Source organism: Nicotiana tomentosiformis, chromosome 10 (genome assembly GCF_000390325.3).
Source record: "Nicotiana tomentosiformis chromosome 10, ASM39032v3, whole genome shotgun sequence".
NCBI classification, from domain to species: domain Eukaryota; kingdom Viridiplantae; phylum Streptophyta; class Magnoliopsida; order Solanales; family Solanaceae; genus Nicotiana; species Nicotiana tomentosiformis.
The window spans coordinates 51,896,841-51,968,929 of record NC_090821.1 but is presented as its reverse complement, the minus strand read 5'-3'; the positions used below and the strand labels follow the sequence as shown (position 1 = coordinate 51,968,929).

The following is a 72,089-nucleotide window of genomic DNA, read 5'->3' as shown; positions in this document are numbered from 1 at the left end:
ACTTAGTCGGAACCTCAAATCACACCAAACAATGCTAAAATCATGAATCATCCTCCAATTCAAGCTTAATGAAACTTAAGATTTCCAACTTCTACATTCGGTGCCGGAACTTATCAAATCAAGTTTGATTGACCTGCAAATTTGCACACAAGTCACAAATGACATAACGGAGCTATGTAAATTTTTGGAACTGGATTCCGACCCCGATATCAAAAAGTCAAATCCCCGGTCAAACTTCCAAACTTAAATTCATGTTTTAGCCATTTCAATCCTAATTTAACTACGGACTTTAGAATGAAATTCCGAACACGCTCCTAAGTCCAAAATCACTATACGGAGTTATTGGAACCGTCAAATCCTGGCTCCGGGGTCGTTTTCTTAAAATATTAACCAAAGTCAAACTTAGCACTTTAAGGCCAACTTAAGGAACCAAGTGTTCCGATTTCAACCCAAACAATTCCAAATCCCGAGCCAACCATTCCCGCAAGTTATAAATCATTAAAAGCACATACAAGAAGTTTTATTTTAGGGAACGGGGCTCTAAAGGTGAAAATGGCCGGTTGGGTCATTACATTCTCCACCTCTTAAACAAACGTTCGTTCTCGAACAGGTTTAGAATAATACCCGGAGTGCTAAATAAGTGTGGATATTTTCTCCGCATGTCCTCCTTGGCCTCCCAAGTCGCTTCCTCGACTGGTTGGCCCCTCCACTGGACTTTTACTGCAGAAATTCTCTTAGACCTCAACTGGCGAACTTGTTTATCAACAATGGCAACTGGCTCCTCTTCATAACCCAAGCTATTATCTAGCTGAATTGTGCTGAAGTCTAACATATGTGATAGGTCGGCATGATACTTCTAGAGCATAGATACATGGAAAATCGGATGAACTCCCGATAGACTGGGAGGCAATGCAAGCTCATAAGCAACCTCTCCAACCCGTCTTAATACCTCAAACCTATAAATCTTGGGATCAACTTTCCCTTTTTCCCAAATCTCATAATTCCCTTCATCGGCGAAACCTTCAAGAGAACATTTTCACCTACCATAAATGATAAATCACGCGCTTTCTGATCTGCGTAGCTCTTCTGTCTGGACTGTGTTGTACGAAGTCACTCCTGAATCAACTTTACCTTTTCCAAGGCATCATTCACCAAATCAGTACCATATAACTTAGCCTTACCGGGCTCAAACCACCCGATGGGCGAATGACATTGCCGACCATATAAAGCCTCAAATGGAGCCATCTCGATGCTAGATTGGTAACTGTTATTATAAGCAAACTCGGCCAAAGGCAAGAAACGATCCCATTGACCTCCAAAGTCAATCACACATGCCCTGAGCATATCCTCCAAAATCTGAACTGTCCGCTTTGACTGCCCGTCGGTGTGTGGATGAAAGGTTGTACTGAGCTCTACACAGGTTGCAAACTCACTCTGTACTGCTCTCCAAAAATGTGAAGTAAACTGAGGACCTCTATCTGATATGATGGAAATTGGCACACCGTGTAATCGAACTATCTCCTGGATATATATCTGGGCCAACCTCTCTGAAGTATACGTAGTCACAACAGGAAAAAAGTGTGCCAACTTGGTCAACCTGTCGACAATGACCCAAACTGCATCAAACTTCCGCAAGGTCCGTGGCAACCCAACTACAAAGTCCATAGTGATGCGTTCCCATTTCCACTCCAGTATAGTCATCTACTGGAGTAGGCCACTGGCCTCTGGTGCTCATATTTAACTTGTTGGAAATTTAGACACCTAGATACATACTCAACTATGTCCTTTTTCATTCGTCGCCACCAATAATGCTGCCTTAAATCACGATACATCTTCGTAGCACCTGGATGAATAGATTACCGAGAACTGTGTGCTTCCTCTATGATCTTTTTCCTTAGTCCATCCATATTAGGAACACATAGACGATCCTGGAGTCGCAGAGCACCATCCGCTCCAATAGTAACTTCCTTGGCACCACCACGTAGTACCGTTTCTCGTAGAACCATTAAGTGTGCATCGTCATACTGACGAGCCTTGATCTACTCAAATAGTGAAGACTAGGCTACAACACATGCAAGAACTCGGTTGGGCTCTGAAATGTCCAATCTCACAAGTCAGTTAGCTAAGGATTGAATATCCAAAGCTAATGGCATCTCCTCTGCTGCAATGAAAGCCAAACTACCCACACTCTCCGCCTTTCTACTCAAGGCATCTGCAACCACATTTGCTATGCCCGGATGATACAAGATATTAATATCATAATCTTTTAGTAACTCAAGCCATTTGCATTGTCTCAAATTTAGGTCCCTCTGCTTGAATAAATGTTGCAAACTGCGATGATCAGTGTAAACTTCACAAGACACCCCATAAAGATAATGCCTCCAAATCTTAAGAGAATGAACAATCGCAGCTAACTCCAAATCATGTACCGGATAATTCTTCTCGTGGGGCTTCAGCTGACATGAACCATATGCAATAACTTGCCCTTCCTACATTAATACACAACCCAAGCCAATACATGAAGTGTCGCAATATACTATGTACATCCCCGAACCAGAAGGCAACACTAACACTGGTGTTATAGTCAATGCTGCTTTGAGCTTCTGAAAGCTCACCTCACAATCATCAAACCATCGGAACGGAGCACCCTTTTGAGTTAATTTGGTCAAAGGTGCTGAAATAGATGAAAATCCTTCCACGAACTGACGATAATAACCTACTAAACCCAGAAAACTTCTGATCTCAGTCACCGAAGTGGGACGATGCCAATTCTGAACTACCTCAATCTTTTTGGGATCAACCTTAATACCTTTGACCGATACAATATGCCCCACAAATGCTACAGACTCTAGCTTGAACTCACATTTAGAGAACATAGCATATAGTTTTTGTTCCTGCAATGTCTGAAGCACTACTCTCATATGTTGCTCATGCACCTCCTTACTGCGCAAGTAGATCAAAATGTCATCAATAAAGACAATGACAAATTAATCAATATATGGCCCGAACACCCTGTTCATTAAATCCATAAACGCTGTCGAGGCATTAGTTAAACCAAAGGACATCACCAAAAACTCATAATGACCATATCTAGTCCGGAAGGTAGTCTTCGGAACATCCGAATCCCGAATCTTTAACTGATGGTACCCCGACCTCAAGTCAATCTTAGAGAACACCCTAGCACCCTGCAACTGGTCAAATAGATCATCAATACGCGGCAACGGGTACTTGTTCTTAATAGTGACTTTGTTCAATTGGCGATAATCAATACACAACTGCATTTTTCCATCATTTTTCTTCACAAATAATATTGGTGCACCCCAAGGCGATACACTCGGTCTGACGAACCCTTTGGCTAGTAACTCCTCAACTATTCTTTCAATTCTTTTAGAGCCATACGATACGGTGGGATAGATATAGGCTGAGTATCTGGAGCTAAGTCAATACAAAAATCAATATCAAGATCAGGTGGCATACCTAGAAAATCTGAAGGAAAAACATCGGAGAACTCCCGAACTACATGCATTGAATTAATAGTCAGAGTCTCTGCAGTAGTATCCCGAACATAAGCTAGATAAGCTAAATAACCCTTCTCAACCATGTGTTGAGCCCTCATAAAAGAAATAACTCGATTAAATGAACTAACACACGAACCCTTCCACTCCAGCCTAGGCAAAGATGGAATAGCCAAGGTTACAGTTTTGGCATGACAATTTAGAATAGCATGATATGGAGATAACCAGTCCATACCCAGAATAATTTCAAAATCGGTCATCTCGAGCAATAAGAGATCTGATCTAGTTTCATAACCATGGAATGTAATAATACAAGACCGGTAGATCCGGTTCACAATAACAGAATCGCCTATAGGAGTGGACACATAAACATGAGTACTCAAGGACTCACGAGAAACAACTAGGAAATGAGCAAATAGAGATGACACATATCAATACTTAGATCCTGGATCAAATAATACTGAGGCATTTTTGCCTCAAACCGAAATAATACCTGTAATCACGACATCTGAGGCCTCTGTATCTGGTCTAGCCAGAAAAGTATAGAACCGAGCTGGAGCGCCAACTGGCTAGCCTCCGCCTGGCTGACCTCCACCTCTAGAAAGACCCCTACCCATCTGTCCTCCACCTCTTGGTGCTCAGACTACTGGTGGAGCAACTAGTCCGGTAAGCATAGGCTGTTGACCCTGTAGTACTGGTCTACCCCTAAGCCTGGGACAAATTCTCCGCCTGTGATTGGGATCCCCGCACTCGTAACAACTGTTCGGTGCGATGGGATAATAAATACAAGTCTGGCCCTGGGGAACTGAATACCCACTGGGAGGACCCTGAATAGCTGGGGGGGAGATAAAACTTTCTGGTATAGCACTGAGATAAGGTCGCACTGGAGCACCTCGAGGAGGCGGTGGTGCTGGATATGGGGGCTTGCTGGACTGCCCTCTCACGAACTGACCTCTGCCCCCTGACGGAGCACCTATGAACTCTCCAGAATACCTAAACTGCTTATCTCTAGTAACCTACTCTCAGCTACGCTATCGTAAACCCTCAATCCTCCGGGTTATTTCCATGACTAGCTCATAAGAAGTACCCATCTCAACCTCTCGAGCCATAGCGGCCTGAATGCCAGTATGTAAACCCGCAACAAACCTCTGCACTCTCTCCGCCTCAGTAGGGAGTATCATAAGTGCATGGCGAGATAACTCAGAGAACCTCGACTCATAATCGGCCACTAACATCTGACCCTGCTGGAGCTGCTCAAACTAAAACTGCAACTCTTCCCTCTGAGAGGGTGGAATATACCTATCCAAGAAAATATGAGTGAACCTATCCCAAGTCATGGGAGGAGAATCTGTTGGTCTGCCAAGAACATAAGACTTCCACCATCTACGGGCTCTGCCCTCTAGCTGAAAAGTAGCAAAGTCTACCCCATGAAACTCCAATATCCTCGTGTTGTACATTCTATCCTTGCACCAATCAATGAAATCTTGGGATTCTCATGTCGCTCACCCCCAAAGACAGGAGGATGTAGTCTAGTCCATCTGTCCAATAGTTTTTGTGGGTCAGCAGTTGCAGCTGGCCTGGGCTCAGGTGTAGCTACTGCCACTGGCTGGGCTCCACCCACGGGTAGTGCACCTTGGGTCTGATATGCAGCAGCTGCCTGTCCATGAGCCTGCGCGGTAGGGGTATGTGCTCCACCACCCGCCTGAGATATGGCTGGGTCTACCAGAAATAAACCGGCCTGAGTCATAGTGTCCATGAATTGCAGCATACGACCCATAACATCCTGAAATCCCGGTACAGATGTGAAATCCATCTGAGCTGGCTCTTCCACAGGCACTTCACCCTGCTCCTCAATAATAGGATTCTCTGTTGGACCCACTAGCGGCATAACTGGAATAGTCTTGGGACGTCCTCGCCCTCTACCACGGGCTGGAGCCCTCCCTCGGCCTCTGCCTCGGCCTCTAGAAACTGGGGGAGTAGCTCTTCCCTGGTCTAGAACCTCATTCGAGCGCGTTCTCACCATCTATGAGAGAATAAGAGAAGGATATTTAGTACTACATTAATTGCACAATAGAATATGAAGAAAGATAGTTTCCTAACACCCTATAGCCTCTCAAAGATAAGTACAGACGTCTCTGTACCGATCCGCAAGACTCTATTAGGTCTGCTCATAACTTGTGAGACCTACGTGAATCTAGTACTCTAATACCATATTCTCACGACCCAATTTCACCTATAGGTCGTGATGGCGCCCAACACTATAGCTAGGCAAGCCAACTAATAAATTAAACATATATCGATAAAATTTAAATCCAAGAAAAATATAAGACACCAAATTCTACCAATGAGTGTGCCAAGACATGGTGTCACAAGTGTATGACCATCTAGTAGATTATACAAAACCTTTACTACTGTCTGAAATAAAAATGTACAGAATGAAAATACAAGGAGAGACAATGGCAGCTCACCACTATGCCCCTAGATAACGTGGGTGTAAGACGTTAGGTCCCCCACTAGTACTTACCTCAGTCCTGTATAAAAAGTGCAGCAAGTGTAGTATAAGTACGTAAATAACGTGTACCCAGTAAGTATCTGTAATGACCCAACCGGTCGTTTGACTTTTAGAACCCCGTTCCCTTAAATAAAACTTCTCGTATGTGCTTTAATGATTTATGACTTGTGGGGATGGTTGGTTCGGGATTTGGAAGTGTTTGGGTTGAAGTCGGAAGACTTGGTTCCTTAAGTTGGCTTTAAAAGGCCAAGTTTGACTTTGGTCAACATTTTGAGTAAACAAACTTGGATCAGTGTTTTGACAGTATAGGTCCGTATCATGATTTAGGACTTGGGCGTATGCTCGGAATCAAATTTCAGGTCCCTAGCCCGAGATATGAAATTTTGATGAAACAATTAAAAGAATATTAAGTTAAAATAGTGACCAGATGTCGAATTATGTACCAACAACCCCGGAATAGAATTTTGACGATTCAAATAGCTCCGTATGGTGATTTTAGAATTAAGAGCATGTTCAGAATTTTATTTGGAATTCTGTAGTTAAATTAGGCTTGAAATGGCTAAAATAGGAATTTAAGTTTGGAAGTTTGACCGGGGAGTTGACTTTTTGATATCGGGGTCGGAATCCAGTTCCAAAAATTTACATAGCTCTGTTATTTCATTTATGACTTGTGTGCAAAATTTGAGGTCAATCGAACTTGAATTGATAGGTTTCGGTACATAATGTAGAAGTTCGAAATCTTAAGTTTCATTAAGCTTGAATTGGGGGATGATTCATGGTTTTAGCATTGTTTGGTGTGATTTGAGGGTTCAACTAAGTTCGTTTGATATTTTGGTACTTGTTGGTATAATTGGTCGAGGTCCCGAGGGGCTGGGGTGAGTTTCGGACGGCTAACGGATCACTGTTGGCCTTTAAAACACTGCTGATAACTGCTGGTATTTTCTTCTGGTATCCTTATAAGCGATCGTGTAAGTTGATCTGTGATCGCATTGAGTAATTTAGGCAGAGGTGGATTTGTTCTATGCGATCGCGTGAATGGGGTTGCGATTGCGTAGGGTTAATTTGGGCAGCTGGGAATTTGTTCACTACAATCGCGTGAACACGTCCGCGATCGCGTAGGATTGGCCAGTGTGTGTATCGTGATCGCGTGTCATTTTTTGCGATCGTGTAGGGAAAATTTGAGAGGAAGCTCGGCCACGCATTTTGCTACGAGATCACGTGAAGAGGGATGCGATCGCGTAGAGTCGGAACCTGGTGCATCGCAATCGCGTAGGACTTGATGCGATCGCGTATGGTTAATGTTTGGGCAAAAATATTTTTGCTACGCATTCGTGTGAGGAAATTCGCGATCGCGTAGAAGAAATCACAGGGCAGAGAGTTTAAGTTCTGAAAATGGGACATTTTGCATTTTTAACGATTTGGAGCTCGGATTTAGGCGATTTTTGGGAGATGTTCAGAGAAAATAATGGGGTAAGTGTTCTTAATTCAATATTGGTTAAATTGCCCGAATCCATCACTATTTTTATCATTTAATTTGTCAATTGAGTTGGAAAAGTTTGAAAACCCTCTTGGGTAGATTTGAGGATTTGATGGCCGAATTGTTATCGAAATTTAATGATTTTAGTATGGGTAGACTCGTGGTTGAGCGGGTGTTCATATTTCATAACGTTTGCCGAATTCCGGGACGTGGGCCCCATGGACAAATTTTTAATTAATTTCGAAATTTTAATTGAAAATGTAGTATATTCTTATAGAATTGATTCCAATAATTTTTAGTGATTGTATCGAATTATTTTGGCTAGATTCAAGCCAGACAGAGTTGGATAATCGTGGAAAAGGCCTTCTAGTGGATTAAATTGGAGCAAGACGAGGTAAGTCTCTTATCTAATCTTGTGAGGGGAAAATTTCCTTATAGGTGATTAAAAATTAAATAATTGTTGCTAATTATGGGGGCTACGTATGCACAAGGTGACGAGAGTCCGTACGTAGCTACTATTAATGCTAAAGTCCGAATAGTTTAGGACTCAAAAGCATGAATTGCTTGTGTAAATGGTAGTCTTTACTTAATTAAATTATTTGATATATTTATATATATGTTGTGAATTGTTAGATAAAGTATTAAAGGATGAAAATCTCATATGTTTGAATTTCTGTTTAAATTAATTAATTGTTAAGAGAAATTGTTCTTCCTCCCGAATTTATCTTGCAATGAATATACTCTCTTTTTGGAGGTACATAAGAAAATGTCCTCTTTTCTTGTGGAGCGGGCCGAACGCCTCGGCATGATAGATGCATCTATAGATCGTGTCGCACATCCCTCGGCAGTGTACACGATACTCTGGATCGGGTCGTACGTCCTCGGTAGAAATCGTGCCTAATAATAATAATTACACAATAGTTTGATAGTTTATTGTATCTTGTGAAGCTAATTGATAAATTGGAAATTATTTGGATTTAAAGATTTTATTTATCTCTGCTTTTTAAGGAATTAATTGTTATTCCTGTAAATCAGATTAATTGATAAATTAGAAATTATTTGAATTGAATGAATTTAATTAATATATTGAGAATTGTTGCATTTAAAGAAATTTAATTATTTCTGCTGGTTCAATAAAAATTATTGTTAGCTCTGTGAATCATGTTGATAAAAATATTTCTGCTTTTATGTTACTTATTATTATTAACCCTTAGTGAGTGTTAAGGTCGACCATTTCGTCTCTACCACTTCGAGATTAGGCTTGATACTTATTGGCTACACGTTATTTTCGTACTCATACTGCACTTGCTGCACATTTTATTGTGCAGGTACATATATGTATAGCGGCCTTGTGGGCGCAGAGGTGTGGTTAATAATTGTGGGGACATAGGTTAGCTGCATTCTATATTACGATCCGCAGCTAATAGAGTCTCCTTCAGAGTTATTATATTTTCCTATCTAATTTGTATTCTAGACAGATGCTGTATTTTATTTTAAATTTCCTAGTAAATGTTCATGCACTTGTGATACCGAATTTTGGGAATGGTTGTGAATTGCTTATAAATTTAGTTGCTAAAATTATTTATTATTTACTCTATGAGTTTTATCTTTACTATTTCATTGAAGAAATTTTTATTTCAAAAATACTAAAATGTGTAATTAAATTATTCGAATTATGGTTGGCTTGCCTGACAGTGGTGTCCGGCGCCATCACGGCCTTAATGGATTTTGGGTCGTGACAACATGGTATCAGAGCACTAGGTTCACTTAGGCCTCACGAGTCATGAGCAAGTCTAGTAGAGTCTTGCGGATCGGTACGGAGATGTATGTGCTTATCTTCGAGAGGCTACAGGGTTGTTAGAAATACTTCCCTTTTTAATTCCTTATCGTGCGATTCGATTCCTTTAAGGCTTATGCCTATATTTCCTTCCTATTCAACCGTATGCGACGTGAAGCGCTTGTTATAAATTTGGGGATCGAGGAAATTTTTAATGGTACTACAAATGTAGTGTAGGATGCTTCTCCATGTGTAATTAATCGGGCTATTGTCATCGCCTTGCAAAAGGTCGCTCTGTTGTTTCAAATTAAGTATCAGTATTACCTAAGGTTTTGAGATTTGGCGTTGATTGTTATGACGATTGGAGCGTTATTATCGCACAGTATTTATGAAATGGTAAAATGCATGTCTATGTGTCAGGGCAGTAAACGACTTGAAAGATGGTTTTTCTCAGTACATGATTCAGAAGTTCCATGTTATATTTCCAGCGGAGAAAAGGCAATCTGACTATGAAAGTTCAGGTTTGGGGTTGATGGAGTAACGAAGCTTGATATTTTTTAGCATGGTAGAGTTCTCAATTGTGATGTGAGGTCAGCGCCTTGTTAAATGCGTTCAAGTTTGCCGGTGTTATGGTTTTCTTCAACTCGCCTTCACGACGAGGTGTTAGGAATTGGTATAGGGGAAGCAGTCATTAGAGATCGCGTTGTGCAGTGATTCAGGATCGAATCAGCGTTTCTAGTATTGATTTCTCGAGAAGGATGATCGTTAGAAAGGTTTAAAGTTGGTAACGAGCTATTGGTTCAAGTGCTACAGAGACGGATTTTGAGTTAAAGCAACAACTGGGAAGCGAAGGATGAGGAAGGACATGTGGAAGGTGCCTTGCGGTGGTTAGGTTCCGAAAAGGCCAAGTGTAAGAAAACAAAAGCAGAGTAGTTGCTTAAAGGAGATGGTTGACCAAAGTGGGAGAGTGGCAAGGTAGCACATGGGTTACGTGGTAGGATGATTACACGTCTTGAGGAACGTTTGGAGTGATTTGGGATGTAAAATGGGCAGTGACTAGGTCTACGGACTTAAGTTGTAATATTAGCTGCTATATTGAGGAAGATTGGATAAAACGGGAGGAAGTTGCTTGATATGAAGAAGGATACAACATGACTTTGGATTGGAATGTATTGTCGCACCTCTAGTTGACGTCCATGAGGAGTGAACGGACTGGTGCAGCTGGTGAATGAGCTCGGACTCAGGATGATCTACTGATTTCGTAGTAATTGCACCTAGTGCAGCGGCGTTGGAATATGTCGGCATGTAATTTCCACATGTGGGTTATCTCATGTGAGCAGGTTAGCGGTCGCGTGGTGTTGACGAAGCTTCTGCGAAGAATTTTACTGGCTACCCGGTAAGAGATTTAATATGTAAATGTGGCTAGTGGTTTGGATTGTTTATTAAAGGTTAATAGAAGAATTTCGAGAAATTTGGCAAGTTGCGTGTGCAGGATCATGTCGACGATGAATAAAGAATCTTGGTGGATTCCAGAATTTTGTAATTTGTAGCTTCAAGCTAAGTGGGAGAGCCCCACTGTCTATAAATTGGATATCATAGTGTCAACTTGTGCGGTTTCTGCTTATCGGTGTATTGGTGGGTCATTACGACTAAGAAAAGAAAACATCGGTGGTAATTTGAGCAATGGATTTAGGGAATGTGTGCCATATTTGACCTTATCAATTCATATTCAGGTTTGTGGAAAGACTCAGAGTTTATGCTTCGTGTAGATGTAATGCATAGGGAAAGTGAGACAGTTGGGTGTTTCCTTGAGAAAGTGTCCATGTGCTAGTAAGGCCTTGGAGTTGATCATGTATGGGAACAAGTCAGAGCAAGTGACTCTCAATAATGGTCCTAGTGGATTCAAAAATTTAAAGTATGGTGTCTAAGGATATCGAGTCTATAGTATGGTTGAGTATCGAGCTTTTACAGCAGATTATGAAACGGGGCTTGGAGTACTCTGCGTTATCTTCAGATTGTGGTGTAGCATTAGAGAAACGAAAGAAAATAACTTCGGATTCATAAAAAAAGTATCAGAATAGGTGTACCAGTTGAAGATGTAAAAAGTGCGCACAAAAAGGGATATGAGATAATTAGTGGGTTTTGAATTAGCGTGGTCTCGTGAAATAAGATCACTTGGGATGAGTGCGGATTTGAGTTCGTGATATAATGAATGGAGCTATTATTATTTCTAATGCAAGTTGAGAGTAAATTGAGAGAAGACAGATCGGCTAACAATGGTTGAATCGTCACGATGGTGGCAATGATCGGTTCCTTCAGCGCATTGAATTATGCATGTGATTTGTGGTGGTACGTGCGAGGCTTGACGGCCGCTGTAATTGATTTTATTTGGAGGAATTCAAGTACTATGACATGTTATGTGTAGAGGGATCCCAAAAGAGTTATGGTGGTTTAGACCACTTCTTGAGGCCGGTATTTTCTATGGATATGGGAATTCAGTCACGTGTTGCAATGGTTCTCTTGAAATGAGTTAAGAAGATAGTTTCTATATGATGAAGTGTTTACCCTATTAGTGGTTCGAGAGTTATGATGGAACTATCTTACTCATGCGCATTGGCATGGTTAAGTGCACTAAGTAGCATGGGATTCGAAAGTTGAGGATTTAAGATTTCGGTTCGGTGTTGACAAGGATGTCATGAGCTCGGATAAGCAGGAAAGGGATTTATATGTTTAAAGTAAGATGGTATTGTTTTTGGCATCATCTAAGGTCGATGTCAGGTGTAAGAGACCTTGTGTATTGATTTGTGGATTCTTGATATGCTTTACAACATTAGTGTAACCGGTAGCATGGATGTGCAGACTTGTTACCTGGTGCGGAAGGTCGTGGGAGCGTGTCTCACGGAAAGATTATGTAAGAGTGACATGTAGTCACTTGATTGAGTGAAGATTGAAACCAAGTATGAAGATTATGGTAATATCGCTGATTCGAGAATTTATGCCTGGAAGGCGCCCGTTTTATTTGGTTGTGGACGGTGAAAGTTTGTTCCGATTATGATGGCTATTCTTGTGTGTTATGGGGAAAAGGGTTATTATGGATCCTTGAAGAGTTATTTGCCTTGTATGGCGCGATCAGAATCGTCTTGAGGTCTGTGGATGGATTTAAATATAAATATTGGCTCTATATCAGGTCGAATGTGTTCATTCAGCATAGCGCTCCTTTTGGAGGAGTATTCAGACGTTGGATGTCATTTCGTCGTCGGTTATTTCATGTAATACTATATTGTGTCGTGTGAGTTATGAAACGGCTTGATAAAATTCTTATGCGTTAAGGTTCCGTGTAGCGATGGTGTTGTGTGAGCAGGATGGCTCTCGAGATTCAGATAATATATCGCACCTTAGTTGTGCTTGAGTTTTGTAGCATATGGCGCTGTCGGTCCTTCCAGGGATGATATTATGCACTGAGCGTGCTTGTGTCCGATATTCGGATATTTTGTAGTAATGAGCATTCTAGCTCAGTAAGTATTTTCTTATAGATTCTTTTTATGCGGATCGAGTGGCACGCCACCACGGGTATCATGTGTAGATCGGGTTGCATGCCGCAATAGTGTGATGTCGAGTACAGCTACCTATATTCTATTTTGTGTGTTTTGTGTCCCGTTTTCTAAGGAAGGTTCATGACACCTTTTCAGTTGTCTAATTAGTCACGTGGGTTGAGTGATCCTTTCCAGAGTTTGTTTTCCTTATGTATCGCAATCGAGTCCGTAGCTTATTAGCTAATTATGGCATCATATGAGGCTTCTTGATCGTGTCTGAGGTGGTTTATTGCTTGAACAACTTATACTTGGTGAGACGAGATTATTGGATTTGGGATCAGTGCGATCGGATTATATGGAGTGTAATAAAGAGCAAATACCATTATTTGGTTATAATGAGGAATGGTTTTGTCAGAAGAAGAAACTCAATAATTGTTGACTCGGTAGTTGATTATGAATTTCTACACATTTCTTCCATCGTGGAAGCATTTCAAGAGTTGGAACAGGACTTATATGTATCATGAGGTGTGTTGTGAACATCAGATTCGTGGAATTTTGGCTATTGTTATCGGAGGATGTAATTATAGTCATGTGAATGATGCGGTGCATGGTCAAGATTCAACAAAGGTATGCAATCTTGTATTGGTACATCGTGTAGTAATTGATACGACATTCATTAGTTGGAAACATGCATGGTGGAGAATTCTGGATGTTAGAATTGGGCTCTAAGGCTTATTTGCCTAAATAAAGGGGAGAATTTTCAGATTGGCTCGAGTTAATATGCTCAACTGGGTGTGGTAGCACGGGTAGGTGCACGAGGTGTTAAATAATAACTTTGGATAACTCTGAAACACTCCTTAGCACGTTCGAGGACGAACGTATATTTAAGTGGGAGAGAATGTAACGACCCAACTGGTCGTTTTAACTTTTAGAATCTCGTTCCCTTAAATAAAACTTCTCGTATGTGCTTTAATGATTTATGACTTGTGGGGATGGTTGGTTCGGGATTTGGAAGTGTTTTGGTTGAAGTCGGAACACTTGGTTCCTTAAGTTGGCTTTAAAAGGCAAAGTTTGACTTTGGTCAACATTTTGAGAAAACGGACTTGGATCAGTGTTTTGATAGTTTTGGTAGGTCCGTATCGTGATTTGGGACTTAGGCGTATGCCCGGAATCAAATTCCGAGGTCCCTAGCCCGAGATATGGAATTTTGATGAAATAATTAAAAAGATATTAAGTTCAAATAGTGACCGGATGTTGAATTATGTGCAAACGACCCCGGAATAGAATTTTGATGATTCCAATAGCTCTGTATGGTGATTTTGGACTTAGGAGCATGTTCGGAATTTTATTTGGAAGTCCGTAGTTAAATTAGGCTTGAAATGGCTAAAATAGGAATTTAAGTTTGGAAGTTTCACCGGGGAGTTGACTTTTTGATATCGAGGTCGGAATCCAGTTCCGAAAATTTGCATAGCTCCGTTATGTCATTTATGACTTGTGTGCAAAATTTGAGCTCAATCGGACTTGAATTGATAGGTTTCGATACATAATGTAGTTGGAATTCTTAAGTTTCATTAAGCTTGAATTGGGGGATGATTCGTGGTTTTAGCGTTGTTTTGTGTAATTTGAGGGTTCGACTAAGTTCGTTTGATGTTTTATGACTTATTGGTATAATTGGTCGAGGTCTCGAGGGGCTCGGGTGAGTTTCGAACGACTAACATATCACTGTTGGCCTTTGAAATACTGCTGGTATTTTCTTCTGGTATCCTTATATGCGATCGCGTAAGTTGGTCTGCGATCGCGTAGAGTAATTTAGGCAGAGGTGGATTTGTTCTATGCGAACGCGTGAATGGGGTTGCGATCGCATAGGGTTAATTTGGATAGCTGGGAATTTGTTCACTGCGATCGCGTGGACACGTCCGCGATCGCGTAGGATTGGCCAGTGTGTGTATCGCGATCGCGTGTCATTGTTTGCGATCGCGTAAGGGGAATTTGAGAGGAAGCTGGGCCACGCGTTGTGCTACGCGATCGCGTGAAGAGGGATGCGATCGCGTAGAGTCGGAACCTGGTGTGTCGCAATTGCGTGGGACTTGATGCGATCGTGTAGGGTTAATGTTTGGGCAGAAATATTTGGGCTACGCGATCGCGTGAGGAAGTTCGCGATCGCATAGAAGAAATCACTGGGCAAAGAGTTTAAGTTCTGAAAATGGGACATTTTTCATTTTTAACAATTTAGAGCTCGGATTTAGGCGATATTTGGGAGATTTTTAGAGAAAACAACGGGGTAAGTGTTTTTAACTCAATAAAGGTTAAATTACCCGAATTCATCACTATTTTTATCATTTAATTAGTGAATTGAGTTGGAAAAGTTTGAAAACCCTCTTGGATAGATTTGAGGATTTGAGGGCCGAATTTTTATCGGAATTTAGTGATTTTGGTATGGGTAGACTCGTGGTTGAGTGGGTGTTCATATTTCGTAACGTTTGCCGAATTCCGAGACGTGGGCCCTACGGACGAATTTTTAATTAATTTCGGAATTTTTATTGAAAATGTAGTATTTTCTTATAGAATTGATTCCAATAATTTTTAGTGATTGTATTGAATTATTTTGGCTAGATTCAAGCCAGACAGAGTTGGATAATCGTGAAAAAGTCCTTCTAGTGGATTAAATTGGAGCAAGACGAGGTAAGTCTCTTGTCTAATCTTGTGAGGGGAAAATTTTCTCACAGGTGATTAAAAATTAAATAATTATTGCTAATTGTGGGAGTTACGTACGCACGAGGTGACGAGATTCCGTGCGTAGCTACTATTAATGCTAAAGTCCGGGTAGTTTAGGACTCAAAAGCATGAATTACTTATGTAAATGGTAGTCTTTACTTAATTAAATTATTTGATATATTTATATATATGTTGTGAATTGTTAGATAAAGTATTAAAGGATAGAAATATCATATGTTTGAATTTCTGTTTAAATTAATTAATTGTTAGAAGAAGTTGTTCTTCCTCCCGAATTTATCTTTCAATGAATATACTCTCTTTCCGGAGGTACATAAGAAAATATCTTCCTTTCTTGTGGAGCGGGCCGAACACCTCGGCAGAATAGATGCATCTATGGATCGTGCCGCATGTCCCTCAGCAGTGTACACGACACTCTGGATCAGGCCGTACGTCCTCGATAGAAATCGTGCCTAATAATACTAATTACACGACAATTTGATAGTTTATTGTAGCTTGTGAGGCTAATTGATAAATTGAAAATTATTGGGATTTAAAGAATTTATTTATCTCTGCTTTTTAAGGAATTAATTGTTATTCCTGTAAATCATATTAATTGATAAATTGGAAATTATTTGAATTGAATGAATTTAATTAATATATTGAGAATTGTTGCATTTGAAGGAATTTAATTATTTCTGATAGTTCTATAAAAATTATTGTTAACTCTGTGAATCATGTTGATAAAAATATTTATGTTTTTATGTTACTTATTATTATTGACCCTTAGTAAGTGTCACGGTCGACCATCTCGTCTCTACCACTTCGAGATTAGGCTTGATACTTACTGGGTACACGTTGTTTCGTACTCATACTGCACTTGCTACACATTTTATTGTGCAGGTACATATATGTATAGCGGCCTTGTGGGCACAGAGGTGTGGTTAATAATTGTGGGGACATAGGTGAGCTGCATTCTATATTATGATCTGTAGCTAACAGAGTCTCCTTCAGAGTTATTATATTTTTCTGTCTAATTTGTATTCTGGACAGATGCTGTATTTTATTTTAAATTCCCTAGTAAATGCTCATGCACTTGTGACACCGGGTTTTGGGAATGGTTGTGAATTGCTTAGAAATTTAGTTGCTAAAATTATTTATCATTTACTCTATGAGTTTTATCTTTACTATTTCATTGAAGAAATTTTTATTTCAAAAATACTAAAATGGGTAATTAAGTTATTCGAATTATGGTTGGCTTGCCTGACAGTGGTGTCTGGCGCCATCACGGCCTTAATAGATTTTGGGTCGTGACAGTATCAAGCCTAATCTCGAAGTGGTAGAGACGAGATGACCGATTTTGATACTCACTAAGGGTCAACAATAATAAATAAAATAAATTATAATTATTCAAATAAGCATGATTCACAGAGTTAACAATAATTTTATTCAATTAGCAGAAATAATAAAAAATCTTCAAATGCAACAATTTCCAATCTATTAATTAAATTCTTCAATTTCAATAAATGTTCGATTTATCAAATAGCTTTACAAGCTGCAATAAACTGTCCAAGTATCATGTAATTATTATTATTATTATTATTAAGCACAATTTTTGTCGAGGTCGTACGGCCCGATCCGGAGTTTCGTGTACACTGCCGAGGGACGTGCGGCACGATCCATAGATGCATCTATCCTGCCGAGGCATTCAGCCCGCTCCACAATAAAGGAGGATATTTTCGTATGTACCTCCGGAAGGAGAGTATATTTATTATAAGATAAATTCGGGAGGAAAAATAATTTCTCTTAACAATTAATTAATTTAAACAGAAAATCAAGCATATGATATTTCCATCCTTTAATATTTTTATCTAACAATTCACAATATATTCATATATATAAATTAATATTAATTAAACAAAGAATACAATTTACACAAGTAATTCATGCTTTGAGTCCTAAACTACCCAGACTTTAGCATTAATAGTAGCTACGCACAAACTCTCGTCACCTCGTGCGTATGTATCCCCCACAATTAGCAATAATTATTTAATTTAATCACCTATGAGGTAATTTCCTCCTCACAAGATTAGACAAGAGACTTACCTCGTCTTGCTCCAATTTAATCCACTAGAAGGCCTTTTCCACGTTTATCCAACTTTGTCTGACTTGAATCTAGCCAAAATAGTTCGATATAATCACTAAAAATTATAGGAATCAATTCTATAAGAAAATACTATATTTTTAATAAATATTCCGAAATTATTAAAAAATTCGTTTGTGGGGCCCATGTCTCGGAATCCGGCAAAAGTTACGAAATATGAAGCCCACTCAACCACGAGTCTACCCATACCAAAATCACTAAATTCCGATAACAATTCGGCCCTCAAATTTCTTGTTGGCTGATATTTTTTATTTTGAGGCTACAAGTATGAATTTATCAAGATAGTATTTATAGTCTATGCTCTCATCGATTTTGAAACTATTGTACTACTTGATTTAAATCACCTAAAATTATTACTTTTCGACCAAACAGTTTTTTGATATCCATATATCTGAAGCTCATGTCCATTGTTTTAGTTGTCTGACGCTTCGCCATGGACGCTTCATATATTCCATATTATTAACTCTGTTTTCCTTATAAATTTAATATCATCACTCTACTTTGATATATTTGTGAAGGTTGTTTCGGTAGTTTGAAGAGATATGTGGAATATAAAGTGAGTTGTATGACCTCCTCATAAAATTATTGCTACTTGCTACTACACCACTTGTTGCTATTGCTAATTAGTTCTTGATCAAATATTTACAAGTAATGCACGATATATGAATATTTTGTTTGTTTCGTCCGGGACTTTCTACAAAGGATAATCCCGTTTTACAAAAGTCTTCTCTTGCAATATAATCTTTAAAGCTTGCTCGTGTTTAGGATTTAGTTTTGATTGTGTATTAAAAAATTTCTCAAGCACTTGTATGGCCTTTTGACCCTTAATACTATCCTAATCGACTTTTTGTGTTTTTTTTAATTTTACATTCAATGATCTTCTTATATAATAAATTTATGTACCCTAAAAGTTTTATAAGCTTGAAAATTATTTTTACATTTTGATGAATTTAAAAAAGAACAGAATTAGATGCTCTTGCTAAATACTCTCTTCGTTCACTTTTACTTGGCATGTATACTAAAAATAAATTTTTATTTTTACTTAGCATTTTACGCATATCAAGAGAAGACAAAAAAACTTTACTTGTTATACCCACAATATTTATTACTCATTTCAAATCATTTTCTCAAATCCAATAAAATATGCATCAATTAATATGGGTATCATGGTAAATTATGCACTTCATTTATTATTTCTTAAGGAACGTGAAAAGTCAAAATGTGCCAAGTAAAAGTGAACGGAAGAAGTAGTTAATTGAAAGACTTAATTATTTGATCTTAATATTAGCTCATCTCATATTTTGAATATTTAATTGTAATTATAATTTTAGCTACTAAATATCAATTTAAAATTCTACTTTTGGATCTTTATGAGGTAGAAATATTAATGGCATTGAACCTTACCAACCATCTCTCTCTCACACACATGCACATTTATATTCTTAATATTTTTTAATTATTTGTTTTAATTATTGCCTGTAATTTTAAATTTTACACAAAAAATTTGATGAATAGTATTTTGAGTAAGAAATCAACTCAAATATAATATGAAAAATGTATTGTTCTGTCACGACCCGAAATTTTCCACCGACGGGACCGTGATAGCGCCTAACATTTCACTTGCTAGGCAAGCCAACATTAGAAAATCGTTAAACCAATTCCTTATTTCCATTCAGTAAATAACAATAATTAACTAAGATAAAATATAATAAGTGTAGAATATCATAAAACTGTATTAATTACTACCACCCGGATCTGGAGTCACAATTCACGAGCATTCTATAATTTACTACAAGTAATAGTCTGAAAGAAATACAAATGTCTGAATGAAAGAAAACAGTAGGACATAAAAGATAGACGGGGACTTCAAGGTCTGTGAACGCCGACAGATCTACCTTGAGTCTCCGGATAGCGGACCAGTAGCAAATCTCGATAACCTGAGCCGGTATCAAAATCTGCACAAAAAGTGCAGAGTGAAGCATCAGTACAACCGATCCCATGTACTGGTAAGTGTCGAGCCTAACCTCGTCAAAGTAGTGACGAGGCTAGGACAAGACTCCCACATATAACCTGAACAGTATAATCATGCTAGTGGCAATAACAGTAAGTAAAGCAATATCGCAGAAAATAATGGGAAGGGGACATAAAGTGGGGGAATACAACATAAAGAGTGAGAATAATAAAAATACAGAATTAAACAGAAAATCCGTAAACTAATTGAGCAATTAAAACAGCAAAGGAAAACTGCACGGCATCACCCTTCATGCTTTTACCCTCCGTGCATAATTAAATTATGCACGGCATCACCCTTCGTGCTTTACACTCTTCCTCGCAATATAATTAAGTTATGCATGGTATCACCCTTCGTGCTTTACACTCTTCCTCACAATTCACAGAATCAATAACAACGGATAGAGAGAAGTTGTGATGACCCAAAAGGTCATCTTATATTTTAGAACTTGAATCTATGCTCTTAAGCCTTAAAATCTCATTTTTACCCTCCTCGATTTGCGTGTGCAGTCCGAGCAGATTTCCGGAAAGCTTTTATGTTGAAAACTAATGAAAATAAGAATTTTTTCCTTAAAGTTAATTTTAGTTCACTTCGGTCAATATTTTTGATAAACGGGCCCGGATTCATATTTTGATAGTCCCGGTAGGTCCGTATTGAATTATGGAACCTGGGCGTATGCCCGAAATTGAATTCGGATGTCCCTAGCTTGAGTTATGAATTTTTGATGAAAATTAAAAGTTTGGAAATTATTTGTTTTTAAGAATTGATTGATATTTGGCATTGTTAGTATCGGGTCCGTATTTTGGTTCTGGAGCCCGGTACAGGTTCATTATGATATTTAAGACTTGTCTGTGAAATTTGGTGAGAAACAGAGTTGATTTGACGTGATTCGGACGTCCAATTGAGAAAATAGAAATTTTAAAGTGTTCTTGAGAATTTCATTTGATTTGGTACTAAATTCGTAGTTCTAGGTATTATTTTGGCAATTGGATCATGCGAGCAAGCTTGTATGATGTTTTTAGACTTGCGTGCATATTTGGTTTGGAGCCCCGAGGGCTCGGGTGAGTTTTGGATAGGCTACGGAGTAATTTGGACTTAGAAAAATAGCTGGTGTGCTTCAGCTGTGTTGCAGGCCTCAGACCTCGCAAATGCGAGGTCAGGGTTGGCATTTGCGATCACTGTTGAGGTCACATTTGCGAACTTCTCATCGCAAATACGAAGAGAAGCTGGGCCAGCCTGTGTTCGCAATTGCGAACGTTTCTTCGTATTTGCGAAGGGAGTCTGGGAGGGGTATGGATCGCAAATGCGATCTTTTGTCCGCATTTGCGAGGTCAGTGATCGTAATTGCGACACTTTCCTCTCATTTACGAAGGGCAGCAGGATTGTGAAGGCTTCGCAAATGCAATAGCCCCTTCGCAATTGCGAGCTTCGCATTTGCGAAGCTCGGGTCGCAAATGCGACGTCTGCAGCTGAATAAAATGACTTTTGGACGGGAATTTTCATTCATTTCCCAAATTTTCAAGACCTAAAACAGAAGAGACGATTTTCCAAAGACCATCTCTTCCCCAAATCATAAATAAGTGATTCTAAACTGGTTTCTTTCAATCTTTCACTATATTTTACAAGATTTCAACCTAAAATCTAAGGTTTTCATGGTAGAATTAAGGGTTTTGGGTAAAAACTAGGGATTTCGAAAATTTAGGGATTTAGACCTCAATTTGAGGTCGGATTCCAAAACCAATTATATATTCGGGCTCGGGGGTGAATGGGTAAATAGATTTTGGTCCGAACCTCGGGTTTTGACCAAGCGGGCCCGGGATCGATTTTCGACTTTTTGGAGGAAAATTTAGAAAATCTAAATTTTCGCAATGTAATTGATTCCTTTAGCAAAATTTGATATTATTGAGTCATTTAGAATAGATACGAGTGGTTTGGAGGTGAATTCCAAAGAAAAAGTTGTGATTGAGAATTAAGTGGCCTTCGGAGCAAGGTAAGTTTCACGACCCAATTTCACATGTAGATCGTGATGGCGCCCAACACTACAGCTAGGCAAGCCAACTAATAAAACAAACGTACATTGGTTAAACTTTTATTCCAAGAAAATAATAAAAATACCAACTTCTACCAATGTGTGTGTGCCAAGACCTGGTGTCACAAGTGAATGAGCATCTAGTAGATTATACAAAACTCCAAATACTGTCTGAAATGAAATAGACAGAATGAAAATATAAGAAGAAACACTGGTAGCTGCAGAACGACTCAGAAAGGCAGCTCACCACTATTCCTCGGGATGACGTGAGTATGTGATGATAGGTCCTCCACTAGTACCTGTCTCAGATCCTGCACAAAAAATGCAGCAAGTGTAGTATGAGTACGTAAACAAAGTCTACCCAGTAAGTATCAAGCCTAATCTCGAAGTGGTAGAGACGATATGGCCGACTTTGACACTCACTATGGGTCGATAATAATAACTGAAATAAAACTAGGATTTTTAAATCAGCATGATTTACAGAATTTACAATAATTTATTTAATCAGCGGAAATAATCAAATTCCTTCAAATGTAATAATTCTCAATATATTAATTAAATTCCTTCAATTCAAATAATTTCTAATTTATCAATTAAATCTCATTTACAGGAGTAACAATTAATTACTTAACAAGCAAGAATAATAATTCATTAAATTCCAAGAATTTTTCAATTTATTGATTAGCTTCACACGCTGAAATAAATTATTAAAGTATCGTGTAATTATTATTATTATTATTAAGCACGATTTCTGCCGAGGACGTACGGCCCGATCCATAGTGTCGTGTACACTGCCGAGGGACGTGTGCGCGATCCATAGATGCATCTATCCTACCAAGGCGTTCGGCCCGCTACACAAGAAAGGAGGACATTTTCTTATTTGCCTCCGTAAAAAGAGTATATTTATTATAAGATAAATTCGGGAGGAGAACAATTTCTTTTAATAATTAATTGATTTAAACAGAAATCAAGCCTATGAGATTTCCATCTTTTAATATTTTTATCTAACAATTCACTATATATTCATATATATCAATTAATATTAATTAATCAAAGAATACAATTTATACAAGTAATGCATGCTTTGAGTCCTAAACTACCTGGACTTTAGCATTAATAGTAGCTACGCATGGACTCTCGTCACCTCGTGCGTACGTAGCCCCCACAATTAGCAATAATTATTTAATTTTAATCACCTATGAGGTAATTTTCCCCTCACAAGATTAGACAAGAGACTTACCTCGTCTTGCTCTAATTTAATCCATATAAGACCTTTTCCACGATAATCCAACCCTGCCTGGCTCGAATCTAGCCAAAATAATTTGATAAAATCACTAAAACTTATAGGGATCAAATCTATAAGAAAATACTATATTTTTAATAGAAATCCCAAAATTCATTAAAAAATTTTCTGTGGGTCCCACATCTCGAAATCCGGCGAAAGTTATGAAATTCGACAACCCATTCAATTACGAGTCCAACGATACCAGTTTCACTCAAACCGACTCCGAATCGATACCGAAATCTCAAAAATTCGTTTCTATGAGATTTCTAAAATTTTCCCAAATTTAAATCTCAAAACACTAATTTATGGTGAAAACAATGATATACTTGTATATGTAGACCAAATCCGAGTTAGAATCACTTACCCCAATATTTTACCCTTGAAAATCTGCCAAAAGTCGCCTCTGCTCAAGCTCAAGTTCGTCAAAAATGGCAAATGGGACGAATGCCCTCTTTTTATAAAACTGCCCAGCAGCCTTCGGAACTGGTCCTCGAACTGGGCCTCGATTGCGGCTTCGATCACAGGCTCGAGCCTAGACCTCGGTCATGGCCTCGATCATGGCATCGAACATGTGCCTTTGATCAGGGCATCGAGGTTGGGCCTTTGATCAGGGCATCAAGCATGTGCCTTCGATCAGGGCATCGAGCATGGGCCTTCGATCAGGGCATCAAGGTTGGGCCTTCGATCAGGGCATCGAGTATGGGTCTCGATCCTAGCCCTCGAGCCTTACCTTCGATCATGTCCTCGAGCTGGACCTTCGATCGTGGCTTCGATCTCAAGCTCGAGCCTGAGCCTCGTCAACCCTGGGCTCGATACCTGGTCTCGATATCAACTCAGAATATCCAACAGAAGAGGAAACACTACAGCAGCTTTTAAGTCTAATTTTTTTGATCCGTTAACCATCCGAAACTCACCCGAGGCTCTCGGGACCTCAACCAAATATACCAACAAGTCCTAAAACATCATACAAACTTAGTCAAACCTCTAAATCACATCAAACAACGCTAAAACCATGAATCATACCCCAATTCAAGCTTAATGAAATTAAGAGTTTTCAACTTCTACATTTGACATCGGAACCTATCAAATCAACTCTGATTAACCTCAAATTTTACACACAAGTCATAAATGACATAATTGAGCTGTAAAAAGTTTTAGAACTGGATTTCGACCCCGATATCAAAAAGTCAACTCCCCGGTCAAACTTCCAAATTTTAAATTCCTATTTTAGCCATTTCAAGTCTAATTTAACTATGGACTTCCAAATAAAATTCCGAACACGCTCTTAAGTCCAAAATCACCATACGGAGCTGTTAGAATCATCAAAATTCTATTCCGGGATCGTTTTCACATAATTAGACATCCGGTCACTATTCAAACTTAAACATTTTAATTTTTCTTCAAAATTCCATATCTCTGGCTAGGGACCTCGGAATTTGATTCCGGGCATACGCCCAAGTCCCAAATCACGATACTGACCTACCGGAACTGTCAAAACACTGATCTGAGTCCTTTTGCTCAAAATGTTGACCAAAATCAACTCAATTGAGTTTTAAAGCTCTAATCCACATTTTAATCCATTTTTCACATAAAAACTTTTCATAAATTTTGCGGATTGTGCACGCAAGTCGAGGAATGATAAATAGTACTTTTCGAGGTCTTAGAACACATAATTAATTATTAAATTTAAAGATGACATTTTCGGTCATCACATTCTCCACCTCTTAAACAAACATTCGTCCTCGATCGGGTTTAGAATTATACCTGAAGTGCTGAATAAGTCTGGATATCTGTTCCGCATGTTTTCCTCGGCCTCCCAAGTCGCTTCCTCGAATGGTTGGCCCCTCCACTGGACTTTTACTACAGAAACCCTCTTGGACCTCAATTGGCGAACATGTTTATCAACAATGGCAATTGGCTCCTCTTCATAACCCAAGCTATTATCTAGCTGAACTGTGCTGAAGTCTAACACATGTGATAGGTCGGCATGATACTTCTGGAGCATAGATACGTGGAAAACCGGATGGAACTCCTGATAGGCTGGGAGGCAATGCAAGCTCATAAGCAACCTCCCCAACTCGTTTCAACACCTCAAATGGGCCTATAAACCTTGGGCTCAACTTGCCCTTCTTCCCGAATCTCATAATTCCCTTCATCGGCGAAACCTTCAAGAGAACTTTTTCACCTACCATAAATGATATATCACGTGCTTTCTGATCCGCGTAACTTTTCTGCCTGGACTGTGCTGTACGAAGTCGTTCCTGAATCAACTTTACCTTTTCCAAGGCATCCCTTACCAAATTAGTACCATATAACTTAGCCTCACCTGGCTCAAACCATCCGATAGGTGAACGACATCGCCGACCATATAAAGCCTCAAATGGAGCCATCTCGATGCTGGATTGGTAAATGTTATTATAAGCAAACTCGGCCAAAGGCAGGAAACGATCCCACTGACCTCCAGAGTCGATCACACATGCCCTGAGCATATCCTCCAAAATCTGAATTGTCCTCTCTGACTGTCTATCGGTCTGCGGATGAAAGGCTATGTTGAGCTCTACACGGGTCCCCAACTCACTTTGTACTGCTCTCCAGAAATGTGAAGTAAACTGAGGGCCTCTATCTGATATGATGGAAATTGGCACACCATGCAACCGAACTATCTCCTGAATATAAATCTGGGCCAACCTCTCTGAAGTATACGTAGTCACAACAGGAATAAAATGTGCTCGACTTAGTCAACCTGTCAACAATCACCCAAACTGCATCAAACTTCCTCAAGGTCCGCGGCAACCCAACTACAAAGTCCATAGTAATTCGTTCCCATTTCCACTCTGGTATAGTCATCTGCTGAAGTAGGCCACCTGGCCTCTGGTGCTCATATTTAACTTGCTGGCAATTTAGACACCTAGATACATACTCAACTATGTCCTTTTTCATTCGTCGCCACCAATAATGTTGCCTCAAGTCACGATAATACTGGTGCACCCCAAGGAGATACACTCGGTCTAACGAACCCTTTGGCTAGTAATTCTTCAAGTTGTTCTTTCAATTCTTTCAATTCTTTCGGAGCCATGCGATACGGTGGGATAGATATAGGCTGGGTATCTGAAGCCAAGTCAATACAGAAATCAATATCACGATCAGGTGGCATACCTGGAAGATCTGACGAAAATACATCGGGGAACTCCCAAACTACAGGCACTGAATCAATAGCCGGAGTCTCTGCAGTAGTATCCCTAACATAGGCTAGATAAGCCAAACAGCCCTTCTCAACCATGTGTTGAGCCTTTATAAAAGAAATAACTCAATTAAATGAACTAACAGGCGAACCCTTCCATTCCAGCTTAGGGAATGCTGGAATAGCCAAGGTAACAGTCTTGGCATGACAATCTAGAATGGCATGATATGGATATAACCAGTCCATGCCCAGAATAATTTCAAAATCGGTCATCTCAATCAATAGGAGATATGCTCTAGTTTTATAACCACAGAATGTAATAATACAGGAACGGTATATCCGATTCACAACAACATAATCGCCCACAAGAGTGGACACATAAATAGGAGTACTCAAGGACTCACGAGAAACACCCAAGAATGGAGAAAATAGAGATGACACATATGAATACGTAGATCCTAGATCAAATAATACTGAGGCATCTTTGCCACAAACAGAAATAATATCTGTAATCACGGCATCTGAGGCCTCTGCATCTGGTCTAGCCGGAAAAGCAAAGAACCGAGCTGGGGCGCCAACTGTCTGGCCTCCCTCTGGCTGACCTCCACCTCTAGGATGGATCCTACCTGCCTATCCTCTACCTCTGGGTGGTCAGACTACTGGTGGAGCAACTGGTCCGGTAAGCATAGGCTATTGACAATGTTGTACTAGTGTCATGACCCAAAACTAACCCCCTGTCGTGATGGCGCCTATCATGAAACTAGGCAAGCCGACTCATTTCCAAAACAAAACTATATTTTTATTTCAAAGATAATTTCAAGGTTATTTAACATAAAAACCTCCATTTAAAGAGTTCAAATCAAAGAAAAATAGAAGTGCGGAAAAGAAAAGCCCGACATCGGGGTGTCACTAGTCATGAGCATCTACTATAATCTGTCTAACAATATCAAGGCTAACTCAGCCTGGAAAAATAGCTAAATACTACTAGAGGAAGATAAGAGGGAGAAAAGCAGGGGCTGCGATCGCCAAACAGCTACCTTGTTATCTCCAAGTAAATCTGCAACCAGAACACTCAATAACCGCTACCGTATCCAGCCACACCTGGATCTGCACACAAGGTACAGGGAGTAATGTGAGTACGCCAACTCAGTAAGTAAAAATAATAAATAAAGACTGAGCAGTAGTGACGAGCAATAAAGCATATAACGTTCATATCAGGAAATCTCAGTAAAATACCACATGCTCTTAAAAATCAGGATTTGAATCAAACATCTCGTTTGAACCCAGTTCCAATAAAAATCATTTTTATTTTCCAATAGTTTTTCAAACAAAGGCTCAATGCAAAGGTGAGCAAAAATGATGAAATCATAAATAGCCACTCGGGCAGACCTCACGGTCACTCGTGCCACTCGGGCATACATCACAATCACTCTTGCCACTTGGGCATACCTCACAATCACTCTTGCCGCCCAGTCACTCAGCACTCGGCACTCGGCACTCGGCACTCGCACTCAGTAGGTACCTGCGCTCACTGGGGGTGTGTACAGACTCCGGAGGGGCTCCTTCAGCCCAAGAGCTATAATCTGCACGGACAACTCACGTGCGATAATAATAAAGTATGCTGCAGGCGGGCAGCCCCGATCCACACTCATCCTCACCAATCAGGCCCTCGACCTCACTCAGTCACAAGTATGCTGCAGGCGGACAGCCCCGATCCACACTCATCCTCACAAATCAAGCCACTCGGGCATTTCAGTAAAACAGGGCATTCAGCCCAAAACATTTATATGCATCAAAATAGAGTCATAAAACTAAGTTGTACAATAAACAAGTATAAACATGACTGAGTATAGATTTTCAATCGAAAACCGTGAGAGGATGATAAAAAATATCCCCTGAGGGTCCAAACAGCATTGGCGCAAGGCCCAAACATGGCATTCAACCCAATTTACTGAAATTCTTTCTAAAACATATAAGTATCAAATGGTTTCAACAAAGTATGCAACTTTACAGTTGCTATGGGATGGACCAAGCCACAAATCCCAACAGTGCACGTCCACACGCCCGTCACCTAGCATGTGCGTCACTAAAAATAGTAGAATCATACAAAATCCGGGGTTTCATACCCTCAGGACTAGATTTACAATCGTTACTTACCTCAAACCGGTCAAATCTCTACCCCGCAATGTTCTTGCCTCTGGACTCTGCCTCCAAATTCTCCAAATCTATTCACAACCAGTAAAATACCATCAATATACGCTAATGGAATGAATTCCACAAGAAAAGCTTCAAAATTAGACCAAAACCCGAAATTGGTTCAAAATTCGCCTGTGGAGCCCACGTCTCGGAACCTAACAAAAGTTACAAATCCGAAAGTTCATTCAACCACGAGTCTACCCATACCAATTTTACCAAAATCCGACCTCAACTCGACCCTCAAATCTACAAATCTAATTTCCAAATTTCTAAGTTTCAATCTCTGATTTACGCCTCAAAATCATGTAATCTAGTCGGATTACTCGATGATAATTCAATATTGTGGAGTAGAAATGATCACAAGGGACTGACCTCAAGTTTTCCTTGAAAATATATCAAAAATCGCCTCTCCCCAAGCTCCAATTTGTCAAAAATGGCAAATGGGACGAAGTCCCTATTTTTATAATTCTGCCCAGACATCCTCGGTTCTGCCTCGATCTTGGCCTTCGATCGAGGTCCTCGATCCTGGTTCTCGGTCTTGGCCCTCGATTATGTCTTCTTCCTAGCCTTCGACCGTGACCCTCAACCCTGGGCTCGATCATGCCTTCGATCGTGACCCTCAACCCTGGGCTTGATCATGCCTTCGATCGTGACCCTGGGCTCGATCATGCCTTCGACCGTGACCCTCGACCCTGAGCTCGATCGTGGCCCTCGACCGTGACCCTCGACCCTGGGCTTGATCGTGGGCTTCGATCGTGGCCATCGACCATGAGCTCGATCTGGGCTTCGATCGTGGCCATCGACCATGAGCTCGATCTAGGCTCGATTTTGGGCAGAAGCATTTTCCAACAGAAGGAAATTGCAGCAGCTGTTCTAGTTCAATTTTTGATCCGTTAACCATACGAAACTCACCCGAGGACCTCGGGACCTCAACCAAATATACCAACAAGTCCTAAAACATCATACGAACTTAGTCGAATCCTCAAATCACCTCAAACAATGCTAAAATCATGAATTACACCCCAATTCAAGCCTAATGAACTTTGAAATTTTTAATTTCTACAAATCCGATTGACCTCAAATTTTGCACACAAGTCCTAAATGACATAACAGAGGTATTCCAATTTTTAGAATCAGATTCTGACCCCGATATCAAAAAGTCAACCCCCGATCAAACTTCTCAAAAATAAAACTTTCGGCATTTCAAGCCTAATTCCTCTACGGACTTTCAAATAATATTCCGGACACGCTCCTAAGCCCAAAATCACCATACGGAGCTATTGGAATTATCAAAATTCAAATCCGAGGTTGTTTACATATAGGTCCATATCCGGTCTATTTTTCTAACTTAAAATTTTCATTTATGAGACTAAGTGTCTCATTTCACCCCGAGTTCCTTCCGGACTCGAACCAACTAACCCGATATAACATAATATAGCTGAATAACACAAAAAGAAGTAGGAATGGGGAAAACAGGGTTATAACTCTCGAAATGACCGGCCGGGTCGTTACAACTGGTCTACCCCGAAGCCTGGGGAAAAACTTCCGCATGTGACTGGGATCCCCGTACTCGTAACAACTCTTCGGTGCGATGGGCTGCTAACTAAGTGTCTAGCCCTGGGGACATGAATACCCACTGGGAGGACCCTGAAGACCTGGTGGGCGGTAAGAACTCTCTGGGATAGCACTGAGATAAGGTCGCACTGGAGCACCTCGAGGAGGTGGTGGTGCTGGATATGGGGGTCTGCTGGACTGCCCACTCACGAACTGACCTCTGCCCCCGGACGGAGCATCTCTGAAATCTCCAGAGTACCTAAACCGCTTATCTCTCATAATCTGCTCTCGGCTCCGCTGACGTACACCATCAATCCTCCGGGCTATCTCCATAACTCGCTCATAAGAAGTACCCATCTCAACCTCTCGAGCCATAGTGGCCTGAATACCAGTATGTAAACCGGCTACAAACCTTCGCATTCTCTCCGCCTCAGTAGGGAGTATCATTAGTGCATGGCGAGATAATTCAGAAAATCTCGCCTCATAATCAGTCACTGACATCTGACCTTGCTGGAGCTGCTCAAACTGAAACTGCAACTCCTCCCTTTGGGAGGGTGGAATATACCTATCCAAGAAGATACATGTGAACCTGTCCCAAGTCATGGGAGGAGAATCTGCTGGTGTACCAAGAGCATAAGACTGCCACCACCTACAGGCTCTACCCTCTAGCTAAAAAGTAGTGAAATCAACCCCATGGGATTCCAATATCTTCATGTTATACAGTCTATCCTTGCAACGATCAATGTAATCTTGTGGATCCTTATGTCGCTCACCCCCGAAGACAGGAGGATGTAGTCTAGTCCATCTGTCCAATAGTTTCTGAGGATCGGCGGCTACAGCTGGCCTGGGATCAGGTGTAGTTGCTGCTACTGGCTGGGCTCCACCCACGGGTAGTGCACCCTGGGTCTGATATACAGCAGTTGCCTGTCTATGAGCCTATGCGGTAGGGGTCTGTGCTCCCCCGCCCACCTGAGATGTGGCTGGGTCTGCCGGAAATTAACCGGCCTCAGTCATATTGTCCATGAATCGCAGCATACGACCCATGACATCCTGAAATCCCGGTGCAGATGTGAAGTCCACCAGATCTGGCTCTGCCACAGGCACCTCACCCTGCTCCTCAATAATGGGATTCTCTGCTGGATCCACTGGCGGCATAACTGGAATAGTCCTGGAACGTCCTCACCCTCTACCACGGGCTGGAGCCCTCCCTCGGCCTCTAATAACTGGGAGAGTAGCTCTTCCCTGGTTTGGAACTTCATTCGAGCGCGTTCTCACCATCTGTGAGAAAATAAGAGAAGGATTTTTAGTGCTACATTAATTGCACAATGGAATGTGAAGAAAGGTAATTTCCTAACACCCTATAGCCTCTCGAAGATAAGTACAGACGTCTCCGTACCGATCCGCAAGACTCTATTAGGTCTGCTCATAGCTTGTGAGACCTACGTGAACCTAGTGCTCTGATACCATGTTGTCACGACCCAATTTCACCTGTAGATCGTGATGGCGCCCAACACTATAGCTAGGCAAGCCAACTAATAAAACAAACGTACATTGGTGAAACTTTTATTCCAAGAAAATAATAAAAATACCAACTTCTACCAATGTGTGTGTGCCAAGACCTGGTGTCACAGGTGAATGAGCATCTAGAATATTATACAAAACTCCACATATTGTATGAAATGAAATAGACAGAATGTAAATATAAGAAGAGACATTGGTAGCTACAGAACGGCTCAGAAAGACAGCTCACCACTATGCCTCGGGATGACGTGGGTATGTGATGATAGGTCCTCCACTAGTACCTGTCTCAGAACCTGCACAAAAAGTACAGCAAGTGTAGTATGAGTACGTAAACAACATGTGTCCAGTAAGTATCAAGCCTAATATCGAAGTGGTAGAGACGAGATGGCCAACTTTGACACTCACTATGGGTCGATAATAATAACTGAAATAAAATTAGGACTTTTAAATCAGCATGATTTACAAAATTTACAATAATTTATTTAATCAGCGAAAATAATCAAATTCCTTTAAATGTAACAATTCTTAATACATTAATTAAATTCCTTCAATTCAAATAATTTCCAATTTATCAATTAAATCTCATTTACAGGAGTAACAATTAATTCCTTAACAAGCAAAAATAATAATTCATTAAATTCCAAGGATTTTCAAATGTATTGATTAGCTTCACAAGCTGAAATAAATTATTAAAGTATCGTGTAATTATTATTATTAAGCACGATTTCTGCCGAGGACGTACGGCCCGATCCAGAGTGTCGTGTACACTGCCGAGGGACGTGTGCGCGATCCATAGATGCATCTATCCTGCCGAGGCGTTCGGCCCGCTCCACAAGAAAGGAGGACATTTTCTTATTTGCCACCGTAAAAAGAGTATATTTATTATAAGATAAATTCGGGAGGAGAATAATTTCTTTTAACAATTAATTGATTTAAACAGAAATCAAGCCTATGAGATTTCCATCTTTTAATATCTTTATCTAACAATTCACTATATATTCATATATATCAATTAATATTAATTAATCAAAGAATATAATTTACACAAGTAATGCATGCTTTGAGTCCTAAACTACCCGGACTTTAGCATTAATAGTAGCTACGCATGGACTATCGTCACCTCGTGCGTACGTAGCCCCCACAATTAGCAACAATTATTTAATTTTAATCACCTATGAGGTAATTTCCCCATCACAAGATTAGACAAGAGACTTACCTCATCTTGCTCCAATTTAATCCACTATAAGGCATTTTCCATGATAATCCAACTCTGCATGGCTCGAATCTAGTCAAAATAATTTAATATAATCACTAAAAAATATAGGGATCAATTCTATAAAAAATAAACTACATTTTTAATAGAAATCCCGAAATTAATTAAAATTTTGTCTGTGAGGCCCACATCTCGAAATCCGGGGAAAGTTATGAAATCCGACAACCCATTCAATTACGAGTCCAACGATACTAGTTTCACTCAAATCCGACTCCGAATCGATACCGAAATCTCAAAAATTCATTTCTATGAGATTTCTAAACTTTTCCCAAATTTAAATCTCAAAACACTAATTTATGGTGAAAACAATGATATACTTGTATATGTAGAACAAATCCGAGTTAGAATCACTTACCCCAATATTTTACCCTTGAAAAACTGCCAAAAGTCGCCTCTGCTCGAGCTCAAGTTCGTCAAAAATGGCAAATGGGACGAATGCCCTCTTTTTATAAAACTGCCTAGCAGCCTTCGGAACTGGTCCTCGAACTGGGCCTCGATCGCGGCTTCGATCATAGGCTCGAGCCTAGACCTCGGTCATGGCCTCGATCAGGGGATCGAACATGTGCCTTCGATCAGGGCATCGAAGTTGGGCCTTTGATCAGGGCATCGAGCATGGGCCTTCGATCAGGGCATCGAGGTTGCGCCTTCGATCAGGGCATCGAGCATGGGTCTCGATCCTAGCCCTCGAGCCTTACCTTCGATCATGTCCTCGAGCTGGACCTTCGATCGTGGCTTCGATCTCAAGCTCGAGCCTAAGCCTCGTCAACCCTGGGCTCGATACCTGGGCTCGATATCAACTCAGAATATCCAACAGAAAAGGAAACACTACAGTAGCTTTTAAGTCTAATTTTTTTGATCCGTTAACCATCTGAAACTCACCCGAGGCTCTCGGGACCTCAACCAAATATACCAACAAGTCCTAAAACATCATACGAACTTAGTCAAACCTCTAAATCACATCAAACAACGCTAAAATCATGAATCATACCCCAATTCAAGCTTAATGAAACTAAGAGTTTTTAACTTCTACATTCGATGTCGGAACCTATCAAATCAACTCTGATTGACCTCAAATTTTACACACAAGTCATAAATGATATAACGGAGCTGTGAAAATTTTTAGAACTGGATTCTGACCCCTATATCAAAAAGTCAACTCCCGGGTCAAACTTCCAAACTTTAAATTCCTATTTTAGCCATTTCAAGCCTAATTTAACTACGGACTTCCAAATAAAATTTCAAACACGCTCTTAAGTCCAAAATCAACATACGGAGTTGTTGGAATATTCAAAATTCTATTATGGGGTCATTTTCACATAATTAGACATCCGGTCACTATTCGAACTTAAACATTTTAATTTTTCTTCAAAATTCCATATCTCGGGCTAGGCACCTCGGAATTTGATTCCGGGCATACGCCCAAGTCCCAAATCATGATACGGACATACCGGAACTGTCAAAACACTGATCTGAGTCAGTTTGCTCAAAATGTTGACCAAAGTCAACTCAATTGAGTTTTAAAGCTCTAATCCACATTGTAATCCATTTTTTACATAAAAACTTTCCATAAAATTTTACGGATTATGCACGCAAGTCGAGGAATAGTAAATAGTACTTTTTGAGGTCTTAGAACATATAATTAATTATTAAATTTAAAGATAACATTTTGGGTCATCACAGTAAGTGTTGTGTCTAACCCTCACTTGAGGGAATAAGGAACCTTAGATTACTTGCTAAGTAAAATTCATGTAAGCGGCGTATATGTGAGGTGACGAGTACTTATGCGCTGCCAAATTTACCTGTTTTCCATGTTTCTCAGTTTTTCTTATATTGTCTCATTCATATGCCTAATTGCGATGTGTTATACTAGTGTTGTTCAATTTATCGTTCTTATCATGTTTACGGATTTTCTGGTGATAATTGAGTTTTTATTTCAAAGTTGAAATTGATGTTATGGAACCAAATGTTGAGGTAAGGTTTGTACTTGTTATTTTATCTCCCTGTTGATATTTATGCATTGCATTATGGTAATGGAGAGTGTTAATGCACGAAGGGTGATGTCGTGCCATATTGTGAGTGTTAATACACGAAGGGTGATGCCATGTCATATTGTGAGTTTTAATGCACGAAGGGTGATGTTGTGCCATATTGTGAGTGTTAATGCACGAAGGGTGATGTCGTGCCATGATATGAGAGTTAATGCACGAAGGGTGATGCCGTGTCGTTTCTATTAATTTTATGGTGAGATTGAGAGTAAAAGTACGAAAAGTGATGCCATGCATTTTTTCTTACTGTATTCACTATTCCTGTTGATTCATAGTATATTGACTGCTCCGGTGATCATTCTGTTATAGTTCTTTATCTTGTATTCCCCTCAGTATGTTCCCCTCCCGACATTTCCTGTTTAGTTCTTCATTTCTGTTATTTGCATATACACTGTTAAATTGTACAGGTTGATTTGTAGGTGCCTTGCCTTAGCCTCGTCACTACTTCGTCGAGGTTAGGCACGACATCACCCTTCGTGCTTTACACTCTTCCTCACAATATAATTAAATTATGCACGGCATCACCCTTCGTGCTTTACACTCTTCCTCACAATATAATTAAGTTATGCACGGTATCACCCTTTGTGCTTTGCACTCTTCCTCACAATTCACAGAATCAATAACAACGGATAGAGAGAAGTTGTGATGACCCAAAAGGTCATCTTATATTTTAGAACTCAAATCTATGCTCTTAAGCCTTAAAAATCTTATTTTTACCCTCCTCGATTTGTGTGTACAGTCCGGGCAGGTTTCCGGAAAGCTTTTATGTTGAAAACTAATGAAAATAAGAATTTTTTCCTTAAAAGTTGATTTTAGTTGACTTTGATCAATATTTTTGGTAAACGGGCCCGGATCCATATTTTGATAGTCCCGGTAGGTCCGTATCGAATTATGGGACCTGGGCGTATGCCCGAAATTGAATTCGGAGGTCCCTAGCTTGAGTTATGAATTTTTTATGAAAATTAAAAGTCTGGAAATTATTTATTTTTTAGAACTGATTGATATTTGGCATTGATAGTATCGGGTTCGTAGTTTGGTTCCGGAGCCTGGTACAGGTTCATTATGATGTTTAAGAATTGTCTGTGAAATTTGGTGAGAAACAGAGTTGATTTGACGTGATTCGGACGTCCAATTGAGAAAATAAAAATTTTAAAGTGTTCTTGAGAATTTTATTTGATTTGGTACTAAATTCGTAGTTCTAGGTGTTATTTTGGCGATTTGATCGTGCGAGCAAGTTCGTATGATATTTTTAGACTTGCGTGCATGTTTGGTTTGGAGCCCCGAGGGCTCGGGTGAGTTTTGGATAGGCTACTGAGTGATTTGGACTTAGAAAAATAGCTGGTGTGCTTCAGCTGTGTTGCAGGCCTCAGACCTCACAAATGCGAGGTTAGGGTTGGAATTTGCGATCACTGTTGAGGTCACATTTGTGAACTTCTCATCGCAAATACGAAGAGAAGCTGGGCCAGCCTGTGTTCGCAATTGCGAATTTTTCTTCGCATTTGCGAAGGGAGTCTGGGAGGGGTATGGATCGCAAATGCGATCTTTTGTCCGCATTTGCAAGGTCAGTGATCGCAATTGTGACACTTTCCTCGGATTTGCGAAGGGCAGAAGGATTGTGAAGGCTTCGCAAATGCGATAGCCCCTTCGCAATTGCGAGCTTCGCATTTGCGAAGCTCGGGTCGCAAATACGATGTCTGCAGCTGAATAAAATGACTTTTGGACGGGAATTTTCATTCATTTCCCAAATTTTCAAGACCTAAAACACAAGAGGCGATTTTCCAAAGACCATCTCTTCCCCAAATCATAAGTAAGTGATTCTAAACTGGTTTCTTTCAATCTTTCACTATATTTTACAAGATTTCAACCTAAAATCTAAGGTTTTCATGGTAGAATTAAGGGTTTTGGGTAGAAACTAGGGATTTCGGAAATTTAGGAATTTAGATCTCAATTTGAGGTCGGATTCCAAAACCAATTATATATTTGGGCTCGGGGGTGAATGGGTTATTAGATTTTGGTCCGAACCTCGGGTTTTGACCAAGCGGACCCGGGGTCGATTTTCGACTTTTTGGAGGAAAATTTAGAAAATCTAAAGTTATGCAATGTAATTGATTCCTTTAGCAAAATTTGATATTATTGAGTCATTTTTGAATAGATACGAGTGGTTTGGAGGTGAATTCCAAAGGAAAAGCTGTGATTGAGAATTAACTGGCCTTCGGAGCAAGGTAAGTGTCACGACCCAATTTCACCTGTAGATCGTGATGGCGCCCAACACTACAGCTAGGCAAGCCAACTAATAAAACAAACGTACATTGGTTAAACTTTTATTCCAAGAAAATAATAAAAATACCAACTTCTACCAATCTGTGTGTGCCAAGACCTGGTGTCACAGGTGAATGAGCATCTAGTAGATTATACAAAACTTCAAATACTGTCTGAAATAAAATAGACAGAATGTAAATATAAGAAGAGACAATGGTAGCTGCAGAACGGCTCAGAATGGCAGCTCACCACTATGCCTCGGGATGACGTGGGTATGTGATGATAGGTCCTCCACTAGTACCTATCTCAGATCCTGCACAAAAAGTGCAGCAAGTGTAGTATGAGTACGTAAACAACGTGCCCAGTAAGTATCAAGCCTAATCTCGAAGTGGTAGAGATGAGATGGCCGACTTTGACACTCACTATGGGTCGATAATAATAACTTAAATAAAACCAGGATTTTAAATCAGCATGATTTACAGAATTTACAACAATTTATTTAATCAGCAGAAATAATCAAATTCCTTCAAATGTAACAATTCTCAATATATTAATTAAATTCTTTCAATTCAAATAATTTCTAATTTATCAATTAAATCTCATTTACAGGAGTAACAATTAATTCCTTAACAAGCAAGAATAATAATTCATTAAATTTCAAGGATTTTCCAATTTATTGATTAGCTTCACAAGCTGAAATAAATTATTAAAGTATCATGTAATTATTATTATTATTATTAAGCACGATTTCTGCCGAGGACGTACGGCCCGATCGAGAGTGTCATGTACACTGCCGAGGGACGTGCGGCGCGATCCATAGATGCATCTATCCTGCCGAGGCGTTCGGCCCGCTCCACAAGAAAGGAGGACATTTTCTTATGTGCCTCCGGAAGGAGAGTTTATTTATTATAAGATAAATTCGGGAGGAGAACAATTTCTTTTAACAATTAATTGATTTAAACAGAAATCAAGCTTATGAGATTTCCATCCTTTAATATCTTTATCTAACAATTCACAATATATTCATATAAATCAATTAATATTAATTAATCAAAGAATACAATTTACACAAGTAATGCATGCTTTGAGTCCTAAACTACCCGGACTTTAGCATTAATAGTAGCTACGCACGGACTCTCGTCACCTCGTGCGTACGTATCCCCCACAATTAGCAACAATTATTTAATATTAATCACCTATGAGGTAATTTCCCCCTCACAAGATTAGACAAGAGACTTACCTCGTCTTGCTCCAATTTAATCCACTATAAGGCCTTTTCCAGGATAATCCAACTCTGCCTGGCTCGAATCTAGCCAAAATAATTTGATATAATCACTAAAAATTTTAGGGATCAATTCTATAAGAAAATACTACATTTTTAATAGAAATCCTGAAATTAATTAAACATTCGTCTGTGGGGCCCACATCTCGAAATCCGGCAAAAGTTATGAAAGCCGACAACCCATTCAATTATGAGTCCAACGATACCAGTTTCACTCAAATCCGACTCCGAATCGATACCGAAATCTCAAAAATTTGTTTCTATGAGAATTCTAACAATTTCCCAAATTTAAATCTCAAAACACTAATTTATGGAGAAAATAATGATATACTTGTATATGTAGACCAAATCCGAGTTAGAATCACCTACCCCAATGTTTTTTCCTTGAAAATCTGCCAAAAGTCGCCTCTGCTCAAGCTCAAGTTCGTCAAAACTGGCAAATGGGACGAATGCCCTCTTTTTATAAAACTGCCCAGCAGCCTTCGGAACTGGTCCTCGAACTGGGCCTCGATCGCGGCTTCGATCACAGGCTCGAGCCTGGACCTCGGTCATGGCCTCGATCAGGGCATCAAACATGTGCCTTCGATCAGGGCATCGAGGTTGGGCCTTTGATCAGGGCATCGAGCATGTGCCTTCGATCAGGGCATCGAGCATGGGCCTTCGATCAGGGCATCGAGGTTGGGCCTTCGATCAGGGCATCGAGCATGGGTCTCGATCCTAGCCCTTGAGCCTTACCTTCGATCATGTCCTCAAGCTAGACCTTCGATTGTGGCTTCGATCTCAAGCTCGAGCCTGAGCCTCGCCAACCCTGGGTTCGATATCAACTCAGAATATCCAACAGAAAAGGAAACACTACAGTAGCTTTTAAGTCTAATTTTTTTGATCTGTTAACCATCCGAAACTCACCCGAGGCTCTCGGGACCTCAACCAAATATACCAACAACTCCTAAAACATCATACGAACTTAGTCAAACCTCTAAATCACATCAAACAACGCTAAAACCTTGAATCATACCCCAATTCAAGTTTAATAAAACTAAGAGTTTTCAACTTCTACATTCGATGTCGGAACCTATCAAATCAACTCCGATTGACCTCAAATTTTACACACAAGTCATAAATGACATAACGGAGCTGTAAATATTTTTTGAACTGGATTCCGACCCCGATATCAAAAAGTCAACTCCCCGGTCAAACTTCCAAACTTTAAATTCCTATTTTAGCCATTTCAAGCCTAATTTAACTACGGACTTCCAAATAAAATTCCGAACATGCTCCTAAGTCCAAAATTACCATACGGAGCTATTGGAATCATTAAAATTCTATTCCGGGGTCGTTTTCATATAATTAGACATCCGGTCACTATTCGAACTTAAACATTTTAATTTTTCTTCAAAATTGCATATCTCGGGCTAGGGACCTCGGAATTTGATTCCGGGCATACGCCCAAGTCCCAAATCACGATACGGACCTACAGGAATTGTCAAAACACTAATCTGAGTCTGTTTGCTCAAAATGTTGACCAATGTCAACTTAATTTAGTTTTAAAGCTCTAATCCACATTTTAATCCATTTTTCACATAAAAACTTTTCATGAAATTTTACGGATTGCGCACGCAAGTCGAGGAATGATAAATAGTACTTTTCGAGGTTTTAGAATACATAATTAATTATTAAATTTAAAGATGACATTTTGGGTCATCACAGTAAGTGTTGTGTCTAACCCTGACTTGAGGGAATTAGGAACCTTAGATTACTTGATAAGTGAAATTCATGTAAGCGGCGTATATGTGAGGTGACGAGTACTTATGCGCCGCCAAATTTACCTGTTTTCTATGTTTCTCAGTTTTTCTTATATTGTCTCATTCCTATGCCTAATTGCGATATGTTATACTAGTGTTGTTCAATTTATCGTTCTTATCATGTTTACGGATTTTCTGGTGATAATTGAGTTTTTATTTCAAAGTTGAGATTGATGTTATGGAACCAAATATTTAGGTAAGGTTTGTACTTGTTATTCTATCTCCCTGCTGATATTTATGCATTACATTATGGTAAGGGAGAGTGTTAATGCACGAAGAGTGATGTCGTGCCATATTGTGAGTGTTAATACACGAAAGGTGATGCCGTGCCATATTGTGAGTGTTAATGCACGAAGGGTGATGTCGTACCATATTGTGAGTGTTAATGCACGAAGGGTGATGTCGTGCCATGATATGAGAGTTAATGCACGAAGGGTGATGCCGTGTCGTTTCTATTAATTTTATGGTGAGATTGAGAGTAAAAGTACGAAGGGTGATGCCGTGCAATTTTTCTTACTGTATTCACTATTCCTATTGATTTATGGTATATTGACTGCTCCAGTGATCATTCTGTTGTAGTTCTTTATCTTGTATTCCCCTCAGTATGTTCCCTTCCTGACATTTCCTGTTTAGTTCTTCATTTCTGTTATTTGCATATACGCTGTTAAACTGTACAAGTTAATTTGTAGGTGCCTTGCCTTAGCTTCGTCACTACTTCGTCGAGGTTAGGATCAACACTTACCAGTGCATGGGGTCGGTTGTACTGATGCTGCACTCTGCACTTTCTCTGCAAATTTTGATATCGGCTCAGGTTGATCGAGATTTGCTACTGGTCCGCTGTCCGGAGACTCAAGGTAGATATGTCGACGTTCACAGACCTTGAAGTCTCCGTCTATATTTTATGTCCTACTGTTTTCTTTCATTCAGACAGTTGTATTTCTTTCAGACTATTACTTGTAGTAAATTCTAGAATGCTTGTGAATTGTGACTCCAGATCCGGGTGGTAGTAGTTAATACAGATTTATGATATTCCGCACTTATTATATTTCATCTTAGTTAATTATTGTTAATTACTGAATGGAAATAAGGAATTGGTTAATGATTCTCTAACGTTGGCTTGCCTAGCAAGTGAAATGTTAGACGCCGTCACGGTCCCGTCGGCGGAAAATTTCGGGTCGTGATAGAAGTTTCACAAGAAATCAATATTTCATCAATGATTACCTTTACAATTTAACATCTCGACCTCGAATCAATATTCATAATCTTATCGACCTTGGTGGAACCGGATACAAGTCTCCCAACATTTCAACAACAACAATAAGCATGGATAACAAGATTTAAGACTACAATTTGCAAGAAATAAAATTTCACTCGCATGCTATGACTCGACCACAACGTATAGATGCTCGTCACCTCAATTATACGTCGTATTCAACAACAAAACACGTAGAAAATACTCACACAATACCTATTCCCTCAAGCCAAAGTTAGACACAACACTTACCTCGCTCCGAAGGCCACTTAATTCTCAATCACAGCTTTTTCTTTGGAATTCACCTCCAAACCACTCGTATCTATTCAAAAATGACTCAATAATATCAAATATTGCTAAAGGAATTAATTATATTTCATAATTTAAATTTCACAAATTTTCCTCCAAAAAGTCAAAAAATTGACCTCGGACCCGCTTGGTCAAAACCCGAGGTTCGGACCAAAATTATTTTACCCATTCATCCCCGAGCCCGAATATATAATTGGTTTTGGAATCCGACCCCAAATTGAGGTCTAAATCCCCAAATTCTCGAAATCCCTAGTTTCTACCCTAACTCCTAATTCTACCATAAAACTCTAGATTTTTGGTTGAAAATTCAAGAATTATAATGGGTAATTGAAAGAAAATAGTTTAGAATCACTTACCAACAATTTGGGGAAGAAATGACTCTTGAAAAATCGCTTCTCACCGTTTGGTTTTTGAGAAAAATGAGTTTTTAGCTAAAATTCCGTTTTTGGATTCTGTTAAGTGCTGGGCGACAGTGTTCATCACGTTTGCGAGAGCACTGTCGCGTTCGCGAGATCCAGCTCGCGTTCGCGATGATCACTCCCTCGGGCCTTCGCGTTCGCGAGACATGGCTCGCGTTCGCGATGAAGCAACGACCAACTACCCCCCAGGTCCCCACATGCTTCGCGCTCACATTGAGACAGTCGCGTTCGCGAAAGGGTAAGTCCCCCATCACTTTGCGTTCGCGACCAGGCCTTCGCGTTCGCAAAGAAGAAAACTTCAGCTGCCCGGTTTACTCTTCGCGTTCGCGAGAGTACCTTCGTGAACGCGAAGAAGGACATGCCAGAATACAGACTCTACAGAAAAATCAGATTTCAAAAGTCCAAAACATTTTAGGCCTATCCGAAACTCACCCGAGCCCTCGGGGCTCCAAACCAAACATGCACACAAGTCTAAAAATATCATACGGACCTGCTCGCGTGATCAAATCGCCAAAATAATACCTAGAACTCTAAATTTAGTACCAAAATCAAATGAAATTCTCAAGAACACTTTAAAATTTCTATTTTCTCAACTGGACGTCCGAATCACGTCAAATCAACTTCGTTTCTCACCAAATTTCACAAACAGGTCTTAAATATCATAATGAACCTGTACCGGGCTCCAAAACCAAAATACGGACCCGATACTAACAGTGCCAAATATCAATCAATTCTTAAAACACAAATAATTTTCAAACTTTTAATTTTCATCAAAAATTCATAACTCAAGTTAGGGACCTCCAAATTTGATTTCGGGCATACGCCCAGGTCTCATAATTCGATACAGACCTACCGGGACCGTCAAAGTACGGATCCGGGCCCGTTTACTAAAAATGTTGACCGAAATCAACTAAAATCAACTTTTAAAGCAAAAATTCTTATTTTCATTAGTTTTCAACATAAAAGCTTTTCGGAAACCTGTCCGGATTGCGCACGCAAATCGAGGAGGGTAAAAATGAGATTTTTAAGGCTTAAGAGCGCAGATTCGAGTTCTAAAATATAAGATGACCTTTTGGGTCATCACATGTTCTTATATATATATATATATATATATATATATATATATATATATAGAATATAAAGGGAAAAGGGGATCAACTTATTCATAGTAATATGTACACTGCTCGTTATTCTTGTCCAATTATTAATAGGATTAAATTAATAGTAAATATTGCCGAATGTTATGTCCTAAAAGTGGCCTAATGTGAATATCCTAAAACTAAAAGTAATAGGATTAGGGTTATTATATTCAATATTTGAAGGCTATTTTAGTCTATTAATTTTATATTTATGCTTTTATAATAATATAGGTACTAGTCTTACGATACGCGCATTGCGTGTGTACTCTATCTCGATAAATCTAATTTTTAATTACATAAATATTATATTAGAATTATATTTGAATTTAAAAAGGTAAACAATATTTTGCAATGCGTTTTTAAAAAGTATTATTAAATAAAATAAAACTAAAAAGGTGTGAGTTCTTTAAAATGATTAATATTGATTGTATTAGATAGATCAATAAAGGAAAACATTCTGCTATACAGAATTCACAGCATATAGTGCAAACACTAATAGAAAAGAAATTCTAATATAAATCCAAATAACACATACATTTAACCCAGATTTAGGTCAACCCATACCTTCTTTCTTCACGTCTCACAAGAATACTATAATCAATTCAAATATGCAGAGACATAGTACATCACTTATCTATTAAAAATTTTAGTGAAAACAACTCTACTTGAATTCAAAGATCACTATAAGCTAAAACCTAAATATTAGTATAACAATTAATTATTTTTCTTGCCTAAAAATTATACTGAGCTATTTAAATACAATATTTTATTAATTATAATTAATGAACTATTATCGTCTCCTTCACAAAAGGGCTCTAACTTTGATTTTGTCTTTGAGCTTGTTACCTAAACTAAACTTTACAGAATTGATGATATCTCCATATTTAAATCTCGGGCCTTTGACAAAACTTATGTTTTTATGTAGTATTTTTTCTGAAACTACTAATTTTCCCTCAAATATCCCTTCATATAAAAGTTTGAGAAAAAAGTGCTCTTTTTTTTTCTTTCAAAAGATGCAGATTCTCTTTTGTATTTTTGTACTCAAAAAATAACTAATATTATAATAACTTTTAAAATGCTAGGCTAATGATAGTAACATCTAAAACGAGATTCAAATATCGTATATATTTGAAAAGCAAAACAGAGATTGAGACCCTAAAATATCCTTGAATATAGAAAGAGTGTCGATTGATATTATCGATTTTAGTACCAATTAGTTCTTAATTATTCTTTGCGCACATTGCCATTTTTGGTTTCCCTATTTGTCATTATATCTAAACTCATTTTTCTCATTTGAATTGACAATATAATAATTTTGATTAAATTTATTAGTCAAAGAAGGAAATAACATATCTTGATATTCTAATTTTTTAATTCAAAGCAAAATTATTGAAATAGGTGTAACTTAGTTCGTTCGTGTTCATTGATCATGATTGTTATTAGATCTTGATAAATAAGAAATTGAATTTAAATTTTTATTTCTTCTTCTTTGGATATGAATTGGACCAAGGAGCTATATATATTTTACACAATTCAAATGAGAAGATGTTCATGTAAGCAAAAATCTTATTCGATTTTGAATATAAATATTAGGAGTTACTTCTTATAGTACAAATAAGAAAATAATAATAAATGTTTTTAGTTAACTTTAAATATTAAGAATTTATTAAATTAAAATTATATATATAGGGAAAAGGCCCAAAAATGACCTTGTGATATTCGAAATGGATCAATTATAATCCCCGTTTTAAATTGAGCCTACTAATACCCCTACCGTTAAAGAATGAGCCTAATTCTACCCTTTTCCACTAACAGCTACTACTTAAAATATTTACTTTGTCCAAAAAATTAGAAAATGACACGTGTCTTAGTCAATCCACCCCCAATATTATTTTACCAGCCCCACCATACTTATTTCACCCACCCCTCCTCACCTTTTTACCCCCTTTCACTTAATATCTTTTAACCTAAAAAATCAGACATTTCATTGTTATTTTCCCCCATTTTCCTTCTCTTGTTCAATCGGCTCTCCTAGGGTTTTCTGACTAGTGAAGTACGGTGGATCGAAGGAGAATTCCAACTGAAGTTCCGTCTGAAGAGTGATATAATACATCAAGGTAAGTTGTATTTTACTCTTTTATCTTGATTTAAAAATTTTCAGGGGGGGTTAGGTTTGTTTAATACATATGTATAAAGGCCATGTGCATTTGTTTGATATGCATGTTATACATAAATGACTGATTTGGACTCTGTTTTTTTTTTGTCTCCTCTTTTACATGTGACCCACTGTTGAAGGATGATTGATAAAGTCGATATTATTTTCAATTATGGGGGTGATTGGAAAATTTCTCCTGTGTCTGAATTGACAGTCAATGCACAAGACATTACATACCACACTGAAACTTATGGTGTAGATGTTGAAGTAGCCAGTGATTGTGAACATAGCCTTTGTTCCTATGATTTTTCTGAATCTGATTGTAATGGCTATGATTATGAAGAACTTGAGAGTATTAACAAGCAAAGGAGGAGAGTAGTGTCTGATAGGTTAGAAAACTTCAAGGAGTTGGAGCTTGGGATGACATTTAAGGACATGAAGGAAGCTAGATAATTTATCAATTTCTATGCTTTAACTAACAAGAAAGGGTTGTGGGTTGTTAAAAGTGACTCAACAAGAAGTAGATATAAGTGTGATACAGGTTGCCCATTTGTATGTCTCATATCCCAGGATGGTAGGACTGTTGGGTACAAAATCAAAACCTTGAATCCAAACCACAATTGTGATCCTTGTTTCAAAAATAAGAGAGCTAGTGCAAATACTTTAGCTCAATATTTTAAGAACAAGGTACAAAACAATCCAAAGTACAAGGTAAAGGATATGAGGGGAGAACTGGATACTGATTTAAGTTTGAATGTCACTAAGTCCACTCTAAAAAGGGCAAAAAGATTAGCTCTTGAGAAGCTAGAGGGCAGTTTTCTTGATGACTACAATAAGCTTGAGGCATATGGACAGGAGATTAAGCATAGTAATCCTGGTAGTGATGTAGTCATTAACATATCAAAGGATGCTTTGGCTGAAGGAAAGAGAAGGTTTTTGAGGATGTACATATGCTTCCAAGCTATGAAGCATGGATGGAAAGATGGCTTAAGGCCACTAATAGGCTTGGATGGTACTTTTCTGAAGGAAAAATGTAAAGGTCAGTTATTGGTTGCCATAGGGCAAGATTGTATGAACCAGTTCTATCCACTTGCTTGGGCAGTGGTAGACAAGGAAACTAGCAGAACTTGGAGCTGGTTTTTGGAGCTCTTAAAAATATCTTTGGACTTGAAAGATGGTGCTGGATTGACATTCATATCAGACATGCAAAAGGTTAGCCTTTCTAGAATTTATGTCTATGTTTTATGATTATTTATTTTGTATTAACTAATTGTATTTTTTTCTTCTGATTTATGGTAGGGCTTTCTTGATGTTGTTAGTGTTGTACTGCCTAAAGTAAATAAAAGATTCTGTGTGAGGCACATTGAAGCCAATTGGTGTAAAAGATGGAGAAGTGGTGAAATGAAGAAACTGTTGTGGTGGTGTGCCTGGAGCACCTATGAAGAGGAATTTAAGGATCAGTTGGTAAGCTTGGGAGAGCTTGATGAAGATAGTGCAAGGGACTTGGTCAAATATCCTCCAAAAGCTTGGTGCAGAGCATATTTTGACACTCAATGCAAGAACGTGATGGTAGATAACAATTTCACCGAGTCTTTTAACTCATGGATCCTAGAGGCAAGACACAAACCAATTATCAAAATGCTAGAGGAAATCAGAGTCAAGGTAATGAAAATGTTGGCTAACAATGAAGAAAAGTTGAGGAGCTGGAATGGTCATTTCAGTCCACAGTATTTGAGGCTATACAATGACTACAGGGTAGTTGCACAAGGTTGTGTAGTTATATTTAATGGTGATTATGGCTATGAGATAGCAGAGGGTGAAGATACACATACTGTAAACCTTGATTCCAAAAGATGTACCTGTAGGCTATGGGAGTTGAGTGGAATTCCATGCCCTCATGCTATCAAAGCATTGACACACAAGAAAGTGGAACCCCTGATGGAAATTAATTGGTTTTACAGCAAAGAAGCTTACTTAAGAACATATAGGCACAAGTTGCTTCCTATGAGAGGGCAAAAATTCTGGAAAATGGATCATTCACAACATATGGAGCCACCAAAAATTATAAAATTGGTTGGAAGGCCCAAGGTAAAGAGAAACAGGGAGCCAGATGAGGCAAGAAAGAGAAAGGGAGAGTGGAGTGCTTCTAGAAAGGGTCTTCTAGTCACATGCAACAAATGCGGTAAACTTAACCACAATGCAAGAAGATGTTACAAGGTAAATCATTTATATAGAGTTTAGGATAAACTTTGTGTTTAAGTATTTGATTAATATTTGTCTTATTCAAATTTGATAGGACAACTTCATTGGAAAGGCATCACAACAGAGGAAAGGGAAAGGTTGCAGTCAAACTCAAAGTCAAAGCTCAGTTGGTAATGATAACCAAAGTGTTCCTTATGAAGACCATTTGGATGCTGGAACACAACAATCATTTGCATCCGTGTTTGACACTCAAACTGGAATGCAACAGTCGTTTGCATATGGTCCAGAAGTTGAGAATGAAGAAGACCCCCTCTTGCGGCCAATGGTTGTGTCTGAGACACAAACATGACTAGAGCCAAGGAACACAAATCATGTTGCACCAGTGGCAAGAGCTAATACAAGGAAGATCCAGTTTAGAGGAGATCACACTGGTGCTTCAAATCCAACTAACCTGCCTTATTCGCCAATCAAGTGCACATGGAAGGGAAAAGAGGCAATGACATTAAGCCAGCTACAAGAAGAAGGACGAAAGAAAATAATCAAAAGTATGGGAAGCAAAGGGAAGGGAGCACTTGCATGATGTAGTCATGATGGGTGGTTTTTGAAGATCTTGTGATTTTTGTAATTGAAGTGTGGCTGAAACTTGTGCTTTTTATGAATTCAAGCAGCTAAAACTTGTGTTTTTTGTGATTTCATATGGTTGCAACTTGTACTTTTGGGGGGTTAACCACCTGTAGGTTTTAGGTAGCTTTGAAACTTGATATTTGTGGTTAACCAATTATAATGGTTATGACAGCTATTCTGGTTGAATTTAATATGTCACAATGGATGTACAATCTCCCCTAAGTATCTTGTTTATGTTGTGTGTGATTATGGCATTTTTATTTGTTATGTTCTCTCGACATTTTTGTTTTTCCCCTTTTCTTGGTCACTTATCTCAAAATATTAGATTTAATAGAACGAAGAAAACAAAAGGTCATTCAAGTTGTGTTGTGATATTATATGGGAATAAGATCTTCAACAAATTCAATAGCCTAGCAACATGTGAATGAATTTTACTGAAAATATATTTTTTCCATACTTGTGTATTCCAGCAACTTAAGGAAATTAAATCAACATTCAAGCATTTTTCTAAGAGATTAGAAGGAAAACAAGATCATTACAATCCTTATAACTATTCAACAAAATACACTACACGAATTAATACATTACACAGATTAACTATAATTATATCCTAAATTCATACTTCATAACAACAACCATAATGCAATGAATCCAATCAAGCATCCACATAAGATATAAATTAACATCCACTGATGGGCTACAGTTTTGCTCAATGTTGCAATAGTTCCGGCATCAATAGCAGCAGCAGACTCAACCTCAACAATCTTCTTCTTCAAAATATTTCTTTCAACAACTTTTTCGTTCAATTTTGCTATAGCTTGAGCCTCAACGCCAACAACAACATCATAATCGGCCATCTTCTTCTTCAAAATATCTCTTTGCATTTCAGCAGTTTTCAATTTTCTTTTAAGACTACTAATCAAAATCACAACTCTTGGAGGTAATTCATCATCATGCCACTCCCAATAACCACATGATTTCTTCTGTAAAAATAATGCAACAAAAATAAACCCAAATATTTTATGAGAATCCTAAGAACACTACAAGTAAAGCTTTTGAGAATTCAAAGAACGCTATTAGCCATAAATGAAGCTTACCTCAGGTTTTGGGCACTTAAAAAAGCGTCTACCAGCATTTTCAGAAGTATATGCCGTAAAATAGTGGGCAATAAGACCACAAAGACACCTTTTCTTCGACCCATATGATGAACTAGAACAATGAGACATACTTATCAATGGACCAAGGGATTAACCAAGCAAGGAGGCCGAAAATAATGGTGGAAGCCTAATCTAATTTGGAATTGAAGAAAGCTTGAAATAGTGAATCCTATCAAACAAATGCACATGGCCTTTATACATATGTATTAAACAAACCTAACCCCCCCTGAAAATTTTTAAATCAAATTTTTTTTTTTAAATCAAGATAAATGAGTAAAATACAACTTACCTTGATGTATTATATCACTCTTCAGACGGAACTTTAGTTGGAATTCTCCTTCGATCCACCGTACTTCACTAGTCAGAAAACCCTAGGAGAGCCGATTGAACAAGAGAAGGAAAATGGGGGGAAATAACAATGAAAGGTCTGATTTTTTAGGTTAAAAGATATTAAGTGAAAGGGGGTAAAAAGGTGAGGAGGGGTGGGTGAAATAAGTAAGGTGGGGCTGGTAAAATAATATTGGGGGTGGGTTGATTAAGACACGTGTCATTTTCTGATTTTTTTGGATAAAGTAAATATTTTAAGTAGTAGCTGTTAGTGGAAAAGGGTAGAATTAGGCTCATTCTTTAACGGTAGGGGTATTAGTAGGCTCAATTTAAAACGGGGATTATAATTGATCCATTTCGAATACCACAAGGTCATTTTTGGACTTTTTCCCTATAAAATATAATGTACATGTTATTCGTCATTAACGATTAAACGGTTTATATTAAAAATAACAAATTTATAGGTCATCTTAAACTATTTGTGCATATGTGAAAAATTAGAATTAACATTACTCATATGGTCCAAAACAAATCTACAAAAAATTAGAATTTGAGAAAATGCTTAATAATACTTAGGCGTTTAGCTCTATAAAATTACAACGAAAAACAATTTGGAAAAATGTTTTCATTACATTACCATTCCTAACGTGGAAAAATCAGATTTAAGGAAACATGGAAACGTCAACAACTTAGAAACGTGGGAAAGTCACATTTAAGGAAAATAGTTACACAATTTAAATAAGGAATTTTGAAGTAAAATATTATTTAATTTTAAATTCTTAAATATTAGGAGCTTTTACATAGTTCAAATAAGGAAGTATTTTATATATAAAATTTAGTTAATTTTACAGTCCTAAATATTAGGAAAATAATTACATTACAATTACAATTTTATCCAATGTGAACTATATTTTTAGAGGGTAAAAAATGCGAACGACATTTCGTTAAGGCCGTTCGTACTTTTAATATAGTATAAATAGATAGATATAGATAGATAGATAGATATAGGTAGCTAGATAAACAATTATTTTATTTTAATTCTAGAGAGAATTCACCGTCAAACCACCGTGATTCAAGTGATTTAGAGTTGAAAGGTAAAAAGGTTTCTTGTTATAGGTCAAAATCATGTTTGTAATGGTTCAGGTTGTACAAAGATTATAGGATACTAGAGTTATATTAAACCTTGGAGAGAAGCACTTATATTGTAACTCTTTTTTAGAACGTGAGAGAGAATTAAGGAAAATAACATTCTGATTCAAAACGTGGAAAAAAGATCCAGTCCAGTAGAATTTCGTCAAGTAATTTTCAATGGGCCTTCAGATTCACTCCACGTGTACCATAAACTAACTCATGGCTGAGATGCATTTCAGATCCCATACTTACCACAAGAACTAAAAATGGCAAATAAGGATTAACGGTAGCAATTAACAATAAAATCTAATCATGTTTTCTTGCTTTTAAAATTTAAACTACAAAAAATGCACCAATTGAATTTTCTCAATAAAATTCATTAAAATAGTGGGGGATCGACTTCCGACCTAACTTTTCTTTTGGATACATATATATCATTAAAAGATATATATCCATCTTTTTAACTAATATATTTTCTAAAGTTTAATTGGGACTGTCAATAGCAGCATAGAAACACGGAATCTATTAAAGTTTAAAAATTATGTGATGGTATATGTATATTATTGTCACGATCCGAAATTCTCACATTCGGGACCGTGATGGTGTCTAACATTCACTTGCTAGGCAAGCCAATATTAGAATATAATTAGTCATTTTAATAAAAAATTTAAATTAATTAATAACAAGAAAACAATAAAGTCTTAAATAAAGGAAATAATCCATAATATTCGCGATATCTAAATACCATCACATAACTGGAGTAATAAGTGCACGAGCTTCTAGAATAATACAAATAAAGGTCCGAAAAAAAATCAAGTTGTTTGAAATATAATACACAGTTGAGATAATATAGGAGGGGACTTCAGAACTGCGAACGTTGTGCAGTTATACCTCAAGTCTCTACTGGTAGCTATATCCGGGCAAATCTATAGTACGTCATTGGGACCAACTCCGAAATCTGCACAAGAAGTGCATAGTGTAGTATCAGTACAACCGACCCCATGTACTAGTAAGTGTCGAGCCTAACCTCGACGAAGTAGTGACGAGGCTAAGGCAGGTCACATATATTAACTTATACGCAATAATAATAATAACAACAATAATAGAAATAAAACAGGTGTCTCTTTTCAATAGTTGAAGCCAACTCGTCAGTCATAACCAATTATTATTTCAATCAGTTTTCGTTGCGGCGTGCAACCCGATCTCACAATATATTCATATTCAATTCTGTTGCGGCGTGCAACCCGATCCTCCAATATATTCATTTCAATCAATTCTGTTGTGGCATGCAACCCGTTCCTCCAATATATTCATTTCAATCAATTATGTTGCGGCGTGCAACACGTTCCTCCAATATATTCATTTCAATCAATTCTGTTACGGCGTGCAACCCGCTCCTCCAATATATTCATTTACCAATTCTTATAAAAGAAATTACTCCAATAAATACAACAATTAATATAAAATTATAAGACAACAAGCATACAATAATTATGATTTATTAGAAATAAGTGATGACAAGTAGCAATTAATTGTAGAAATTAAGGATGTAATAGGCATTGTAATAATTATTATGCTAAACGTCAAGTGAAAATTAAGTCACATAAATCAAATAAACATGTAGCAATTATTGCAGGAATTCAAGATTTAATATTTGACAAAGAATATGAGAGAAACAATTATTATAACAATTAATTCGTGTATCAAATAATTATGCAAATAATTAATTTGATGACGTATAGGCACTCGTCACCTCGCCTATACGTCGTTCACATGCATTTCACATAACAAATAATTTAAGGGTTCTATTCCCGCAAGTCAAGGTTAACTACGACACTTACCTCGCTCTGCAACCAAATTCAAGAATCCAATAAACCTTTGCCTCGCGAATTAGTGTATGAAACCCTCAAATCTAGTCATAAACAATTCAATATACTCAATACAATTCGTAGGAATTAATTGCATATGAATTTACTAATTTTTCGGATTAAAATCCGAAATTTATTTTAAAAATCGACAGTGGGGCCCACGTCTCGAATCTCGGAAAAACTTACAAAATCCGAACACCCGTTCCGATTCAAGTTCAACCATACAAAAATTATCAAATTCTGATGTCAAATGGACCTTCAAATCTTAAATTTTCGTTTTTGAAAAGTTTTACAAAAATTTCAATTTCTTCCATATAAATCCAAAATAAATAATGAATATAATCATAAATTCATGAAATATAAACACTTTAGGATATAGAACACTTACCCCTAATCCATATGGTGAAAATCGCCTCAAACATCACTTCAATCCGAGCTCCATAGCTCTAAATATGTTAAAAATAGATGAAACCTCGAAATATAACTATTGCCCAGGTATTTACTCTTCGCGATCGTGGAAAATGTTTCGCGATCGCGAAGCATAATTTTTCTCAGCCCAAAATTTGCCTTTCGCGATCGCGAAAAATGCTTCGCAATCACGAAGAACAAGTGCTCAGCTCTTCCAGACATCCTCTAGTATAACGGTCATGACTTTTTTGTATAAAACTCCAAATAGCAAATGGTTTAACTTTATGAAAACTAAACACCAAGGTCTATAACTTTCATTTGTTGTTCATCTCTCAATTCCTTATAGATCGATGAATAAGTTTCCAAAATTAGCCCCGTGCAACATAGATTTCCAAACTCTTCCCAAACAGCCTATAGTGTATCCACCATAACTTTTTGTACATAACTCCAAATGCCAAATGGTTTACCTTTATGAAAACTATACACAAAGATTTACAACTTTTATTTTTGGATATCTCCAAATTCTTCACAGATTGAGATATATAAGCTTCCAAAGTCAGGTCTGTGCACCGGAATTTTCCTCTACGCGATCGCGAAAAGGCTTCCGCGATCGCGATTCACATTGTCCAAACAGCAAAATTTCTCTTCGCGATCGCGACCGTTTGTCCGTGATCGCGATGTATACCTCTGTGGCCAAAAACCAACAACTAAAAATGGCCTAGAAATGGTCCGAAACCATCCCGAAACTCACCCAAGCCATTCGGGACCCCGTCTGAACATACCAACAAGTCTCAACACATATTACGGACATAGTTGAAACCTCAAATCACATCAAACAACACTAAAACCATGAATCATACTCCAATTCAAGCTTAATGAAACTAAGAAATTTCAACTTCTACATTCGACGTCGAAACCTATCAAATCAAGTCCGATTGACCTCAAATATTGCACACTAGTCATAAATGACATAACGGACCTACTCCAACTTCCGGAATCGTAATCCGACCCTGATATCAAAAAGTCAAATCCGTGGTCAAACTTTGAAAATTCTTAGCCTTTAAATTTCTAGTTTCCGTCAAATGGCCATAACTTGAGTTAGGGACCTCCAATTTAAATTGCGGGCATACGCCCAAGTCCCAAATTACGATACGGACCTACTAGAACTGTCAAAATACTGATCCGGATTCGTTTGCTCAAAATATTGACCGAAGTCAAGTCAGTTGAGTTTTAAAGCTGTATTTCATATTTTAATCCATTTTTCACATAAAAACTTTTCGGAAAATTATAGGGACTGCGCACGCAAGTCGAGGGATGATAATTAGTACTTTTCGAGGTAATAGAACACCGAATTAACTATTAAATTTAAAGATGACCTTTTGAGTCATCACAATTATACATAACTGTAATATTGTATATACTTATTATTAACATTAATATACAATCAATATATACATATGGCTGAAAAAATTATGATAAAACATAACATTAATATGTGCATGCCTTTTACTTGGTATATTATTTGGTGTAATTACACATGATTTACATTGTGTATAATTATCTATTATAATTTGCACATAATTTATTATAAATTATACATGGTTTATACAACATATATTAATGTAATTATGTAGTTATATTTCAGGATTCCGTATGTATATTATTATACATGTTAAATTGTAGATTTATTAGTTTCATTTTGTTTTGTAAATGGGAACAAAGAGATTATGAAATGGGAGCAATAAGTGCAAGTAATTTTTCGATAGTTGATTAACATTTAATTTTTTATGTATAAAAATGATGCATAACTATTCTCTTGAAAATATTACCTAGCAAAGAAATAGGAAGCAAACGTTTAGGATTGTTTGTTCTGTGAATCTCGCCAACTTGAATTTTTTAAGGAATTGAATTGATCTGGATTTACTTGAACGTGATTCTCGGTCCAGATTTATAGGTTTTTATTAAGGAATGTAACTATTTCGTGGCCATGTTACGTTAGTTACCTACTCTGCTAGGTCTATATAAAAGTTTCTTAAATATTGCCTAATTATATTTCTTCCCCAAATAAAAAGGTTGTTATGGCGAGATTTTAGGCTTAAAATGAGGGTTCCATTTCTGGCAGGGGTTTGCTAAGATGGTAATGTTTTCATGGCTACAATTGGAATATACTAAAAATCTGCATTTTTCTTTTTATATTGCCTAGTTACGAAATCTTCACACATTAAATAGAGATTTTTACATTGGTAGGACTCGTATTAAAAATTATTTATATAAGTAATAGTATTTTTGCTTTATTCCAAAAACAACATATTCATTTACAATTATAGCATTTTTAAAGATTCTTTACCTTATTTAATGGCCTTCAATTTCGTAAACATAAACAGGTAAACACTAACCCAAAATTTAAGGAATTAGTTTTAATTTATATTAATCTATCCACAATTCTCTCTCATCATTAATCTAAACTTTATACACTTACCGTTTTTATGAAATGTTCCTCTTGAATTGATAGTTGCTCTTAAAATCACATTTTCCATTCTTCTCTCAAAGACAAATGCATAATACATGCATATCTTTATATGTATATAGCATATATTTGGCGTATGTATTACATATTCGGTGTATGTATTATGTGTTTGATGTATTTATGTATATTTAATGAAATCTAAATATATTTTATGTATATTTGACATATATATATATATATATATATATATATATATATATATATATATTGTGTGTGTGTGTGTGTGTGTGTGTGTGTGTGTGTGTGTGAGGAATATATTATTTATTACTCAATATACATTATATGTACAAACAATAATAATATTTAATATTTATATGCTTATATATACCATATTTATTCCTTATGTATAAACATACGATAGGCTTCAACTACCAAGTGGGCCAAGAAAAATGAAAAATAACTATAGGTGTAACAATTAATGGTTTATACTTGGTATAATATATAGTTGATATTGTTTTCTATTTTTTTAATAAATCCTTATATATTATTAATATAAATTTGGTATAATATGTATATAGAAACAAAATATCTCCCGTTATTATGTACGAATATTATACTATATATATACCACATATATACATTTTATTTTTCACGAAATATGTCTTTTATTCTTTGAACATACACAATTTATATGGTAAAAAAATAATATATAAATGCTATAATATATCCTACATAAAGATATAGAAACAAAAGATTTTATACATAATAAGTATAATTTTGCTAGGATTACGTTTTATAAAAGAGTCCATGTATGGAAAGAAAAATATTTGTTATGAAATGGATTGGTTTTCGACGACAAAATAGGGAAAATATTACCATTTAAGTATGTTATAGAAGAATGGTTTACATCGAAAAATTAGGAAATATATTAAATATGTTTAACACCGTTTATCTTTACAAGAGCTTGATTCAAGCTGGGTATAGATATTATACCATATTTGAATCGAAAGGAAATTGCTATATGTATAAATATCTTACTGCTACTACTTGTTAATCATTAGCTCATGCTAATCATCTGTGATATCTCTTCAAAAGCCTGCTATTAAAGAAAATCTCCCTATTAAATACACCAAGTATCAAAGACTAATTGCCCCAAAAGGCCCGGAATCTCACCCAACTAATTGGCCCAACAAAACAAAATTAACCTAGCCCAAAACTAGTCTAGGGTTTTGTCTCGTTAATCATCACTTAGCTTTTCTGCCTTCTTTCTCTCCTTCCTATTTTCAGATTGCTCCCAAAAATTTTCATCCTTCAAGCAGAGAAATATACACCATTTTTGTGCAAGAAACGTCCTCATTACCTCTTTAATCTCCCTGTAATCGTTGAATCATCTGGGCAGAATGAAGTCGCGCCGTTTCATGCAAGATCTGAAGCAAATCGTGCCAAGAGGAAGACAAGTCAAGAAAAAACTGACCAAATCACATGATCTGGTAAGAACATGCAACGTTCAACAATGGAATTCAATTTCCCGCTCAAACTCTAGCTCTACTCTACAAATATGTTCCTTTGAATACTTTCAGAAACACAATACATCTCTAGCTTCCCCTCTCAAAGAAATCAATGGACATTGAAAGTGGTAGCCCTAATTCTAATGTTACCTTCAGTACTCACGAAACCATTCTTCCTATGCCTCAATTTACTCCTAGCCCGGAAGTAAACTCCATCATCCGAGGACCTGGTATAATAACTCTCTCTACTCTATCTTTTTATTTTCCTCCCATTTTGGATGTTATTTAATTCTTTTGATTTCATTTCTCAGCCGATCCTTTGGTCCGTGGAGAACAAACGAAAATGCTGCTAAATTTGGAGGCTAGAAAGGTAGAAATATTAGAAAAGTTTATAGCCTTGGAAAAACGAGGGGAAGAAATTTTAGCTTCTCTGTATAACACTTCGAGCGCGATTCTTGCAGTTGGGGCTTTTTCTTTTTTCCAACTGAGAACCTTAACTTGCGAGTTAGCATTCAAAATTTTTGGGTTGTGCATCAGTTATTTTCTAATCAACTTAAGTTGTTCCGTGTTATCAGCAAGTTCAAAGTTTGTTGTGTTATATCAGATGAATGATGCTCTTCGTAAAGCTCATGACTCTTTGGTGCATGAGGCTGAAATATTGAAAGATCTTGAAATAGCAAAGGCTAGTGCTGAGGTTGGTTGTGGGATCGAGATTGAGAGTGAGCCTGGAGTTGGGGCTGTTGAGGTGGAGGGCGTGTTGATCAGCCGAAGTGTATTTTTTGGTAGAAGTAATGCTATTTTAGACTCGGATCCTTGCACCGGATTTAACAGAACACGACATACAGTGGAGAAAATCTCATATCTGTTTATGGGGTTCCTTCACTTATGTATCGCGGTAATTCTTACAGCATTTTTGTATTGTGGTATGATTTTATATATTTTTCATTTATCTTTAATTTTGTGATTTAATTCTTTATATTAATTATTGTAAGGTAATGAAGTGCTTCTTGGTGATCTATGTTTTCCAATTTCAAGTGCTTCTGGACAGATTTGATATAGTTCTTTGCTTGCTAGTTATACATTTTTCATGGTTGGGGGGAGGTTCTAACACTTTTATTGGTTGCTGGCATATTCTAACTCCTAATATTTCTTGTTTTGATCATAGGACTCTTTTCAAAAAAGAATGCATGTTCGAGAGATGGAGCTCCTCCTCCAGCAGTCCATCAGTGAATCTGTTGTTTTTTGTGAAATTTTGTAATGCTCTGTTGGAGTTTGGTCTTTTTGGAGTTTGGTCAGGATTATTGATCTTCCATCAGTTTGATGACTGTTTTCACTTAATCTTGTAGTTGGATGACTGTTTTCACTTAATCTTGTAGTGCTTATGATTGGTTCCAGTTTATTCCAGTTGATTGGATTTGTAGAGGAAATCCCAACTAAACCTTAATTAAGGGACTGTTTTCACTTAATCTTGTAGTGCTTATGATTGGTTCCACTTTATTCCAATTGATTGGATTTGTAGAGGAAATCCCAACTAAACGTTAATTAAGGGGTTTAGTAAAATTTATGAGTTTTTTAAAAAGACATCCAGATTAACATATTGAAAATACACATAATTTCCCTTTAATTAGAGTCCAAAATGCATGATATTTACATTTAACAAATCCTAGTCCTTAGCCTTTTCAATTAGAAAGCAACAAAAGAAGATAAATTGACAATTTAACGGAATAAGTTTCTTCTCCAACGTACAGAATAAACTATAAGTTTTATTATTAATTTTATCCCTCTTTTTTTTAGAAGGAATTTTTAACCTCCTTATGTTACACTAGCAGATTCCTATTTCATTTATGAACATGGTATCATTTCAGGTAAAGGGCACAAGTAGATCTTTTAGAGGAGTCAACAGGTTTTTTATTCATCATCACACCCATTTTCTTTTTTAATCACACATTGTTTCAAACTAAAGTATTTAATTTCTATGTTAATTGACAATGAGCAAATAACGAGACTGATGTTGGTTTCCATTAAGAAATTAGTCTTTTAAAGTTTCCTACTAGGCTACTAAGCATAGAAATTATTCAAGTAAAACATGTAGATAATTAATATCTGCTATCATATTTTTTTCCCCTCAAAGGTAGATATTATATTAATGCAAGAATAAACAAGTTGAGCAAAAGTGCCCATAGATAATGCTAACATGTTTTTACTAAGTACAAATCGGCATACCAGTCATTAATTAGCATGATTTAACATATCTGTCTAATAGAAGTCAAGTTTTAGATTCGGAAGCAAGGATTCATAACAGTTTATCCCTAAAATTTACACTCAATTTATTACCTAATTAACAAGAGTCTTTTTCATATCCGAATATAATATGTTTTTAACGGAGTTTGTTTATAAATCCCTATTGACAAGATTTCTAATGGGATTAAACACACAACTAGAATACACGTGATTTATATATACGAATAATAAACAAGTTTTAAAGCATTATTTATACTAAAACTACATATTCATCATTCATGATTCATATTTATACATTGTCTAGGATTAACAGAAAAATATGAATCATGAACGCCTATTTTCATGATATCCATTCTGAACGTTAAGCCTTCAAAATTGAGTCAAACACGATTTTCCTGAGCTTATTACCTAATGTGGCGAGACCTTCCCTAGTCTTTTAAGTTTCGATTTGCAGTTGGATATAAAATGAGAACACGTACACTAAGCTGATAGCTGCCGAGAGAGACAAAATTTGTATCGAAATAGGTGAGTGAGTTCTGCCAATGGCTGAAAAGGCTGAAATCCATATGAATATAGTGTGAAGTTCTAGTTCTGAGAGCTAGAGAGAGAAAGAGAGGGGGGAGATTTTGAGCCGTGTGACACCTAGTGAAACTTTATTCTAATATTAGAGTACACCTTGGTCGTTATTAAAAGAATAAATAGTTCAGATACAAACTAGAACAAATAAATAAAATAATAATTATTAATTATTGGAATATAAGGTGGACCCTTCATCATATCATAATTCACATTAGAGGATGGACGAGGGAGATAGACACTAAGCACACTTCACAGTATATTTTCAATATTCGACTATTACATTAAAAGATCACAAAGGGATTATTTCGATGGATAATTCTAGAATCAATATTTAGATAAGATTTATCACTAAGAAATTACAAAGATTATGCACCTAGAATAACTAAAACACACAATGAACTTGGCCATCTTCATAGACTAAAATACAAGTACTTAGACACTTGGATAATAGAATGAAATGAACTTAATAGTTATTTTCCAGAATTTCAAAATTACTTTTTAACACTCCCCTTTAATTTTGAAATTCTCCTACTCTTGTCTTGTCCGTTTCATAATAATCCATGAGCATCGGTACAATTCTACAGCTTTAGTCGTCTTATACTCAAGTTCCTCTTTCACCTAAGCTTTTTTAGGATCTTCTTCTCAACTAAAGTCTCTTGACATCTTTTGAAGCTTGCTCACTTAAAAGCTTTAATTTTCACCTCTCATAAGTTGATCTTTTTCTTTCCATTGCTAATTGAACAGAATTACCTTATTAAATACTTATTGAACATACTAACAGAATCTACTTGTTTATGAATTTTTTCATAAGTCAGATCGCATCCCCATTGTTTATCTCTGTCATCCATCATGTCAAGTTGAAATTTTTTGATAAGTAAGAATTCAACTTGAAATTATATGGATATGTTTCAACTGAAAGTCAAAGTTCTTATTTTTCAGAGTTTAGGAGCAATATCCACATCTGTCATATTTGTGTGGGCATCAATATAATATCTCAGCTTCACAACTATTAATATGACTATCATAAAAAGTGCTCTACCATCATGGCCCAATCCAAGGTTATACAGGTGACATAACTCATATCCATTGCTATAACCCATACTTACTACTTTAGGAAAACAAAAAAAGCTATCTTTGAAAATTGACACACGCAAAGTGCAGCGATCACTAACTCGTTACGAAGCATGAAGTGAAAAGGCAGAAAAGGACTTCAGTAACTCTTAAGACCAGCTATTCATGGACAGAATATGTTTATTCTATAAATAGGACAACAGAATCTTATATAAATGACCAAATTGTAAAGTTAAATAGAACCGAATTATGTACTTTTAAGTTGTTGAATGATAGATTTGAATAAACTATTATTAGTGGTTTCAAGCATATAATTAAATACCTTGAACGTGCATGGTGCGGTAGTACTTAAGCCCTTTTATTTGAATATCTTATGTTGCAATAAATAAGTAAGGAAGAATATGTAAAAGATTACAGTTAGAAAATAATTTTTCGGCAAAGAAATTCTAACTGCATAACAATTATCAACCTTTGGTTCCACAATATCAATCTCAACTACGAAATTAATATTCAATTATCATCAAAAGATCCGTAAACATGATAAGAACGATCAATTTAACAATACTAGTCTAAACATGGATAACATGAACAAAGGAAGCAATAATTGCAAGAAACCAAGTCCCACCGCATGCTTTAACTCGACAACAACGTATAAGTACTTATTACCTCACATATACGTTGTACCCAACATTTAAACATGTAGCAAATAGACAAACAAGTTCTATTCCCTCAAGTCAAGGTTAAGCACGACATTTACCTCGCTCCAACGACCAAACTCAAAGCTCAACCAAGTTTTTTCCTTTTAAACAAGCCTCTGAACTAATAGAATCTAGCAAATTACCAACCAAACGATTCAATTTAAGCCTTAAGAACTACCCACGATTGTAAAAAATTCAATTTAGGTCATTATTGAAAAAGTCAACAAAAGTCAACACCGGGCCCGCTTGGTCCAAACCCGAAACTCGGACCAAAACCCGATTACCCATTCACCCCTGAGCCCGGATATATAATTTATTTTGGAATTCGACCTCAATTTGAGGTCTAAATTCCTATTTTTCAAAAATCCCTAATTCTACAAAAAAAAAAAAAAACCCAATTTCCATCATGAAAACTCTAGATTTTAGGTTCAAATATTAGGAAAAGTAGTGAAAGATTGGAAGAAATTAGTTTAGAATCACTTACCAATGATTTGGGGAAGAAAAGTTACTTTGAAAAATCGCCTTTAGGGTTCTTGAGTTAGAAAATTTGAAGAATGAACCAAATATCCCGTCTAAGTCATTTTTGATCAGTTGCAGGTGTCGCATTTGCGATCCGGGGTTCGCAAATACGAGCCCGCAAATGCGAAGGATCCATCGCAAATGCGAAGATCATCACACCCCTGCTTTCTTCGCAAATACGAACTCTGACTCATCCGCAAATGCGACCAATTGATTGTATTTGCGATCACTGCCTACCCAGCCCCACTTTGCAAATGCGAAGTTTTGTTCGCAAATGCGAACTCTAGCCTCCCCAACTTCTCTTCGCAAATGTGATGAGTAGATCCCAAATACGAACCCAACAATGGTCGCAAATGTGATGCTTGACCTCGCAAATGTGAGGTCTGAGGCCTGCAACAAAATCTGAAGCACACCAGCAATGTTTTAAGTCCAATTTTCACTCCGTAGCCTATCTGAAACTCACCCGAGCCCTCGGGGATCTAAACCAAAAGTGCACAGAATTCTAAAAATATCATACGAACTTGCTCGCATGATCAAATCGCCAAAATAATAGCTAGAACTACGAATTGAGCACCAAATCAATTAAAATTTTCAAGAAAACTTTGAAACTTTTATTTTCACAATCGGACGTCCGAATCACATCAAACCAACTCCGTTTTCACCAAATTTCACATACAAGTCATAAATATGGTATTGGATCTATACCGGATTTCGAAACCAAAATACGGACCTGTTATCCAAAAAGTTAAACATTGGTCAAACATTTTAAATTCATTAAGCCTTTAACTTCCAAATTTCGACAAAGTCCGATATCTCGGGTTAGGGACTTCCGAATTCGATTCCGGACATATGCCCAAGTCCCAAATCACGATACGTATTCACCGGAACCGTCAAAATACGAATTCGGGTCTATTTACTCAAAATGTTGACCGAGGTCAACTCAAATGAAGTTTCTATGTTTAGTTATTGAGTTTATCATTGTGTAATTTTGCGATATTCCATATTTCGAAATTAACGTGTCATTATTTACGTTCCTTCTAACTAAGAATGATTTGCATTTCCTAATCCCTTTTATTCCTTTCTTTGTTGCATGGACTTGGGCTGCCTCTTTAAATGTTTTCAGTGGCGGAGCCACCTTCAATCAAGGGGCGTCGATCCATACCCCTTCGTCGGAAAATTACATTGTATTGCTAGATAAAAAAAAATATTTTATGTATATTTACTATGTTGAATACCCTTGACTTTTTGGAATATTTTTTATACTTTGACTCACTTAAGTGAAAATTTTGACCCTGCCACTGAATATTTTCTTTTTTTGGTTCATTTGTACTGAACCAGAATTGAAATATCAATGACATCTTAGTCGCTCGGAGGAGGTGGTTTTATCATTGTATTATTTGGCTTAATTCTTTGTTACTCTTGTTTACCTTTTATTCTTGATTTATTACTTGTGTTTAATTACTTTTGCATAATCACTTAGGATCACGTTTATATATAATAATATAACCGCCCAAACCATCGATTTATGTCTACTATGGAGGGTCTTTCCTATTTAATAATAAAAGTACCCTTTTTCACATAAAAATAATATGACATCTTTTAAGACTTGAAAACCAGTAATTTAATTCCATTATCACCCATTTATAATCGATAGTGTAACAGTTTAGGATAATACACCTTAAGAGTTAAGATACTTGGTATATAGTTAATATGTCATGGTGGCGGTACTAGGAATAACTAACTAATTAGGACTAAATAAGTTTGTGTCATTATCTCATTAGTTTACCCATGGAAGCTAATTAACGATCATTGGACTTAGACCTTGGCTTACTTTGTGCCGTCTTGTCACATAGGCAGAGGCGGATTTAAGATTTAAACACTATGGGTTAAATTTTGTAAAATTTTTAACATTGAACTCATTATAGTTGTCATTATTAGAGGCTCTTAACAATGGTGAAATGACAATTAACGAAAGAAAATCCTGTCATTGAAAGGTGCTATAACGACCAGATTTGTTGTTGCCGTTAAAAAAATTTTAACGATCGGATTCCAATCCGGTCGTGAGTATTAAATTGAGTATTAAATGTTTATATTTTTGGTGATGTGATCCATTAGTTCCATCTAATTATATTTATTAAAATTACCATAAGCGAATAGAATTTTGGCCATTAAATGTAATGTTGTTGAGAGCAATTCACAATTAGCGAAAGTAATTTTGGTCATTAAAAGAAGAATTAGTTTTCATTATTAGAGGCTCTTAACAATGGTGAAATGACAATTAACGAAGGAAAATTCTGTCGTTGAAAGGTGCTATAACGACCAGATTTGTTGTTGCCGTTAAAAATGTTTTAACGACCGAATTCCAATCCGGTCGTGAACTTTTAACGTCAAAATCTTTAACGACCGATCACGACCGGATTTTTACCGATCGTTATTTGTCGATAATGACCGTATTTGGACCTATAGCGACTAGATTTTCCTTCACTAAAGACTTTTTTTCTTGTAGTGAACATTATAAGAGGTTAGGCTTATGCCTTAGGCTCCCAAATTTCGGGGGCCCCATTTTTTAAAAATAATGGGTTTATAGGTATTTAAAAAATAATATTTAGTACTTTTAATACAAAAGTAGAGTTTTTAATATAAAAGGAAAGAAAGCTCTTTATATATATAAATAAAGTAATAATTTGACTTGCTTAAAAAATGTATATATAAAGTAATAATTTGACTTGATTAAAAATGTGTAAATGAATAGTTTTTCGAACGTTTCAATCTTTATAAGAAATCCAAAGCAATGATGGTAAAAGGTTCCAAATATAGTAAACTGCGATTGAGGGTGCATGTGTATAACTTAAATGACATGCACAAAATGAAAGAATATCGTAAACAACAAGCATTATATTTTTGCCATGAAACCCATCTAGAAGCTACCAACAATTCAACAATACAAATAAAAGAACATACTTATATCCTAGACATTACCTAGAAGCTACCAATAATACAAATAAAGCTATGTACGTAATTTTGAGCAATATTTTGAACGTATAGGTATAATAATATTGCTCAAGTACAAATTAGGCCAAGGCATATATGTCCATCTCATTTGTGGGATTACGCTGTTGTTGTAGTCGAGACATGTTTATGATGATACCAAATAATCAATATTACCAACACAAGGCTGAGCGCAGCCATAAAGATCAAAGTAGCGTAAATAACAATACGAATAATAAATAGTTGGTGATCATCATCAAGATTTACAGAAACATAACAACCCGAGCTCTCACAATCATCATCAGAAGTAGTGCTGATCCCATAACAAGGAGCAGCGCTCTCATAACTAGGAGCGATGTCAAGCAGCTGTGTTGGGTCTTCATTTAATGATGTGGTAATAATATTATTGGGTTTTGGAGAAGGAGCTGCTAGTTTTCTGCTGGTTGAGAGGGTAGTGGAAGGGAAAATTATCATGATTACAACAACTACTGTAAGAAGAGAAGATGGAAATAGTTTAGCCATTAATGATTAGCTAAGCGAGGAATTTTGAAAGAAACTTTACTATATATTTTTACTCTTCACGCATGTTTGTTGTATATATATATATAGGAGACAAGGCTTCCTAATTAGGGTGTATTTTTACATTCCCTTGTTTGTGTTGGATTAGGATTTCCCTTTTATTTTCGTTTTCGGATTATTTATACATATTCCCTAAACACTACGGACTTTATTAATTAGTCACTCATTAAATTTGTAAAATTTGCACTGATAATTTTTTTTTTTTTTTTTTTTATTTTTTTTACATAAACCTAAATATCTTCCAAAATTACACCTTAACTGCACCTGAAGGGAGCGAAACCTTTTTTTTCTTCTTTCTTCATATAAATGCTTTCATTCCCTTAATTAATTAGAGTTGATTATTAGGTTTAAGGACTTGAGACTTCCAAGTATACCATTTAATTCTCCGAAAATAATTTCTTTAATTTCTACGCAAGAAAGAAAATGGTTTAGTCCACAAAATCAGAGGCTAGCTTTTCTTACGATCGAGGTACAAATAGAAATACCTTTTTATTTAATTTGTAACGAAATCGACATATTACTTAAAAATCAATTGAAGACGGTTTATAATAAGTTTGAACGAATTTTTTAGGAAAACCATAACCTGCTATGACTGATTAAAATTATGGATCATGTAAAAATACATTATTGTGCGTGCATAACTTGATGAACCAATTCATTTTTGTAATTGGTTCAAAAATGATATTCCAGCTACAAACAAGCTCATCAATAGAATAGATACGGCAAAGGTAATCGTATATGGTATATTGGTTGTTTGATATTCCTTGATGTGTATGCCAAATATATATATATATATATATATATATATATATATATATATATATATACTAGTACAGTTCAGATATGATCTTGTTAGATCGTCTTTTTAAATCAATTTTCTCCAAGTGTATTGTATCGCTTCTTTGTTCCACCTCTAACAACTTCATAACATTTGCGTGTGTTGCGAACAAATGACCAATCAAATAAAATGAGAAGGAAAAAAGAAAAGAAATAAACAACGAAGCAAGTTCTTCAAAAACCAACACATTGCCTTCCTTCAAAAACCATGACACGCTAAACCTCTAGTTCTTTACATTTTGCATCTGTAACATATGCTCTCTTTTTTAAGTTGCACCATATCCTAATATTTAAAACAGAAAAGGATCAAATACACCTATACTATCGGAAATAATTTAAGAATACTCTTCTTTTGAGTATCAGAGTCTATATACCATAACTTTTAGACTTTTGACAAAAATACCCCCATTTAAACAGAGGGACACGTGGCATCACAGAAACATAAAACACACCCCAAATTTATGGATCCTATCTTGTCCAGCTTATGAAATATATATATTGACTCCCTTAGTTTCTTCGTGGGTTTGCTTTTTTATATTTTAACCCCCTTTAATGAAAATTATGGTTCCCGTACTATTCCATTTCACAACTTTCTAAAGTTATTTCACTAACTAGCAGAAACTGTTAAAAGAAGGTGATCTTAGCAATTTGTCCTGAGGGCACTGATGGATTATTATAAGCAGCGGAAGCAATCACAACATCAAAATCACATGAAATATAGACAACTAGTATATCAGAGTTTTCCGGGTTACCTCTTGAAGCGTGAAAATAACTTTTCAGTCAAGTGAACCTTCAGTTCCATAGCGTCTCAATGGAATCTCCATCGCCCGCACGATCACGATCTCTGAACGTTCCACGATCTTCTACTGTGTTATCCAAATAATATCCGAAAATAATAATTTCGTATGGGCGAAATTTTCTAGGAAAAATGCTGAAATTTTCGGCCACATTCTCTTCTTTCTCTAGGTGGAAAACCTTATGTATTTATAACACAAATTTTAAGGGTTAAAACCCTTTTCCAAAATCTGTTGGGTTTTCTTTTTCACTAAAAAAAAGATTCCTTTATTTTCTATTATTTAGGCACAACATAGACCATGTAGTTTAATTAATAAGGCTCCCAATTATGGAATTAATATTTATTTTACGAAATTAATATCCATCATAATTAATTAATTACGAATTATTTCATTAAAATTTCGTAATTGCACTCCTTATTCAATTTCGAAATTCACCCATTAAATCTTATTTAACTCCCCATGTTAAGATTCCGATACTAATCAATTAAATTAAATTACTAATGATTTTATTTATTGATTATTTACTTTAAACTTTCGCTTAACTTATTTCATGTGTCAGATAAAAAATTTATCGGTCGTGTTTACACATAAAAACTTATAAGCTTTCATAAAGGTGTATCATCAATCTCTAAATCGAAACATGAGTTCCATCAACTAACTATTACTTCGACAATGTACATTATTATTATCCAATTTACCATGCATATTGACCCACGAAAGGATCTCTCCTTTTAATAAATCAAAACAATAATAATATATACAGTAATAACAATTATATCAAGATTAAGAGTATAAGTACATTTAATGGCTAGAGAGTTTATTTTACTAAGTCAGTAGAAAATACTTATCTCTCCTTGGTCCGTTCAATACATACAAAATGTACTAGCACAAGAAGTTGAAATTAAACCATTCCCATAATCAAGATAAATTATATTTAATCTTGTGCTACAATCATCCATGATGGTTTGTCCAATTCCATCATTAGATTGTGAACTCAAACTTTGTACTTATAAGAACTGATGATTTAATCTTTCGTGTATAAGTTAAATTCTATACACTAAATCATCTACTATATAAGTAAAGGACACAGACTAATATATGATCTTTTTAAAACTTTTTAAAAACTGAATAAATAATTATTTCATAATAAATACTATATCTAAACCAAACCCATGGTTAATAGTATGTATCCCAACAATCTCCCATTTAGACTTTTAACCATGACAGTTATTAGAATATACTATATCCAAATGCATGGTTAATAGTATATGCCCCAACAATCTCCCACTTAGACTCATAACCATGTATCTACAACTTTCTCAAGCATTCTTTTACATGACTATTAAAAATCTTCACCAAATAAGGTTTTGTTAAAGAATCTTACCAAGTTATTTTCTCATGCGATCTTTGTCCAGTAGTTCTTTGTTGACACTATCTAGTTTGGTATTAAACTCTTAAGGGATCCTGTTACCAAAACTATCCCAAGAGTATACACCGAATTATAATTTTCCTTAGTATTCTCCTACTACGATGAAGTACTACTAATATTACCTTCATTACCTTACGATATTGAAATATTAACGACTTCTTACTATAGTGTTCATTGTTCAAACATCACTCCCACTCGATAAAAGCATATTATGTATATTAATGTTCTCCTACTACTTAAATGCAATGGAACACCAATTCCGACGTGTGTGTTTTGATGTTCTTGAACATCTAGTTATTTCTTTGTGCCACGACCCAAAATCTTAACCTGTCGTGATGGCGCCTATCGTGGTACTAGGCAAGATGACATTTCAAATTATTCCCAACACTTTTAACAGAAAAATGAATTAAAGCAGTTTAAACAAATGAAAGTACTCATAAACGGGATAGAAACCCAAAACACAATGCGGAAGTTCCCAACTATCGGGGTGTTACAGAGTACATAATCATCTATACATCACAAGTCTGGAAAACACTGTCTAATATAGTCTGAAACTAAATACAATTAGCGGAAAGATAGAAAAGGAGAGACAAGGTATGCGAAATGCCGGCAGCTACCTCGGAATAATGAGAATATCAACTGTGCACTACAATCAACACCCACCGTATCTGGAAACACCAGTATCTGCACACGAAGTGCAGGGTGTAGCATGAGTACAACCAACTCAGTAAGTAACAAGATTAAATAAAGAACTGAAGGTAGTGACGAGCTTCACCGTCAAAGTTCAATTACAGTGATTTCAACATAGGAAAGTAGGCATGCTTTCAAGTTCGACAATTAAGGCCAAAACAGTTAATTCATGTCAAGTTCAGCTGAAACATAAGATAACATCTCTCAGAAATTACAAGACAGTGATATATGACAGCTGAAGTGCAACAAAAGTGAAAGCCAGATGCAGCCTCTCAGAGCAACAGTCACTCAGTCCTTCCATTCTCATTCCTTACAGTCATGCATTCCTGTTAATCGCTCAACACTCAACACTCGCGCTCAGTAGGTACTTGTGCTCACTGGGGGTGTGTACAGACTCCGTAGGAGATTCTTTAGCCCAAGCTCTATAACAAGCCAATCATAGCATATATCAGTGAAACATGCTGCGGCGTGCAGCCCGATCCCATAAATATCCTCACAATCAGTCCCTCGGCCTCACTCAGTTATCAGCCTCTCCAGTCTTTCGGGCTCTCAGAAATCATGATAAGCAGCCCAAACAACAATGATATAATGCATCAATAATGAACTATAGAGACTGAGATGTAATATACAAGTAAAATTGTGACTAAGTGCAAAACATCAATTTATCAGATAATTCAACATGTACACGACCTCTGTAGGTCCATATAGTGCCATCACATAGTCTAAACATGATTTTTAACATGAAGTGTGGTGCAATTTCTCTAATACATGGAGAAAATACAAATAACAACAGAGTATTCAACTACACAGTTCCATGGAATTTGACCAATTCATAATTCCTACGGTGCACGCCCACACGGCCTTCACCTAGCATGTGTATCACCTCAAAACCAAATACATGACACGTAATATTGGGTTTCGTACTCTTAGAACCAGATTTAAAACTGTTACTTACCTCAATCAGAGCAAAATCTCTACTCCAATACACCCTTGCCTCGTGAAACGACCTCTGAATGCCTCGAATCTAGCCATAAATAATTCGATATAATCAATACGGGCTAAAGGACTCAATCTATAAGAAAATGCTAAGTTATAAATCAAAAGTCAAAAATCAACTCAAAAGCCGGGCCTCGGGCCCACATCTCGAAATTTGATAAAAGTCACAAAACCCGAAAGCCCATTCAACCACGAGTCTAACATACCAAATTTATCAAAATCCAACACCAAATTGTCACCCAAATTCCCAAATCCCCAAATCAAACTCTCCAAATCCCTAGCCTCAAACTCCCAATTTACACCTTAAATACACACCAACTAGGTGGGAAAATCAATGGGGAAGCAAGATTATTGAACAAAAATGAGCACAAGGGACTTACCTCAAGAATCCCCTCGAAAACCCTCTCAAGAATCGCCAAAATCCGAGCGCAAAATGTTTAAAATGAAGCAAAATCGCGAACCCTTGCATTTAAGTATTTTGCCTAGCACTTCCGCTTCTACGTCGTAGTAGAAGCGACATCTCACACTCATCTGCAGCTCCTTCTACCCATGCGGTTCCTCACTCCGCTTTTGTGGACTCGCTTCTGCGAGCATCCAAGACGCTTCTGCTGACCAAGATCACCTGCTCAGTTCCGCTTCTATGGCCCCCTTGCCGCATCTGCGATCACGCAGGTGCATAAATTACTTCGCACTTGCGACCACCTGCACACTCCCCTCGAAACTCGTACTTGCACATTCCAGTCCGCACCTACGAGCTCGCACCTGCGATCAAAGCTCCGCAGGTGCGGTTACACCAGCAAAGGTCCAATTTCAGCAATCTCTCAACTTCAGCTTTTGATCCGTTAACCCTCCGGAATCAACCTGAGGCCCCCAGGACCTCAACCAAACATACCAACAAGTCTTAAAACCTCATACGAACTTAGTCGAGCCCTCAAATCATATAAAACAACTTCATAAACATGGATCGAACCCCAATTCAAGCCTATTGAAACTAAGGAAATTCAACTTCTACAAACGACGCCGAAACCTATCAAAACATGTCCGATTGACCCTAAATTTTGCGCACAAGTTACAAATCACATTATAGACCTACTCCAACTTCCGGAATCGGAATTCGAGCCCGATATCAAAAAGTCCACTTACGGTCAAACTTCCCAAAAATCAAACTTTTGCCATTTCAAGCCTAATTCCACTACGGACCTCAAAATCGCAATTCAGACATGCTCCTACGCCCAAAACCACCCAACGAAGCTAACAAAACCATCAAAACTCCATTTCAGAGTCATTTACTCAAATATCAACACTCAGTCAATCATTTTAACTTAAGATTTCAACCTTGAGACTAAGTGTCTCATTTCATTCTGAAATCTCCCGGACCCAAACCGACTACCCCGGCAAGTCACAAAACGGCTATAGAGTACAAAATGAGAAGTAAATGGGGGAAACATGGCTATAACTCTCAAAGCGACCGACTGGGTCGTTACATCCTCCCCATCTTAAACAAACGTTCATCCTCGAACGGGTCTAGAAACGTACCTGAAGTCTCAAATAGTGTGGATATCTGCTCCGCA

At 37.2% G+C, this 72,089-nt stretch overlaps 2 protein-coding genes across 5 annotated transcripts; both read left to right on the top strand.

Moving 5' to 3' along the window:
• The first annotated feature begins 46,122 nt into the window (after positions 1-46,122).
• LOC104093818 (uncharacterized) lies at positions 46,123-47,953 on the top strand. The gene is made up of 3 exons (XM_009599631.3): positions 46,123-46,614; positions 46,702-47,619; positions 47,699-47,953. Exons 1-3 carry the CDS (start codon positions 46,123-46,125, stop codon positions 47,951-47,953), a joined length of 1,665 nt encoding a protein of 554 aa, XP_009597926.1.
• Positions 47,954-56,770: 8,817 nt separating this feature from the next.
• LOC104113862 (uncharacterized) lies at positions 56,771-58,586 on the top strand. Of its 4 annotated transcripts, none has more exons than XM_009624191.4 (4): positions 56,771-57,324; positions 57,406-57,464; positions 57,699-57,989; positions 58,260-58,586. In XM_009624191.4, the coding sequence occupies exons 1-4, from the start codon at positions 57,207-57,209 to the stop codon at positions 58,350-58,352; spliced, it is 561 nt and encodes a 186-aa protein (XP_009622486.1). In that variant the 5' UTR covers positions 56,771-57,206; the 3' UTR covers positions 58,353-58,586. The 4 variants fall into 4 exon arrangements, with proteins under 4 accessions (XP_009622486.1, XP_009622474.1, XP_009622480.1 ...); XM_009624185.4 differs by having other exon boundaries at positions 56,773-57,076; positions 57,167-57,324; positions 57,406-57,989; XM_009624179.4 differs by having other exon boundaries at positions 57,406-58,017.
• Positions 58,587-72,089: the final 13,503 nt, after the last annotated feature.

Coding starts and splice junctions, on each gene's coding strand:
- LOC104093818 (XM_009599631.3), top strand. CDS start 46,123: ATGAGGGGAGAACTGGATACTGATTTAAGTTTGAATGTCACTAAGTCC. Junction 46,615..46,701: donor TCATATCAGACATGCAAAAG/GTTAGCCTTTCT, acceptor GATTTATGGTAG/GGCTTTCTTGATGTTGTTAG. Junction 47,620..47,698: donor ATGCAAGAAGATGTTACAAG/GTAAATCATTTA, acceptor CAAATTTGATAG/GACAACTTCATTGGAAAGGC.
- LOC104113862 (XM_009624179.4), top strand. CDS start 57,207: ATGGACATTGAAAGTGGTAGCCCTAATTCTAATGTTACCTTCAGTACT. Junction 57,325..57,405: donor CTCCATCATCCGAGGACCTG/GTATAATAACTC, acceptor TTCATTTCTCAG/CCGATCCTTTGGTCCGTGGA. Junction 58,018..58,259: donor TACAGCATTTTTGTATTGTG/GTATGATTTTAT, acceptor TTTTGATCATAG/GACTCTTTTCAAAAAAGAAT.